Below are 72,089 nucleotides of genomic sequence, written 5' to 3'. Positions count from 1 at the left end.
AAGTTCGAGACGTTTTTGAAGATGGCCAACTGGGGAGACAAGGAGGTCCGTGAGCTCCTCAGCCTCCGAGCAGAGGACGTTATTTACCGCCACATGTCGGGGACAGTGAAAGATGGACCTCTGCTGGAAGGGCTGGCTGTTCGCGTTCTTCTACTTCAAATTGTCGCTGGATTTCTTTAACTTGGAGATTATAGTGCTCTTGTATTCTCCGCATATGTTCTTCGGCAGCATCCCACGTTGTGACCATCCACACCCCGTAAAATAACATCTCCATGAACTGCATATACAATTGCAAAAACAAGTCCTCAAGGTGTATTTAACCCTACCTCCGACGCATGGCTTGGGCCTACGTCATTGTACACGCCCAGCATTTTATGTGTTTCGTGTGACGCTCTGCCACTAGGCAACGCCCCCTGAACTCTGCTTCAGGTGACACGGATCACCTAATACGCAAAGCGTTCACATTGCTCGATGCGGGTCGAAGTGGCAATTTGGACCCGCTAAGGTAGTGGGTCTCAGTGTGAAAGGGGCTATAGATTCTTTTAAAAACAGGATTCAACGTCAGATATTCATAATCTGAAGGGGATGAACTCCTGTGCTTCTGCAGAATACCTGAGTTTCCTCCAGTGCGACCATGAAGTTGGTGTTTCTCACCATATATATTTATATTTACACTAACTTATAGATTTAATCTGCTGTAACTCGTGGTTAAATGGAGGTTTTCCTCTTTCTTTAACTGCAGAATTCCACCGTAATATAATTCTAGTTAAAAAAAATTAAATAATAAACTCATATGTCAGCTTTAGTTGTTTAGAAATTTAGATTGATGGTACCCCTAACCCTAACCCTTTGACTCTTCAGTCAAAGGCTTCTTCAGTTTGGATGCAAAACGGACCGCTACAGGAAATCTTTCCTGCCCACAGCCGTCAGCATTTATAATAACTCCTTGATTTAATTGAGTTACATCAACATTTAATATCCCTCTGGGATAAATAAAGTATTTTTGAATTTGAATTGAAATTGGATGGAAGCTTTTGGCTCCGGATGAAATGTTTTGGGTTCAGGTGGAACCGAACCGAGGGCCCATTGCACAAAAGTAAGATTTAGACATCCAGTTACTTAGCCAGGTTCAAGGAATCCAAAACATGGGCGACCAGTCTTAGTTGGTTGCACAAAGGCCAAGCCAGGATGAGCAGACACGGATTCATTAAGCCAGGTGAAAGCGATCCTGGATAAGTGCTGCACACGGCTTGCTTAAACAGACCCCACGATCGATCATAGATTCACTGATTCACCATGGCAACAAGGGCGGCGTATTTCTCCCCAGCGGAGCAATAATTATTAATGGAAGCATATGAAGAGGTGAAGGAGAAAATAAAACAAAAAGGAAATACTGCCACAGTTAAAAAACAAAGGGAGCAAGCGTGGCAAACCATTGCTGACCGCCTGAATGCGTAAGTAGTGCACAAATACACACTCACCACTCCACTGAAACTATCACAATTAGGCTACAATCCAAATCAAATGTTAATTAACATATTTGAAAACATATTTGTAGGAGGAGTTTTATAGGATTGCAGGTAAGAAAAAATTTTAAAAAATTACAGTTACAATTACAATGTTAACATTCAGAGTAAGATACTCATTGCATCGCATTACAGGATTCCCCAATGTCATTGGCCCAGTGGACTGCACACACATCAAAATAAGATCCCCCTCAGGTGGCCATGAGGGGGATTTTGTGAACAGGAAAAACTTCCACAGCATTAATGTACAGGTGAACATGACTTTTGATAAAGTTAATTAATGAACACTGTACATTGCCTGTGATGTGCATTAATTGGTTTAACATCTTATCATTTCAAATGGTCTGCAATGCTGACTATTTGATCAGTAATGTTGTGGCAAAGTGGCCCGGCTCGGTCCACGACTCCCGAGTGTTTCGGAACTCAGAGATCTATCGGCGCCTATCACAAGGTGAGCCACAGAACCTCTATTGATAACCACTTTTAACTTCATGGCTGTGTTAAGACTGTCACTACTTATGAGGTTGTGATGGTAACATTTTGTATTCACAGGTGAATTCCTGGGTGTATTGCTGGGTGACAGAGGGTACGCCTGCCAGCCTTTTCTGCTCACTCCATTTGCAGACCCTCTGGAGCAGGGGTCTCCAACCTTTTTCCCTCTGAGAGCTACTTTCACAAAATAAAAATGGCCGAGAGCTACTTGTGTTTTGTAACATTTATTATCATCGCTCATTTTGAACAAACAAACTCAATAAGCCTTCTTTTCCTGAACATTTGCAATATGTAACTGTCCACATCTCACATTCTGTATTAAAACATCACAAAAATAAAGAACAAAAATTGCATTCACAATAAAAACCATTTAGTTCAGTTCAATATTGAGCAGTGAAGGTGTGTGTGTGTGAGTGTGTGTGTGTGAGAATGTGTTCAGAAGTTCAGCTTTTTTAGCCAGTGAGATGACTGACACTGCAAGGAGTCAGCAAGAGAGGTGTATGCTGGAGTGTATCCACTTAAGTTCACTCTTATGGAGTCATTTAAATGTTCATCAGTCAGTCTCGTTCTGAGCTTTGATTTCAGGACATTCATGTCAGAAAAAGCTGACTCACAGAGGTATGTAGACCCAAACAAAGCAGACATTTTCAGAGCTGCTTGGTGAAGATTTTCATAATCATATGGCTCCACCAAGCTCCAGAAATGCTGTGAATGCTGCTGAGACTTTAACTGCACATTGTTTTGAAGGTTTATAACCTCCATTTCCATTTCCTCAGGATCGACTCAGAAAAGTTCAGCCATCTGTCCTGAAATCTCACTTATGCCCACATTCATGAAAGGGTTGGCCATAAATGTCACACAGGGCTCAAGTTTCTCAAAGTCACTGAATCTGTCAGCAAACTCCTGTCCAAGCCTTGATAAGAGGTCACAATACTTGGACACATTTAAAACGCTGGCTGCACCTGCTGCACCAGCATCTTTGAGATAGAGGGGAAGTGCTGAAATCTTCTGCTTTTCACTTGCTGAATGTACAATGATAGTTTTGCACTGAACGACAACACTGATCATGTTGTCGCCATCGTAAACTCCTTCTCACTGGCCTAGCAGCCAGACCTGTACAGCTTTTATTGACGCTAGATAGCAGTGTGGGCGGGATAAACGGTTGTCTGTTAAGTTGCGTCTGCACTCAACGCCACGCAATAGGATGGTGCAACAACCAATCAGAGCGTCGTCCCACCAACAGAGCAAGCTGGTAAATTAAACTTTTACCGTACCCGGTGAGCAAAGCTCCGAAAACGTCCTTTTTTTTCAAGAAAAACTGAAGTGCAGTTATCTGTTCGTCTCGCAAAGAAAAATTTATATTTAAATCTTCTAGAGTTGCTGCCAAAGCCAACTCGAAAGCCTGTTGGCTGGGCGCAGCCACTGTTTACCTCTCTCTGGAACTACACACTGAAACGTAGCACCTCTGTTGTCACTAGGTAGCCCGGCCCCGACCCCGCTCCTCACGATTTGATTGGCCTGATTAAGTTTCGATTTTCAGCCTCGCAAAACGACCACAAGTGACTAGACTGCGCCCGGGAGCAAATTCAATTTGCGGTCGCTGGTCAGTGGTGATGTGAGAATCTCACTCAATATATTCGTTTTAGCAGATACCCGGCTACGTGTGGATGGGGCCTAAGGAGATCCTGGAACTTAGCCTGGTCTGGAGCAGGCTAGCTTCACAGAATAAATCTCCATGGTAACTTAGGTCTGAACATATCCCACTTCCATCCCACTTTTGTGCAACTGGATCACGGATAAGTTGATCCAGGATAGCCAACATATCCCGGCTTAATCCCTTATCTTAGTTTTGTGCAACGGGCCCCTGAAGCACCAGGTTTTATTCAAGAAACCTCGAGTTTCTTTCTGTCTCCGCACTCATTCAGCCACTGCGGTCACGCCATCTGCTAGGGGTGGGCGGATCGATACAAATAATCGATACCATCGATGCCAGAGCTGGTATTGGTATCTGATCGATACAATTGTAATAATATCGATAGTTTAATTTTTATAAAAAATTTTTTTTTTTTTTTTTTATAATTTTTTTTTTTTTTTCGATAGTTTAATTCAGAAATGTCTCCTACGTTCACTATTCTTTGCTCGTGTCTCCGACTCGCCTATAATCCTGAGCAAACGCTGGGTTGGAACAGAGTGGTGTAAAAAAAGAGAGTGCCGACACTCCCACTTGCCCCTGCCCCAGCCTCCTGCCGCTCTGCTGTGATTCGTTGTCGTGCCATCACGTGGCTCACTCACGCAACACGTAGCAGGAGCAGCGGAAGCCAAGCCACAGTGAATGAGAGACATGGCCGAGAGGAAGAGAAGCGCTGTGTGGAGCTATTTTACTACACAAAGTGATACTGCTGCAACTTGTGATACATGTAAAAAGACCATTCGATACTGTGGCAACACTACAAATCTCTACAAACACTTAAAAACACATGTTAAGGAAAATGACGAACTACGAAAGAGAAGAGAGGAGGAAAATCCATCCACTTCCAGACCCCCGGCACAGAGACAGAGTTCGTTGGCAGAGTCATTTCAGAGAGGCAGAGAATACCCAGGTAGCTTATATTAAGAGTAGGCTAATAATATTTTAGTCATATCGTGTCGGATATTCAGCATTAGTAGTGTGATTGCTCAAACATAACATCGCGAAATTGAGAACAACCTGACTAACTTTCATTTTAGAACTAGGCTACATTTCACCTAACCCGCGCGCCCTTATTTAGGCTAAACTCGTGCAAATGTGGGAAATCGTAAACCAGTACTCGGATTATTTAGACCCACAGCCTAACGGTGGGCTAATAGTGTCTACTAAACTGGCAACTATAAGAGCTTGAATGTTCTCTCCTTTGTAAGTCGCTTTGGACAAAAGCGTCTGCTAAATGACTAAATGTAAATGTAAGTAATTGGCTCGTCTTTATTAACTTGCACTACGATCATGCACTCCATTTTATTGCTTCTATAGTCAAACATGTCCATCACTACCACATTTATTGATAGGCTATTATAAAACGTGGATGTTTTTGAGCTATCACACACTTTTGTTGTCAAAGTGTATGCCTATTGTATCTGCAACCCATTGAAACGTATCATCTATAAATAGTGTTTGATTGCTATCAACCCTGCAGAATAGCCGAATATAGGCAAATAACACTTTTTGCTCAAGTGACATGCTATATTTAGGCTACATTATTGACATGCATTATGAGAGATGTTTTATTTCACCTAGGTGATTCCCCAAGAGCTGTGGATATTACATTAAAACTGGCTGAAATGATCGCAAAGGACCTGCAACCTTTTTCCATAGTTGAAGATGAAGGTTTTAGGAGTTTTGTCAAGACACTTGATCCACAATACAAGATACCAAGTAGGAAAAGTTTAACAGTCGGGAAAATACCAGCATTGTATGAGGAGTGCCACTCAAAGGTGAAACAGTCTCTGGATGGAACAAACAGTGTTGTACTTACAACAGACATGTGGACATCAAGAACCACAGAGGCTTACTTAACTGTCTCATGCCATATTATTGATGAGAACTGGCAAATGCAAGCATATGTCTTGGAGACCTGTAGTTTTTCAGGACAACACACTGCCGACAACATTTGTTCAGAATTGAAAAGAATCACTGATCAATGGGGCATATCAGACAAAGTTCAGGCAGTAATAACAGATAATGGTGCCAATATGGTTGCTGCTGTGCACAGAGCAGGGTGGAAACATTATCCATGCTTTGCACACACCTTAAATTTAGTGGTGAAAGACTCCATTAAGGCTCTCCCTGGTCTTCTGGACATCCAACACAGATGCAGTGCTATAGTAACCTTCTTTCACCACAGCACAAGAGCAGCAGAGAAGCTCAAAGAAATCCAAAAGCAACAGAATTTACCAGAGCATAAACTGATTCAATCAGTTGAAACGAGGTGGAATTCCGTATTCTACATGTTTGAGAGACTGCATGAGCAGAAGGATGTGGTGACTACTGTGCTCTGTCTGCTTGGAAAGAGCTCACTGTGCTTAAGTGAGGAACATTGGTCATTGATAAGTCTCTCTGTTGATGCCCTGAGACCATTTGAGGAAATCACCAGAGAAATATCATCTGAAAAACATGTTTCAGTGTCAAAGGTGATTCCACTGGTAACACTCCTTTTGAAATCAACTGCATCTAATGAACGCCAGGGTAACAGGCTAGCTGCTGAGCTGTCAGCACAATGTCAGCGTCGTTTCAGAGGTATTGAAACCTGTTATGGTCTTGCAGTCAGCACCTACCTGGACATAAGATTTAAAAGCCTTGGGTTCCGTGATATGGCAAATGTTGAACCTTTGAAAACGCGACTCATCGCTGAAATGCAGTTGATCAACCAGACCTCGGTCCCTTCAATGTCAGCCCCTCCTGGTCCAAATTCAAGCTCTGCCACCAGCTCTGCCTCATCAATGGCTCCTGCGACTACCTCATGCTCCCCTGCAGGGGCTGCTGCAAAAGGTGGGATATGGATGGACTTTGATTCCCAAGTACAAGCTTCCCAGCAGCATCGCACAGCTGGCACAGACTCCCTAATTGAAATGCGCCGCTACACAGAAGAGAAGCCAGTTCCAAGGGATCAAGACCCACTTCTTTGGTGGAAACAGAATGAGGCAACATTCCCCTCTCTAAGCAAGCTAGCCAGGAAACACCTGGGAGTCATTGCTACATCAGTTCCATCAGAAAGGATCTTCTCCAAGGCAGGACAGCTAGTGAGCGATAGAAGAAGTGCCATAAAGGCTAAAAATATAAATATGTTGTTGTTTCTCAATAAAAACCTCTGACTTCAACAGGGAACAGGGCCCAGAAAGGGGGGCTCAGGGAATGTAATTGCACAGCTATATGTGTTTTTGGTTTGACCTTCAGTAATAATTGCGTGCACATTATTTAATTTGCTTTTAAAACCAGAAAAAAGGGAGAGATTTTTGTTATTTTGTTCTTGTTTTAAAAAAGGCTGTAAAGAATTCATTCTACAGTGACTTCAACAGGGAACAGGGCCCAGAAAGGGGGGCTCAGGGAATGTAATTGCACAGCTATATGTGTTTTTGGTTTGACCTTCAGTAATGATTGCGTGCACATTATTTCATTTGCTTTTAAAAGCAGAAAAAAGGGAGAGATTTTTGATATTTTGTTCTTGTTTAAAAAAAGGCTGTAAAGAATTCATTCTACAGTGACTAATAACTAATCATTTTGTGCACTTCAATACATTAATAAAAAATATTTCCTAAAGAATTGATCATTCATTCATAATGACATACTGTTCTCCCCTACACAAAAGATTTTTTTTTAAGTAAAAAGTATCGTATCGGTATCGGCAATACTGACCCTATATGTACTTGGTATCGGATCGATACCAAATTTTAAGGTATCGCCCACCACTACCATCTGCGCTTCGGAGAGGCACGCTGGCGCTAGCTACACTTGAAAATCGAGTGCCCGTTTACATCGCATCGTACGGTAAAGCGTGTGAGTGGATTTATGGTGCATTCAAGTGCACCCCGTAAACTCAGAAATCTATATCAAAGTTGATTTTTCATTTGTTGGAGTATACACCTGTCATTACTTGGTTGTTTTTTTTACTACATTCTTTTTAATGATTAAAACAAAATGATAGAACAAAATTATTGAAGCATATTCAGAATCAACTCATTTCTGCATTGTCAGATTTGAAAAATTCATTTAGAACCAAATCAAAATGTTCTCTGCCAACTCCACCAGATTCTTGTTCTACATGTCCCCAGCTACCTCTGTGGTGATTTTCAAGTTATTTCACTGCATCTTTGTTTAATAATCTGATGCTGAAATCATCGGTGACATCCCCCCATCTCTTTATATCACTCTTCTTCTTTCCTTTTTCATAATGTGGTTTCATTTCACCATTTTTGCCTTTTACTTGCTTGATGTCCTTGTATGTGTGTCTGTGTGTGTGTGTGTGTGTGTGTGTGTGTGTGTGTGTGTGTGTGTGTGTTCTGGTAATCATCACTTTATGGGGACACAGTTCTGTTTACACAGTCACGGTATGGGGACCAGTTGCGGTGTGGGGACCAAAAATCAGGTCCCCATTAGGAAAACCCTTCTAAGTTACTGCAAAAGCTGTTCTAAGGGTGCCTGTGTGGTTTTTATCATTGGCCCAAATCACATGTTTTTCAGTGGGTGTGTGTGTGTGTGGTGTGCACATGAGCTCCTCCACTGGTGACTGGATGCTACTGCACCCATGGCTCTTCACACACACTTATTCCAAATATGGTTGGGTACCACCCACTTCCTGGTCCTCATTACGAATGATTTTACCGGCAACGATGTCTGAAGATCATTTGCAGAATATACCAGTTAACAAGTGAAGAATTTGTGCAGAGGACCCAAAGTGAGACACAAGGTAAGTGCATTTGTATGACAAATCAAAATTATAAGTGTTCAACCGTGAAATTTAGTTAATTAACTCTTTGGAAAACCAGTTAGTATTAGACTAACTACAGCCACTGTAGCCAACACTCCTCAACAAGTACATAAATGTTCATCACTTCAGAATTAATTCAACAGTTTCTCTATGTCATGTGTTTGTATTTTAGTTTTTTTTTTAATGCCTGAATAGTGTATATTATTGACAAAATGTAGATTTCTAATTGGATGCTAGTTAAAGAGCTATCAGCTGTTGGTGAAAGTACATCAACTAGCACTGTAGTTAATTAACTACCTAAAGCAGGGATTTAAGATTATGTGAGAATGGGGAAATGATAGTAACACCTGTGTTTACCTACTATTCCATGCAAAATGGCTGCAGTGCAAAATCTCTATTTCAAAGTGTCAATTATTTCACTAAGTTGTTAAGAATAAAAGGTTTAAGGCTACAATGAGATTTATTTTATTAACACACAATCTCAGCTTCCCTATGTTTGTTCAGATGATGTAGCTTTAGAGCATGATAAATGTTGAAAGTAAGCAATTCCTTTGATTTTGGAATATTACAACATATATATATATATATATATATATATATATATATATATATATATATATATATATATATATATATATATATATATATATATATATATTCAACACTTTTAAATACCTCAAATTGTAACTGAATGTAATGCAAATTGAAAACTTTCCCTTCAGTTTGAGATGCCACCACGGATCAGCCCCCTTAAGGATGCAAGTCATCATGTAATTTCAAAGTCTGACAAAACAACCAAATTGGAGGTGAAGTACATAAATGCAGTAAAAGGTAAGGTGGTGTCTGATGTAATTTATCTTTCTCTAATTAGTTACTATCTGGTGAAATCTAGACAAATATGAATGGATAGGCTTTCCTGTTCTGTTGAAAATGTTTTTGTTGTCTTCCACAGGGCGTGGTGTATTTGCAAAGGGTTCAATTTGCAAAGGAGATTTTGTTGTTGAATATAGGGGAGACAAGATAAATGATGCAGAATCCCAGAGAAGAAGAAAAATTTATCATCCGTCATGTACTGCATTTATGTTTGCATTCAAGTGGAGAGGGAAAACATGGTGGTAAGACTTCCAAATGTACCTATGCTATACTATACTACACTCTAGTAAATGAGTGTAGTAATGTGAGGCTTTGATTTTGCAGTGATATATTGTGTTAATTGTATTCCCTCTTTTTTCATTTTTCCTTCTTTTTAAGTATTGATGCCTCAAGAAATGATGGATCGTTCGGACGGATAGTCAATGATGAGCACAGATCCCCAAACTGTAAGATGAAGAGAATTGAAGTGCATGGAAACCCACACCTTTGTCTGTTTGCCCTGAACGACATTAAAGAAGGAGAAGAAATTACCTATGACTACGGAGGTGACGACTGCCCATGGAGAACACAAGTATGTTTAACATAACACAATGTACAGAATTACTCAGGATGTATTTCATGACTTTGTAGATTAGTGGATTAGAATTTGAATCTGTTGGAGGATATCAGTTTAAGGGTATGTTAAACAGTCTTAACAGGGCCCTCTATTGCTATTTAAGTAAGACAATGCAACTGACAAAAAGACTAAAAAAGAAATCATGTGGCACAAATTACCTAAGCATCATTTAAAACTACAATCCATGACCTACACCTAATTTAAATGACAATCTTCCAACACGGGAAAAGGCACCAGACAAACAGGATATCAACCATTTTCAAAAGCTATTGAAGGATAGTTAACATTAGTGATATTTAGTAACATAGCAGTAAATATTTTCTAAATTGATCGTATTTATTCATGAGAATTCAGCTAAAAGGTTAAAATAAATGGAGAAGGTAAGCTTTCAGTCTGTATGTGATGCAACTAGAAGAAGAATGTCCAAAGTTGGTCATGCAGGGAGATTTGTTCTGAACAAAAGTTCCATCTAGTTGCATATTCAGCAGTATTTGCAGTATTTCCTGGTTTATGATCAATGTATTCTGGAGACTTACGATGTCCCCACAACACACTTTTCACCAGTGACTGAGTCGAAGCTGTGTGTGAAAACATTAGACAGAAGTGGTCCCCACAAAGAACTGTAACATTGTGTGTGAAGTGTCCCCATAAAGCTGGTTTAAAGCTGTGTGAACACAGACTTTGCTTGGCTGAACAGTCAAAAATAATTTACTTTAAATGAAATGTTTTTCTCTGAAATCTGCTTCATGATGGTGTGCATCTCATTTCAGAGATTTCTTCTGAACAAAAGTTCCATCGATTTGCATATTCAGCAGTATTTGCAACAAATTGACCATTTGTTTCTCATACTTTCATATTCTAAAACATTGTGACTATCACACTTTTGTCTACAGACAACCAGCATAACAGCTGATAACATGGTGGAGGAGGACTCCCATCCTACCCCCCTGTCAGAGACTCAGATGGATGATGCCACTGGTGCAAACAACACTCCTCAGCAGGTACATTAATGTTCATCACTTCATTCTTAATTTAACAGTTTCTTTATGTCAAGTATTTGCTTTCTTGTTGTTTTAAGCAGCTAGAAGGAGAAAGGAAGTTTAATGTGATGGTAATCTACTGTGAACCAGTACAGTTAGCATTTTAATGTAATGCATCTAGAACAAGGATGTCCAAAGTCGGTCCTCGAGGTCCGCTGTCCTGCAGGTTTTAAATGTTTCTCTGATTCAACACACCTGATTCAGGTGAAATGGATCTCTTAAAAAGATTGTTAAGTTCGGCACAAGCCTGCTAGTGAGGCATGGATCTTAATCAGGTGTGCTGAAATAGGGAAACATCTAAAACCTGCAGGACAGTGGCCTTCGAGGACCAGATGTGGATACCCCTGATCTAGGGTAGTAGTAGAGGAGTACTTGGAGCATAATTTGAACTTCACAGGGATTTTGTTTCCTGGTATATTATCAATGTATTCTGGAAATTACGATGTCCCCACAACACACTTTCCATAAGGGTCTGAGTGGAACCTGTGTGTGAAAACATCAGACAGAACTGATCTCCACAAAGAACTGTAACATTGGGTGAGAAATGTCCCCATAAAGCTGGCTTAAAGCTGTGTGAACACAGACTTGGCTTGACTGCTCAGGTCTACTTTCTATCACTATACTCAGCATTTTAATGTAATGTATCTAGAAGGTTAGTGGTAGAGGAGTACTTGGAGCATAATTTGAACTTCACAGGGATTTTTTTTCCTGGTATATTATCAATGTATTCTGGAAATTACGATGTCCCCACAACACACTTTCCATAAGGGTCTGAGTGGAACCTGTGTGTGAAAACATCAGACAGAACTGATCTCCACAAAGAACTGTAACATTGGGTGAGAAATGTCCCCATAAAGCCTGTTTAAAGCTGTGTGAACACAGACTTGGCTTGACTGCTCAGGTCTACTTTCTATCACTATACTCAGCATTTTAATGTAATGTATCTAGAAGGTTAGTGGTAGAGGAGTACTTGGAGCATAATTTGAACTTCACAGGGATTTTTTTTCCTGGTATATTATCAATGTATTCTGGAAATTACGATGTCCCCACAACACACTTTCCATAAGGGTCTGAGTGGAACCTGTGTGTGAAAACATCAGACAGAACTGATCTCCACAAAGAACTGTAACATTGGGTGAGAAATGTCCCCATAAAGCTGGTTTAAAGCTGTGTGAACACAGACTTTGCTTGGCTGACCAGTCAAAAATAATTTACTTTAAATGAAATGTTTTTCTCTGAAATCTGCTTTATGATGGTGTGCATCTCATTTCAGAGATTTCTTTTGAACTAAAGTTCCATCGATTTGCATATTCAGCAGTATTTGCAACAAATTGACCATTTGTCTCATACTTTCATATTCTAAAACATTGTGACTATCACACTTTTGTCTACAGACAACCAGCATAACAGCTGATAACATGGTGGAGGAGGACTCCCATCCTACCCCCCTGTCAGAGACTCAGATGGATGATGCCACTGGTGCAAACAACACTCCTCAGCAGGTACATTAATGTTCATCACTTCAGTCTTAATTTAACAGTTTCTTTATGTCAAGTATTTGCTTTCTTGTTGTTTTAAGCAGCTAGAAGGAGGAAGGAAGTTTAATGTGTTGGTAATCTACTGTGAACCAGTAGAGTTAGCACTTTAATGTAATGCATCTAGAACAAGGATGTCCAAAGTTGGTCCTTGAGGTCCGCTGTCCTGCAGGTTTTAAATGTTTCTCTGATTCAACACAACTGATTCAGGTGAAATGGATCTCTTAAAAAGATTGTTAAGTTCGGCACAAGCCTGCTAGTGAGGCATGGATCTTAATCAGGTGTGCTGAAACAGGGAAACATCTAAAACCTGCAGGACAGTGGCCCTCGAGGACCACATGTGGATACCCCTGATCTAGAGTAGTGGTAGAGGAGTACTTGGAGCATAATTTGAACTTCACAGGGATTTTTTTTCCTGGTTTATGATCAATGTATTCTGGAGACTTACAATGTCCCCACAACACACTTTCCACCAGTGACTGAGTCAAAGCTGTGTGTGAAAACATTAGACAGAAGTGGTCCCCACAAAGAACTGTAACATTGTGTGTGAAGTGTCCCCATAAAGCTGGCTTAAAGCTGTGTGAACACAGACTTGGCTTGACTGCTCAGGTCTACTTTCTATCACTATACTCAGCATTTAAATGTAATGTATCTAGAAGGTTAGTGGTAGAGGAGTACTTGGAGCATAATTTTAACTTCACAGGGATTTTTTTTCCTGGTTTATTTTAAATGTATTCTGGAGACTTACGATGTCCCCACAACACACTTTCCACCAGTGACTGAGTCGAAGCTGTGTGTGAAAACATTAGACAGAAGTGGTCCCCACAAAGAACGGTAACATTGTGTGTGAAGTGTCCCCATAAAGCCTGTTTAAAGCTGTGTGAACACAGACTTGTCTTGGCTGACAAGTTAAAAATTATTTACTTTATATGGAATATTTTTCTCTGAAATCTGCTTCATGATCGCATGCATCTCATCTCAAAGATTTCTTTTAAACTAAAGTTCCATCAATTTGCATATTCAGCAGTATTTGCAACAAATTGACCATTTGTCTCTCATACTTTCATATTCTAAAACATTGTGACTATCACACTTTTGTCTACAGACAACCAGCATAACAGCTGATAACATGGTGGAGGAGGACTCCCATCCTACCCCCCTGTCAGAGACTCAGATGGATGATGCCACTGGTGCAAACAACACTCCTCAGCAGGTACATTAATGTTCATCACTTCAGTCTTAATTTAACAGTTTCTTTATGTCAAGTATTTGCTTTCTTGTTGTTTTAAGCAGCTAGAAGGAGGAAGGAAGTTTAATGTGTTGGTAATCTACTGTGAACCAGTAGAGTTAGCATTTTAATGTAATGCATCTAGAACAAGGATGTCCAAAGTCGGTCCTCGAGGTCCGCTGTCCTGCAGGTTTTAAATGTTTCTCTGATTCAACACACCTGATTCAGGTGAAATGGATCTCTTAAAAAGATTGTTAAGTTTGGCACAAGCCTGCTAGTGAGGCATGGATCTTAATCAGGTGTGCTGAAATAGGGAAACATCTAAAACCTGCAGGACAGTGGCCCTCGAGGACCAGATGTGGATACCCCTGATCTAGGGTAGTGGTAGAGGAGTACTTGGAGCATAATTTGAACTTCACAGGGATTTTTTTTCCTGGTTTATTATCAATGTATTCTGGAGACTTACGATGTCCCCACAACACACTTTCCATAAGGGTCTGAGTGGAACCTGTGTGTGAAAACATCAGACAGAACTGATCTCCAAAAAGAACTGTAACATTGGGTGAGAAATGTCCCCATAAAGCCTGTTTAAAGCTGTGTGAACACAGACTTGGCTTGACTGCTCAGGTCTACTTTCTATCACTATACTCAGCATTTAAATGTAATGTATCTAGAAGGGTAGTGGTAGAGGAGTACTTGGAGCATAATTTGAACTTCACAGGGATTTTTTTTCCTGGTTTATGATCAATGTATTCTGGAGACTTACGATGTCCCCACAACACACTTTTCACCAGTGACTGAGTCGAAGCTGTGTGTGAAAACATTAGACAGAAGTGGTCCCCACAAAGAACTGTAACATTGTGTGTGAAGTGTCCCCATAAAGCCTGTTTAAAGCTGTGTGAACACAGACTTTGCTTGGCTGACCAGTCAAAAATAATTTACTTTAAATGAAATGTTTTTCTCTGAAATCTGCTTCATGATCGCATGCATCTCATCTCATGGATTTCTTCTGAACAAAAGTTCCATCTATTTGCATATTCAGCAGTATTTGCAACAAATTGACCATTTGTCTTCATACTTTCATATTCTAAAACATTGTGACTATCACACTTTTGTCTACAGACAACCAGCATAACAGCTGATAACATGGTGGAGGAGGACTCCCATCCTACCCCCCTGTCAGAGACTCAGATGGATGATGCCACTGGTGCAAACAACACTCCTCAGCAGGTACATTAATGTTCATCACTTCAGTCTTAATTTAACAGTTTCTTTATGTCAAGTATTTGCTTTCTTGTTGTTTTAAGCAGCTAGAAGGAGGAAGGAAGTTTAATGTGTTGGTAATCTACTGTGAACCAGTAGAGTTAGCATTTTAATGTAATGCATCTAGAACAAGGATGTCCAAAGTCGGTCCTCGAGGTCCGCTGTCCTGCAGGTTTTAAATGTTTCTCTGATTCAACACACCTGATTCAGGTGAAATGGATCTCTTAAAAGATTGTTAAGTTCGGCACAAGCCTGCTAGTGAGGCATGGATCTTAATCAGGTGTGCTGAAACAGGGAAACATCTAAAACCTGCAGGACAGTGGCCCTCGAGGACCAGATGTGGATACCCCTGATCTAGGGTAGTGGTAGAGGAGTACTTGGAGCATAATTTGAACTTCACAGGGATTTTTTTTCCTGGTATATTATCAATGTATTCTGGAAATTACGATGTCCTCACAACACACTTTCCATAAGGGTCTGAGTGGAACCTGTGTGTGAAAACATCAGACAGAACTGATCTCCACAAAGAACTGTAACATTGTGTGTGAAATGTCCCCATAAAGCCTGTTTAAAGCTGTGTGAACACAGACTTGCCTTGACTGCTCAGGTCTACTTTCTATCACTATACTCAGCATTTTAATGTAATGTATCTAGAAGGGTAGTGATAGAGGAGTACTTGGAGCATAATTTGAACTTCACAGGGATTTTTTTTCCTGGTTTATGATCAATGTATTCTGGAGACTTACGATGTCCCCACAACACACTTTTCACCAGTGACTGAGTCGAAGCTGTGTGTGAAAACATTAGACAGAAGTGGTCCCCACAAAGAACTGTAACATTGTGTGTGAAGTGTCCCCATAAAGCTGGTTTAAAGCTGTGTGAACACAGACTTTGCTTGGCTGAACAGTCAAAAATAATTTACTTTAAATGAAATGTTTTTCTCTGAAATCTGCTTCATGATCGCATGCATCTCATGTCATAGATTTCTTCTGAACAAAAGTTCCATCGATTTGCATATTCAGCAGTATTTGCAACAAATTGACCATTTGTCTCATACTTTCATATTCTAAAACATTGTGACTATCCCACTTTTGTCTACAGACAATCAGCATAACAGCTGATAACATGGTGGAGGAGGACTCCCATCCTACCCCCCTGTCAGAGACTCAGATGGATGATGCCACTGGTGCAAACAACACTCCTCAGCAGGTACATTAATGTTCATCACTTCAGTCTTAATTTAACAGTTTCTTTATGTCAAGTATTTGCTTTCTTGTTGTTTTAAGCAGCTAGAAGGAGGAAGGAAGTTTAATGTGTTGGTAATCTACTGTGAACCAGTAGAGTTAGCATTTTAATGTAATGCATCTAGAACAAGGATGTCCAAAGTCGGTCCTCGAGGTCCGCTGTCCTGCAGGTTTTAAATGTTTCCCTGATTCAACACACCTGATTCAGGTGAAATGGATCTCTTAAAAAGATTGTTAAGTTCGGCACAAGCCTGCTAGTGAGGCATGGATCTTAATCAGGTGTGCTGAAACAGGCAAACATCTAAAACCTGCAGGACAGTGGCCCTCGAGGACCAGATGTGGATACCCCTGATCTAGGGTAGTAGTAGAGGAGTACTTGGAGCATAATTTGAACTTCACAGGGATTTTTTTTCCTGGTTTATTATCAATGTATTCTGGAGACTTACGATGTCCCCACAACACACTTTCCACCAGTGACTGAGTCGAAGCTGTGTGTGAAAACATTAGACAGAAGTGGTCCCCACAAAGAACTGTAACATTGTGTGTGAAGTGTCCCCATAAAGCCTGTTTAAAGCTGTGTGAACACAGACTTGTCTTGGCTGACAAGTTAAAAATTATTTACTTTATATGGAATGTTTTTTTCTGAAATCTGCTTCATGATCGCATGCATCTCATTTCAGAGATTTCTTTTGAACTAAAGTTCCATCGATTTGCATATTCAGCAGTATTTGCAACAAATTGACCATTTGTTTCTCATACTTTCATATTCTAAAACATTGTGACTATCACACTTTTGTCTACAGACAACCAGCATAACAGCTGATAACATGGTGGAGGAGGACTCCCATCCTACCCCCCTGTCAGAGACTCAGATGGATGATGCCACTGGTGCAAACAACACTCCTCAGCAGGTACATTAATGTTCATCACTTCAGTCTTAATTTAACAGTTTCTTTATGTCAAGTATTTGCTTTCTTGTTTTTTTAAGCAGCTAGAAGGAGGAAGGAAGTTTAATGTGTTGGTAATCTACTGTGAACCAGTAGAGTTAGCATTTTAATGTAATGCATCTAGAACAAGGATGTCCAAAGTCGGTCCTCGAGGTCCGCTGTCCTGCAGGTTTTAAATGTTTCTCTGATTCAACAAACCTGATTCAGGTGAAATGGATCTCTTAAAAAGATTGTTAAGTTCGGCACAAGCCTGCTAGTGAGGCATGGATCTTAATCAGGTGTGCTGAAACAGGGAAACATCTAAAACCTGCAGGACAGTGGCCCTCGAGGACCAGATGTGGATACCCCTGATCTAGGGTAGTAGTAGTAGAGGAGTACTTGGAGCATAATTTGAACTTCACATGGATTTTTTTTCCTGGTTTATTATCAATGTATTCTGGAGACTTACGATGTCCCCACAACACACTTTCCACTAGTGACTGAGTCGAAGCTGTGTGTGAAAACATTAGACAGAAGTGGTCCCCACAAAGAACTGTAACATTGTGTGTGAAGTGTCCCCATAAAGCTGGTTTAAAGCTGTGTGAACACAGACTTGGCTTGACTGCTCAGGTCTATTTTCTATCACTATACTCAGCATTTTAATGTAATGTATCTAGAAGGTTAGTGGTAGAGGAGTACTTGGAGCATAATTTGAACATCACAGGGATTTTTTTTTCCTGGTTTATTATCAATGTATTCTGGAGACTTACGATGTCCCCACAACACACTTTCCACCAGTGACTGAGTCGAACCTGTGTGTGAAAACATTAGACAGAAGTGGTCCCCACAAAGAACTGTAACATTGTGTGTGAAGTGTCCCCATAAAGCCTGTTTGAAGTTGCGTGAACACAGATTTGGCTTGGCTTGTCATGACTACTCTGAATCGGTACTCAATACTTACTTCTAGGTACTTAATGTAATGTACCTAGAAGGTTAGTGATAGTGGGATCTTTAGGCTAGATCTTACCCTTAACTGTTTTCGACAAATAACTCTTACCTTGGGTTTGAAGTAGAGATGGGCATTTCAAGCAAAAGTTGTATTTAATAATCCCAGAGAATCCTACATGTCAATGGCACAGCTGAATACGACATTGTGACAGATCAATAACTACAGCACCAAAAATGCTTGCTTGAGGTTATTATTTCATGGAAAAATGTGCGCAGCCTCAAGCTATAATAATACTGATTTTGAACATGTTTTTCTGAACATACCTGAGAAACAGCAATGCTAGCATGAATATGTTTTTAACACGGCCATCTTCATAAAGACTAATCCGAGCGACAGTTCAAGAGTATAGCCTATTCAATATATTTATTCAGAAAAATGCTTGGGATGTAGATGGGAGCACAGTCTTTTTTACAAGTCCCGCCATGGAAAACACCTTTGATGGCACAGACGTTGCGGGCACACACAATTATGCACTTACTAATTTAATGTATTAGCGTATTAACCTATTAGCCCATCTGACAGCTCTGTATCAAATTATTTACCGCGCCAGTGTGGAAGGCGCCAGGACAGTAAAAACAAGGGAATGCATACATTTTTTTCAGACAAGACAATAGGTATATAAACTATTGTTTTTTTTATAATTTACTGACCAATCAAATATTTCAAAATGGTTGACCACCCCTAGTGTGAAGTGTCTTTTTAAACGCATGTTCAAGTTGTGTGAATACAGATGCTACTTGATTGGCCAGTAAGAAATATTTTAATTTGAAGTGTAAGCTTTATATCTACTATCTACTTTTGTGTAATTACACATTTTATAATTATGGCTTTTATTTACAGATCGTGACAGAGTTCCAAAATGAAGATGAAACTTTTGTACCAAGACTGAGACGGACCAAAAGTATCATAGTAAGTCTAAGTGCATGAAGAAAAGAGAAAATGTAATGGTTTACTGAGTCAGGATTGATTTTAGATTGCAACAACAATTTATTTTTTTACATGAATTAATCAGTGAATTATGTAAATGAATGATCAGTCTTTTGGAGTATACAATGGTTAAACAGTGAAACATGTGGCTCATTTTTTCTTTGAGCTCAGGTTTACGACAACAGATGTCTTATTTTGGTGAAATGTCCCAAATCCCACTTATTGTTACAAAACTTGAAAAACTAAAGTTTTGTAGATTAATTTATATTTACTGAATAATTAGTGAACTAACTTTCTAGTTTTACGTCATTCTAAATACTGTTTTTTTTTTTGGTTTGTTTTGTTTTAGATGAAAGACACAAATCTTGAAGATTCTGATGAACTATATGATTCTACACCAGAGAGTGCAGATGATTACGTTCCAGATACCACTTGCGAAAGTGAGAGTGACAGCGATGCTAGTCTTCTCCCAAACCAAAGGATTCAAAGGGCTCTTGATGATATATTCGATGTCTCTGATTCAATGAGTCCTCATCTCTGTGACAGCACAACACCAGACAATATGGCCTTTGACCGGCACATCCTTACCTCTGAAGCCTCTGGAGCAGAAGACGTACCCTCTTCAAGTCAGAACATGAATGACGGTATAGTTGTTACTCAATGCCAAAAAAGAGGTGGAAAAAGAGTGTATGACAAGAGACATTATTGTTTGCATTGCAGTAAACCTTACGCTAAGATGGCAAGGCATCTGGAAAGAACACATGAAAACAAGTCTGATGTCGCTAAAGCACTAAGCTTTCCAAAGGGTTCCAAGGAGAGGAGGAAACAACTAGATTACATTCGCAACAGAGGGAACTTTGCTCACAATGCTGCTGTTATGGAGTCAGGAAAGGGGCAACTAGTACCATTTAAACGACCACCTAAAGCGGCACAGGCAAATGATTTCATGCATTGTGCATACTGTCAAGGACTTTTTACAAGAAAGATCCTGTGGCGACATATGCGTAATTGTAGACTTTCACCTCAGTCAGTTGCCCCCAAACCAGGAAAGAATCGAGTCCAGTCCATGTGTACATACGCAGGGCCTGTGCCTTCACACATTGGTAAACAACTATGGGGCGTAATCAGTGCCATGAATCCTGACGCAATCACAGACATTATAAAAAATGATCAAGTAATCACTGATATTGGGGAGCACTTGTTGAACAAAGGTGGAACATCGGCGAAGAACCAACAGTGTGTGCGGGACAAGATGCGAGAAATGGGAAGGCTGATTCACAATGCAAGGAGAGTCACCACATTAAAAAAAATGGAAGATCTCATAAATCCAAAGAAGTACATGGAGACTGTCAAAGCTGTCAAGTCGACATGTGGGTATGACAGTGAAACTAATAAGTTCTTGATCCCATCGCTAGCAAATAAACTTGGGCATGCCCTGGTTAAAGCAAGCAAACTATTGAAAGCTCAGGGTTTAATGTCAAACAACAAAGAACTTGTGAAGAATTCCAGTGAGTTTCAAGAAGTCCATGAGCAAAAATGGAATGCAATGATCTCTGCCACAGCTTTGAGGAACATCAGGGAAGCAAAATGGAATGTGCCCACTCTCATGCCTTTTACAGAAGATGTCCAAAAAATGCATGCATATCTCAGTCAACTGCAAAATGAGTGGTACGATTCACTCTCTGAAAGTCCTTCTTCAAAAGCCTGGATGGAGCTGGCAAAAGTGTCTCTGGCTCAGATAATTCTCTTCAACCGGCGCAGGGAAGGAGAGGTGGCAAGCATGTCCTTATCTGTGTTTTCATCAAGAGACTCTTCTGATCCACATGAGGATGTGGACTGGGCACTCTCTGAAGTGGAAAAAAAACTCTGCAGACACTTCTCAAGGATTGTCATCAGAGGAAAACGTGGTCGCCCTGTTCCAATTCTTCTGACTCCAAAAATGCTGGGTGCATTAGAACTCCTTGTTCAGCAAAGAGAGGCATGTGGGGTTCTGAAGGAAAATGGTTATATGTTTGCAAGACCTGAAGCTATGACACATTTCCGAGGTTCAGACTGCCTCCGTGGCTTTGCGAAGGTGTGTGGTGCAAAGTGTCCCAAGGCACTGACATCTACCAAACTGCGAAAGCATGCTGCTACCCTTTCAACTGTGCTGAACATGACAGACACAGAGATGGACCAGCTGGCAAACTTTCTTGGACATGATATTAGAGTCCATCGGGAGTTCTATCGACTCCCTGAGAAGACCCTGCAACTTGCCAAGATCAGCAAAGTTCTCTTGGCACTCGAGCAAGGAAGATTATCTGAGTTTCAGGGCAAAAACCTGGATGAAATTGGGATAGAACCAGATGGTATTTTATTTTATTTGACTTTAAGGAATTTTTCTATGTTTACTAGATGGTTGATTACATTTGCAAGCTGCACTTTGTATGATTTCTACAGAAAACATTCTGGACAGTGATGAGGAAGACTGGAGCATCCAGGATGGAAACTGTCCCAGTGGTGATGGTGTGTATTGTCAGTAAATTACTCATGAAAAACTATAGTTTGCCTCTAGTATCATAAGCCAGTGGGGAAACAAATAAAATTCACATTGTGCTTAAATCAAAATACTTAAACTCCATAGCAGTTTTACTTTCAAAGTGAGGTTATGCCATGTGGAATACTTTTAACTGTGTAGCTTGCTCATCATCAATTTCAGGAATCAACAGAAAATAAACAACTTAATTGATCAGTTCATTAATATGTACTTTAGATACACTTGCAATGGTGAACATAGTTTTATACTTTAATCGTTTAATGCATGTATGTGCATTAAATAGAATTAAAAGCCCTTAGTGTCCCACATGACAGCTCAATCATGCATTGTCAGCATTTATATAGTAAATGTTAAGTATAAATATTTTTAAAATGTTGGATTTTCATTCATTTCCATAGAAACAACAGCTGAGGAGACATTTCATCCTACTGAGAGAAATGAAATGCCACCACCACCACCCAAAAGATGTAAACCATCTCGACCACCCAAAAGACGTAAATCATCATCAGAAGATGAGTTATCTTCAGAAGTTAGTGCTGTGAAGCGTTCCTCCAAAGGTGAGCTCTTTACATATTCCTTTTTTTTATTTCAATAATGACTGCATCTGCTTCAGGCCAAATGCTGTAGTAGTACAAACAGCAACCACATGGAAGTCTTCAGTTACCGTCTCCTATTAATCGTAAATTACCAACTAACAGGAAGTTACATATCTCACAAAGGGTTGCTCTGCTTATCAACCAATAACCAACAGATTAACAGCTACTATTAAACCAGATATTTCTTTCCACACCAGTTTCTGGTCAAAATAATCCACCCAGTTATTGAATACCAGGCCAGATTTTGCCTTGTGCCATATCCCTTTGGAAATGTATCAACCAACAACTTTGTGATTTTAACATTTTGCCACACAATTGTTGCTGCCCCCTTGCAGCTCTAAATTGTTGTGCTCTGTCTGTACATAAATATCAAGATCACTATGCTTTGAAACCCATTGGTTGTTGTTAATTAGTTACTTGGTTGTTGCTACAATCTGTTAGGTGCTTGAGGTGGAACTAGTTACAGTAACTGATACAACCTTTTCAGTAATAATGCTATAATAGGGGGGCTGCCACTAAGTTCAACCAGCACAGATGGATTCATCCAGTGGATCCAAAATGTTGATAAGAACACAATGACGTGATGGTTTCTTGCTTAAAATGTTTCATGAATGTGTCCATGACTGTAATCAGATTTAACTTTCTTTTTAATTCCAGTAACAGTGACTGTTCTATGTTTGATACTGTAGTAACTGCCCCCATACCAATCACTTGTCCATGGTATTGACAAAGGTTGAAGCAGTGTAATGAGAGGAACTGGGACTGAGCAGCTTGTAAAAATATGTATGGCTTATATGGCTTAAAATTATCCTAAATCATTTAACTTTACTTGTACTATAGATGCTGGCATATAGTGTATACAGATGTAGGATTCAGAAATTATGATCAAATTTCCAGCATACCTACTTTTTCTTTCAATTACAAATGTGTTTTTCTGACCATTTTAAGGTAAAGCCCCCCTGAAGAAGAGTCCCTGGCAGCAGACAGAGGTGCAGGCCGTGGAAAGGCACATGAATCGATTCATCACATCTTGTGTTGTACCAGCAAAGAGTGACTGTGAGAAGTGTTTAAAGGCTGAACCAGAAGCTCTTAAGAACCGGGACTGGCAAAACCTGAAGTTCTACGTTTACAACAGAATCACAGCTTACAAAAGAAAATTTCTAACATAAATAGTTTGAATGTCACCAACTATCTGGTAGGCCATGTTTTTTCCCCCCTCCACGTCTGAAAACGGGTTCAATATTTTGCATTTGATTTTTGTTTTCTTAAATTCCTTGTAAAACTGAGACAACAATAGTTGGATCACCAAGAGTTTGATGGGTTCATTTGAGCTCATTTATTGAGTTTGTTAATACTTGAACTAATGTGTTGAGTTTGTTAATACTTGAACTCATGTGTTGAGTTTGTTAATACTTGAACTCATGTGTTGAGTTTGTTAATACTTGAACTCATATGGTGAGTTTGTTAATACTTGAACTCATTAAAAGTTGATATCTGCAATCTAAATGTGAGTTTAATACTTTTTATTAGTAGTTAGTAGTTATTAGTTTTGTCAAGGTGATACTAAGTGAAAAAGGATGAAGTCAATCACCCAGGATCAGCTAACTCGTAGGTGGTGCTGGGTGGTTGACTGTGATTATAAATAAAATATAATAGTTTTGACTTGGTTAGAGTTAAATCAAGACTAGCTTTTAACAGTAAAAGGAGAAAGGTATAAAGATTTGATTTTTGGGTATGGCTTGGAAAATATCCAGACAATATTTTTGAGACTGAATCTTTTGAGTGTAAATAAAGAGAGTATTTCTTTCTTTCATCTAAACACTTCAATCACACTGATTGTACTATCAAAAGTAGGGATATCAATTAGTCAAACATTTTGCTATGTTGTGAAGATGTTACATACACAGCAAGAGGTGTTCTATGCAAAAATTGCACTTTGCAGCACTAGCGCCTTTTCAAGCCTAATGCTACGTCTCTGTTATCTATGAAGCAAAGCTGAATTTCAGAATTGAAGTTCTGATGTGCTACTAATTTATCTTCAAATTCTAATTAGATTAAACTTTTTTTTAACAAATGCAATATAATTTGTCATAAGTAATATACTTGTTGCAAAGTCCCCACTAATCACATGGGGATTTGTGTGAGTTATGCTAATAATATGTAAATGTAGTCCCCATCAACCATGATAACTTGATTTTTCATACGTCCCCACTGAGCATGGTGAAATCATTACTTCAACAATTCAGATGTTTGAAGTCGTGTATGAGCTTACAAGGACGTGGTCAGAATACCTGATTTTTTTCATCTTTTCAGAACCTTTAGAAAGGTTGGTACCCACAAATGATGATCAAAAAGTTGGTCCTCCTAAAACATGGAAACCAGTATGTGTGTGTGTGTGTGTGTGAGACCATATTCCTTATTGGACATCCAGCCCTACCTGCACCTGTCAGGGGGGTGTAGGGGAGGTGAAGGTAGGACACGGATGCGGACTTCAATATAGAATACTGGGTTTATTAACAAAAACAAAGTACAAACAAAAAGCGCGGCAGGGCGGGGCGGGGCGGGGCGGGGCGGGACGAGCAATGGCAAAACTAAAAACCAAGACATGACCCGAAACACAAAAAACTTAAAACATGAGTCCATGGGTGTGACAGCACCAGATCCAAATCAACTTCTCTACCTTGTCTGCACCTCTCATCAGTGCACTAACACCTCACAGTGAGCAGTTTGATAAATACACCCTATCATAGTGGCCACTTGCATGGAAGATTTTGTTGAGAATTTGAATAAAATGTCTTCTCAGATTCCCAAAGAAACTTAATATTGATAAATCTGATGTAGCAATCAGATTTAACATATTTAGAAATGATTTAACAGAACTATATTGAAGATCACATAATGAGGACATTACAGTTAAGCCGTTACACAACTAAAACTATAATTTATTTTCCATCCTAATGCCTAGACTGAACTGTCGATATAGTGTGGCTATAGGTTTAAGGGTATAGGTGATCTATCTAGCTGTGTACAACATAAAATTGTTATCAAGAAATAGTTTATTTGCTGTGTCATATGAATGCAAACTTTTTCTAAAAAGCTGGAAAATTAAGTTTAACATGGAGATGTGAAACTTAAAAAAGGGAAATAAGTCAAAAAATGAAGGAGTGCAGATAAATAATGGAGAGATATGGTATATTTAACCCCATAAAACCACATCTCGATAAAATACATGCTATTACACAGGAACATCTGGGCAACAGCTGAAAAAAAAGGACAAATTGTTTGTTTTGTTTATTTAACAGTGTATTTTTTAATTCCAACATGAACAAAAGCTATGTCAGACGTAGCCGTGAACCTTGTGTTTGAAATCTCAATATTTAGGAATATGCAGCAGTAAAGCAACATGAAAGCCAGGATAGGAGTATCTGGAGATGTGTTGTAGATTACATGCCGCATATATATTTGTCACATCCACTGTTGCTCTGAGCTCTGGAATTGCCAGTCCATGGTGCTAAAGCTCCACAACGTCACATCATTTCAAGTCAAGAATCAGGTCATGCCTGGGCCTCCTTCATACACAGTTTTGAGTTAGCTTGCTTATTTTTTAAACTGCTCACTGTGAGGTGTTGTGGTGATAATTTCAGTTTGGTTCTGTCTCTTCCCTGTTTGGCTGTAGTGCACTGATGAGAGGTGCAGACAGGGTAGAGATGACCAGTTGATTTGGGCTGGTGCAGGTAGGGCTGGATGTCCAATAAGGAATATGGTCACACACACACACACATACACACACACAAGGACATCAAGCAAGTAAAAGGCAAAAATGGTGAAATGAAACCACATTATGAAAAAGGAAAGAAGAAGAGTGATATAAAGAGATGGGGGGATGTGACCGATGATTTCAGCATCAGATTATTAACCAATGATGCAGTGAAATAACTTGAAAATCACCACAGAGGTAGCTGGGGACATGTAGAACAAGAATCTGGAGTTTGCAGAAAACAATTAGAATTGATGTTTTTATGATTTTTTTAATCTAGCCATATACATCATGCATTGGGTATGACTTCAGCATCAGATTATTAAAAAATGATGCAGTGAAATGACTTGAAAATCACCACAGAGGTAGCTGGGGACATGTAGAACAAGAATCTGGTGGAGAGAACATTTTGATTTGGTTCTAAATGAAGTTTTCAAATCTGACTATGCAGAAATGAGTTGATTCTGAATATGCTTCAATAATTTTGTTCTATCATTTTGTTTTAATCATTAAAAAGAATGTAGTAAAAAAACAACCAAGTAATGACAGGTGTATACTCCAACAAATGAAAAATCAACTTCGATATAGATTTCTGAGTTTATGGGGTGCACTTGAATGCACCATAAATCCACTCACACGCTTTACCGTACGACGCGATGTAAACGGGCACTCGATTTTCAAGTGTAGCTAGCGCGAGCGTGCCTCTCCGAAGCGCAGATGACGTGACCGCAGTACTTTGTCGTCCCCTGCTAGCTCCACAATCACTGTCAGCTCCTTTTTGAAGCCGCCGTCTTTCGCATTCTCCCCTGCATTCCTCACATCATTCAAGCTCGCATTCCTACTTTCTCCCTTCCGCATTCACTTCTCCATTCATTCTCATTTTCTCCTGCATTCATTCTTTCATTAATGGCGCTTTCCCACCAGCTCGCTTCGGCTCGGCGCGCTATTGCGAGTGAGTACAGTCTGCGAGAAAGGTGAGTGGTTAAGTTCGTTTTTTAAAAACATGTTTAGTGCCATATGTGTCTCCTTCTTTAAGAAAGTATTATGTCAATTGAATATAAATATAATTCATTACAAACGTTTTTTTGGGGAAAAATGTCTTTGCCTTGACACAAGACAAAGACATTTTCCTGGGCTAGCTTAAGCAGGTTCCCAATTATGCTGAAAAGAATTGTCCATTAAGACGAACATTTCTTTATTTGGATAATGTGTTTCATAAACTATAGGGGAAGAAAGAATTATATTTCACAAGCTACGATCGAGTTTTGACACCAGAGGGCGTCATGGTCATAAATGTTCTTCGACAGTTAACCGCTTTGAAGAAAATGGCCGCCCATAATAGTTGTCAATGCATTGCTCTTGTTGAAACTAATTATGTAGTGTAAATTACTAGAGGTGTTCGACGGCGCTGTGTTTATATATGTAAACACGTGTATTTTAAATGGTACTGGGTAATGGGAATGGTACGCTTTTGCTTTGGAAAATTAAATAAATTGATTTTCAATAAGGCTGCACGGTGGTGCGGTCGTGTGGGTTCTCTCCGGGTACTCCGGCTTCCCTGTCCAAAAACATGCATGTTAGGTTAATTACTGTGTCTCAAATTGTCCCGAGGAGTGAGTGTGAGCGTGTGTGTGGTTGTTCGTCTCGTTTGTCTCTCTCGCCCGATTACGCTGGGATAGGCTCCAGCCCCCGACCCGACCGACGGATTAAGCGGGTGTAGAAAATGGATGGATGGATGGAGTTTACATAAATTGCCTATTCAGTACAAAACCAGTTCGGTATCATTTTTGGACAGCTAACTTCAGGCACTATGAAAATGAGTGCACAGGAAATTAACCTTAGACATAATGAACTGCTCAGTTAAGCAATGTATGATGGGAAACAGAGGCGGGACCTTCCGTAAACCACAACCATGCAATTTTAAGGAGGTATTCAGGTGCTCATGGGAAATGCACAACTCCTCACCAATAGAACTGTATATGCTATTGTAGTAATTTACTAAATATATCAAACATGTACAGGTAAGTGAGTGATGGTTCATTGTTCTGGTGATGAACACAACTGTAACATATGACTAACATAATGGTAAAGCTAGGTACAAGGAAATTCCAAGGGAATGTTTGTATTTGTCATTTTTTAAACAGAAAATTGTATATATATACATATGTGGATGTGTGTTTATATATCTGTAAATATTGAACTCATTCCTTTGTCTGTGTTCCTCTTGTCTTTGCAGAATGGCACTAAAAGAGCTGCTGACCAAAAAGGCCCTGGGGCCACATTTTAAGCCCCCTACGCTGCGAGTGCAGGTACTGTGCAGCAGAGTACACGCGAGGGTGGTTGCTTGGGACTTCAGTGAGGTGTCAGCAACCCCCCGCTGTACTAAGACGAACAAGTCACTACTCTGACACTTTTGGAGGAATTTTCCTCCAAAGTGGATGATGGGAAGGGGTACCTCATGAGAGGGTACACCCTGAAAGGGGTTTCTCCTCCTCGCACCATTTGGGTGAGCAGGTACACCCAGTTTTTTAGGAGCTCCCCATTAGATATATCCCCAGAGCTCAAGAGCCAGGCCCAGGCTCTGCTTTTCCCTGAGTCCAAGGACACACAAGTTGGAGAAATCCAACAGGCAAAGGGCCTCATGACTGTTGTGGGGCAGGTCATGGAAGTAAGTTAGTTCTATGTAAAGATGAAACATCACATCATAATGCACAGAGATAAATCAACATAACAAAGTTAAAAGCACCTGCTGTCAGCCAACTTTGCTAATCCTCTTGCAATTTAAGGAAGAAGAGTATTTGATAAGATAACAGTGAAATCTGTCATTTTACCATAACCATCAACTTTTTAGAACACTTCTGTAATTATTCATCATTATTAAAATGATCTAATTGACTGACTACTGTGAGTATGAATGGTGTTATTAACACTTTCATCCATTTTGTTTTTTAGTTATCTGCAATAAAGAAGATTAGCATTGGGAGAGAGCCGGTCCCAATGAGGACCCTGCAGCTTCAGGAGGTAAGACGAGACATTGTGAAGAGGACAAGGATTGGGTGGGAGAAGCAGACTTCTGAACAACTGAACAAACTGATGGTGTCAGATCTGCTTTTTAATGCACTCAAGTTTAATATTTTCTACAGTCGGCCTGGAATTGTGGCATGTGCTAAAGTTCTTTTCATATATCTAAAAATAAAACACCTATGTTTACTTAAGCCAGTTGTATTAGAATTACAGAGCAGTACTCTGTGAGGACTATAACCACAACAATCTATTTTATGTACAGGGTGCTGCCAAGGTCGATGGGGCCCTCTGGAGGGAGGTGGCCATCGCTAAGGTGGAAGCTGGGGCCACCCTCAAGGTCACACGTTTAAAAAGGGGAAAGTCAGCGTATCAGGACCAGCTGAACAGCACAAATTATTCGGTGCTGGAGGTAAATTTTTAAATGATGAGAACATAAAACAATTATAACAATAAAGGCACCACAGTAAATAGTATATATTTTCAAATAAACATGAATAACATGAATAATGACGCATCAAAGGTGTTTCGTTAACACTTTTGTACACATTACTTCTTCTTTGGTGAAAATGCCATCTTTAAATGCACTACAGCCACCAAAACACTTCATAATTCACCCAAAACTGACTTGTGCTGCCATAATTCTGATAAAAAAAATAATGTAACCTGGCAAAACTATCCATCCATCCATTTTCTACACCCGTTTAATCCAACTCATGGTCATGGGGGGCTTGGCGCCTAATCCCAGTCATCATTGGGTGAGAGGCGGGGTACACTGTGGACAGGTCGCCAGTCCATCACAGGGCCACACAGAGACCCACCAGACGAACAACCACACACACTCACCCCTAAGGACAATTTTAGAGACACCAGTTAACCTGCCATGCATGTTTTTGGATGATGGGAGGAAGCCAGAGTCCCCGGAGAGAACCCACACATACATACAACCATACAGAAAGAAACTGAACATGGAACCCTCTTGCTGTGAGGTGACAGTGCTAACCACCGTGCCACCCCAGAAAAACTAGTCGAGAACTAAATGTTTACAAAGCTAAAGACCACTAACGTGTATACATCACAGATGTAAACAGGGCTTGTATCCCCCATTTTGTTGATGTGACATATTATCATGTTGATGAGACTAATTTGTTGTCTCCCTCACAGATGCTCAGTGCCAGTCCAACATCGGCCTTGGCCATTGAGGTGCTCGGGGTTCTGGAGGGGGAGACGGAGGGCGTGGTGGACCTCATCCTGGGAGACGACTCCCAGGTTAACATCAGTGCTGCCCTCTGGGAGCCCATGGAGGAGCTCCTCGCCGAGGGGAGGCTATATGTGGACCTCCAAATGAGGGGAGCAAATAAAAGCAGTGGAGGCTCCACTTAATTAAATGTATTTTAGTTTTCAATCAGTTCTTTTTTTTGTTCAAATTTAGAAACTTTAAATGTAAAAAAATTTAGTTTATTTGTTTGTATTTTGTTTGTTTTTCATCATTAAATGTTTATTCAGTATTGGATTCAGCTATTTTTTTACTCACATAGTCACATACCTCTGCTAAAAGGTTCAAATGAGCCAGTAAAGCATGATAGAAAGAGCAAAGAGCAGTTCCACAGTGCATGGGGACATGGTAATACACATCAGTCACATGATTTAATTGAATGAAATATCAAATTGATGTATTTATTAAAAACAATTGTACATGATACTTAAAGCTAGTGAAACATCTTCAGTTTAAAGATTTTTACAAACATTTGCGCCACACAGTCGTCACTTCTTGGACCTTTCCGAATGCCCTGTGAACATCTGGTTTTTATTCGCGTTCTCCCAGAAGGTGAGACGCTCCCCACCCCGGTCTGTCATCAATTTGATAAACTATGAAAGTTTAGCTGCTTACATAAATTACATAAGTTGTATTTAACTGCAACTGAATGAAAATAAAATGCAGTGTTAGTGTAAAAACATTCAATCCACAGAATGTTTGAATAGAGTACAACAGGTACAATGGATATGTAACAATGTTTAAACTGATAGGAGTTGTCAGAATATGATTCTTTCTAAATTATTTTTGAAGGTGAACAACTGTAACATGATTTCATTAAAAGAAACATCTAAATTTTGTATTTGGAATACTCGTCATGCCCCTGAACGTCTCTGAACATTAAACGGCTCACTCTTCTTCGTTTGCAAAGGTAAGTCTGACGCTGTCTAACTCTGTCTTTCCCAAATGAGGAATTTATGAATCTATGACTTTCAGGGAGAGGACTCAGTCTCCTCCTCCCCCCCAGATACTGTCACCTGGAAATACTGAATGAATGTGTGGACTGGTGATGATTATACTGTGTGCATTAATGTATGTTTTACTGACAGTTTTAGTCCAAACCTTCCATTCAGACTGAAATATCTCAAGTGTTTCCAGTTAAAGCGAGTGTCCCATGTCAGGAGAAAGTATTTCCTTATTTCTGTCAAATCCCCATTTTACTGTCCTGTTCCTGTGGGCAGTGTCACTCAGTGGGTCCACATGATGAGAGGAACTCTATTACAGCTATAGTTGGGTTCTGCTCCTTATTTGAGCGAGGGTAATTCTCCTTGGATATCTGGCGGTGAATGAATCTTATTAGAGGCACCAAGCGTGTCATACCCCGGTATGATAGGTGGCGCTGTACCCATTCCAGCTGTTGCTAACAGAGCCACTTCCTGTTGACCTCTGCACCACCACCAACAACAACAAACTCAGGCATTGGAGAAAGATGGAGAACGCAGAGCAAGATGAAGCTACGTCCCTCTACATTTGGTCTGTGATGAGCTGCTTGTTGCACAAACTCGATGCCCAACGGAGCATTCTCCATCGCGTTGTTTGTTTCTTTCTGACGGCGACAACAACAGGAATATCGTCTCCTTTGACTTCGTGACCCGACCCCGGGAAAACATCTGGAGCATGCGCAGAACGTAAAGTCTGATTCACCACGTGCTTCAGCGTCTACAAGCAGGTTTAGTGTGACTTTCAACCCAGTTATCTCGGGGTCTCAATCCGATCCGATCCAGTTCTTAGTCAGATTAAGGTGTCTACATGCACTTAAAGGCCTACAGGAAGGTGATTTTTTTGCACAAAACTGAAATAGCAGATCGATTCCTTATATACCATGGATTTTTTTTATGAATTTAAAATAATTTTAGGCCCCTGCATAGTCCTGATTAGGCCCAATAAACTATCACCACATTTGACTCGAATTTGGCAAACTGCCAGGTCTCCGCCAGGTGGAGAGTGGAAATCTCGGCAGAGCGATCATCAAGATGATCGCTGATTTCAGGGCAACCATCCCGAGGTGTGTCCGCTCTCCGCCAGGTGGATTCCCCCTGAGCGTCCGCACCGCAGGGAGCTGAACACGGCGGGATGGCTCCGGCTGATTTCACCAGAGAGGAGGCGGCGGACAGGGAGGCACAGACACAAGACCGCGGGTCTCTCTGCTTCCTCTGTCCCCGGTGGTGTGAGCTGCTGAGGGCAACACACGCACCCACAGCACTTCGTACATCTACTCGCAATAAAAACTGCACTGAACCCAACGTTTTATTGCCTTCACCACTAGAGCCTGGCTCGGGCCGGATTTTTCTGTCCGAGCCCGGCCCTCAACCGACAGAAAAGTTCTCAAATCCGACCCGAGCCCGAGATTAATTAAAATATTTGTGTCCGAGCCCGCCGGAAGCCCGAGACCAGTGACCAACGCAAGACGGCGCACCCTAATCAGTGAATACACATTGGTGACAGCGCACCATTATCCACCATAATCCATTATAGCTTAAAGCGTTTGCACACAGTGGATTTCCCCCTCTCATTTTCCACGACTTTCAGTTCTCCAGAAGCTATTTTTCTTTTAATGTCCTCCATAGCGCTTCCAGCCAACTGAGCTCGGCTGCACTGATCGCACGTGTTTAATGTAAAGCTGTTCGAATGTTCGATATGCGTGCGTGCGCACCGAGCATGCACAGACCACAGATGCACACAGATGCATGCTGCACGGCATGAGGCACGAGTAGCCTACCAACATTTTCATTTATGCATATTCAATTATTTATGTTTATCACAAAAACTGACGTTTGCAATGAACTGAAACCTGTCCTCTGGCTGTTTATAATTTTCACGATGTCTGCTTGCTTTCGTTTGATTGACGCAATGTGTGAGCTGTGAATGTGAGACATGTGTCAGTGGGCCTCTGAACTTGTGAGGTTTATGTGGGGTATAGTTCATACTGCAGACTACATACACACATTGCACATCTCAGTTGAATATCAAGTGTTTTGTCACTTAAGCCTTTATGCCCACTACTTTACTTTACTAGATTAAGTGATGCACTTTGTCAAAGCTTTCAAATAAGTCTGTTTGAACTAAATCTGAAGCAAAAATGAAGTGTCAGAAATCCCTACCCTGATAGTTCAACAAAATGGCTGTGATGCAGGCTGAAAGCTACATTAGGATAAGTGATGCAAAATAAAACCCAATGTTAAGTATGACTTTTAGGCGTTTAAGTGTACAACTCATGTAAAAGACTTCTATATATTCATCAGATATTTTTTTATTAATGTTTAACTTTCAGTTGTAAAAATAAGTTTAACTCATTTTAGATGCAAGTAAGCAATAAACTTAATCTCTTTTTTTGGATGGGTCAGTAAAAGGACCAAGTATAAGACTACTGAACACTTGGCAGAGGCCAAGTACCTGTATCCCTGCCAAATGCAGGACCTGATCCAACCACTGACAAGAAAGTACTGTAGTTTAGTTTCTTTCTCTTCATCAGCAGATTGTGCGGTACTCTGCCGCCACCTACTGTTGACGCGCTTAGTACTGCAGTCTGTGGCACAAACTACATCTTAGTTGGGCTTCCTGGTGAAATAAACAAACAAAATTGACATATCTACGTTCTTTTGTGTGTCCCTATTATACTGTAAAATAATCTCTTAGGCTTTGATTATTTGAAAGCTGCAGTTCCTGTCAGGAGGTGTCACCATGAAGTCAAACCTGGAACCACCATCTGCTTGCAGTATCTTTCTTTGCTGATATTTTACCTGCGTAGAAGTAAAGGTACTGCTGTAAAATTCCAGTTCATTCAAATTCAGCACATCACATTTATGGACACCTCGGACGAGCTGTGGAACTAAATTGAAAACATACAGAAACAGTACATATATGTATATACTTTGAAGAATATCAATTCCAAATATAATAGATAAAGAAGGAATGTCACCTACTTACAGAATTGTGAGCATATCAATCAATTCCACCTTTGCTAATAAAGACATGAGTTTAACTTCTTTCATGCGCCCAAGATACACACAACACTAACTGAAAGAATAAAGTTACATCCTCTCTGTTTTTTGTTTATAACCATCCAAAAAAGACCTAGTAGCGGTCAATTTCTAGTTCATGCTGGCGGCCACAGACTGCAGTGACAACAAAGTGAACAGTAGTTACATTCTAAACAGAAACGTGGACAAAGAAACACTTTTCCAGTTTGCTTCTGCATCTTAGTTACAGAAGCATGACCAAGATGCATGAGTTGCCGTCCTCTCATTTACTTCCACAGGCTGCTTGGTTACCACTGTCTGCTTATCTAATTTTGGTGACTGAAAAGTGGATGAAAAAGATTTTATGATTGAAACATGGTTTACATGAAGAAGAAATAATGCGTAAACTGCTTAGGGGTAAATGTAGTCTCAATTTAGATGAGGACAGATATTTATGCCTGGATGAGGTACGATACTAGATGTATCGTTGAAATCATGTCAAGGGCTCATTAATCCAAAAAAAGTTGCAGTCATGGGAATGTGTTGGTGATGGACAAGAGGCTGAGTACTGTGAACTGGTCGTCCCATACATGGCATGGAAACAATTAGTTTCTCTTGAATGTCCGAGCCAGTGGCTCAAAGAAACTGAACTAACTAATAAAGAAGACTGACTTTGTGCTGGGTACTGCCCTGGAGCTGGTTGTGCACAGGAGAATGTTGCAAAAGCTGCTCAACATGAAGAACAACGCTACACGCTCTCTTCATAGTAATTAAAGAGTCACGTGTGTTCTGTCAGAGGCTTCTTCAGCTTTGCTGCAACATGGAACGATAGGGGCGGTGTTTCCTGCCAGCAGCAATAATTCCATGCAATGAAACAACAACATTACAATTTCACTCTTGTGTTGATAAAATATCATTTCATTCTATTCTATTTCATTCTATTGCATTCCATTCCATTTCAATACAAAACTGGGTAGCCAGGAGGAAACTGCACAAAGGACTGATAGAAAGCTGGAAGTTTGAATACAACTGGGGATGATCAGGTACGTGGATGCAAGCATGCTGATTTCAGAACATGTAAAACGTGAGGGAAGCGGCACCTGGGGACAGGGGAAGGAGACAAGGACAATGAAGACCTCTTTTAGGTGGAAAATAGCAAGACAGAAGAAAAGAAAAAGAATAAAGGTTCATGACCAAATAGGTGAGATGATAAGCCACCTGTATCCTAACATGGTACGGTCAGAATGATCACAGATTGAATGACTTTTGTACAAGAAAAGCCACTTTCAGTCACCTTCAGACAGAAATACTAATACGACACGGCTATCCAAATAAAACCATCCTGCTGGTCGTTGTTTTATGAAGAGAAAAACAAAGTTTACGGGGACATACTTGGCTTTGTCTTTATAACAATAGAAGACTTTATAACAGTGAAGACCATAAAGATGCTCAAAGCTAAATTCAAGAAGTAACATTAAGGAAAACAGACTCATTTTCTCAGTTCTCTGATTTGAGTGATAATTGTTGTAATGACAAATAAAAGGCGAGAGGTCTTACTTAAGAGTGGACTTAAGAGTACAAATGCTAGTCATGATTGTATTTTAGTTCAATATTTTTAGTATTTCACTGAGCTGACAGAAGAGCTACTGTAAAGCAGATATCAGAAATGCACTGCTGATAAAGAGTTGTGTTGCATGAATTGTGACAATGACAAACCCAAGCGACAACCACACAGTAGTGCAGACTCAGTACTACTGAGTTTTCCCATCAAAAGAACTTCACTCAAATGCTTAGCCAACTTTACACCACATATGCCATACAATACGTGCCTTAACACAGTACTTAACAGAACAAAGAGTTTCGTGGGAAGTCTTTAAAAGCAGCTTCACAGCGGCGTTCTGAGAGGTTATTCAATTTCAGCTTTCAGTATTATGGACAGCGCAAACAAACAGCGCTGTCCGTGGTTCTGCTGAAACCCTACGCCCTTTATCCGAATATCTAATAAATTACATGCAACATGCGCAAACATCTTTACAATAACCGAGGATAACCGATAAGAGAATAACAGTACAGATAGACACAAAGTTTGAATGGGGCATTTTGTTAGTAACAAATGAGCTTTTTGATCCTGTCAGACAGCGTTTATGGAAGGTCTCGGATCCGTTTCTTTTTTCCCTTTTGTATTTTTCCCTCTAATTCCTCATCATAAATTCCCAAATTTCATCAACAATAGCTCAAGCTTTTGGCTGCTTGATTTTCTAAGACCAGAGATGATATTGAAAAGTTGCGTGCTCTGTGCCTTATAATCCACCTTCGAATTCGTTTTTTTTTTTCAATTGAGATCAGAGGCAGAACACGTGCGTAAGAGGGTGACGTCATTGGTAGGAACGCCCTTCTCAGAGGTGTCACTTTGATTTCTGTGTGTCCTGTTTCAGTTTGTTCTCGACCTTTTTTGGAGAAGATTTAAATGACCCCCCCCCCCCCCCCCCCCCCATAGTGCAATGAATGTATGAGACCTCTGACCTATTCGTGCAACCTGGCAGATAAACGACAGCGACCATGTCTTCTGAGGTACATTGTCCGTTTTCCCTATGATAATTTGGTTGTTTTGCATGTTTGTATTATACACATCCACTAACTAAACATCGGGGCGAATGCTGCCGTTGTGTTATTTAGTCAGTGCAGTTAGGTCATCTGATTCACAAGTGTAGACTGCCCACGTAAGATACTATAATCAGAGATTTTCTAAAGAGAGAACTCAAGATAATATGCTATAATACTGTTGACCTGCAGGTTGTCTGGTTATGTTGTTGTTGTTGTTGTTGTTTACCTGCAGGTTGTGTGGGTATGTTGTTGTTGTTGGTTACCTGCAGGTTGTTTAGGTATGTTGTTGTTGTTTACCTGCAGATTGTGTGGGTATGTTGTTGTTGTTGTTGTTGTTGTTTACCTGCAGGTTGTTTGGGTATGTTGTTGTTGTTTACCTGCAAATTGTGTGGGTATGTTGTTGTTGTTTACCTGCAGGTTGTTTAGGTATGTTGTTGTTGTTTACCTGCAGATTGTGTGGGTATGTTGTTGTTGTTGTTGTTGTTTACCTGCAGGTTGTTTGGGTATGTTGTTGTTGTTTACCTGCAGATTGTGTGGGTATGTTGTTGTTTACCTGCAGGTTGTTTGGGTATGTTGTTGTTGTTTACCTGCAGGTTGTTTGGGTATGTTGTTGTTGTTTACCTGCAGATTGTTTGGGTATGTTGTTGTTGTTGTTTACCTGCAGGTTGTTTGGGTATGTTGTTGTTGTTTACCTGCAGATTGTGTGGGTATGTTGTTGTTGTTTACCTGCAGATTGTGTGGGTATGTTGTTGTTGTTGTTTACCTGCAGGTTGTTTGGGTATGTTGTTGTTGTTGTTGTTGTTTACCTGCAGGTTGTTTAGGTATGTTGTTGTTGTTTACCTACAAGTCGCTTTGAGGTCCGTTTCACGAAGCAGGTTTACTGAAAACTCTGAGTAGATTAACCCTGAAATGAGGGAAACCCTGAGTTTTCTGTTTCACAAAGGGAGGTAACTCAACCCCGAGTAAGAGGGGTAACTCTAGCCTGTTTCACAAAGAGAAGTAACTTAAGCTCTCGGTCAGTTACCGTAGTAACAGACTCTCTGAACCTAACCTGGGGGGTATTCCTAGAAGCTGGCTTAGCGGAAAGCCTGGCTTATTTCGCTACTTCTGGCTAAATTAAGCGAGAGTTCGGTTCCATAAAGGTGACTTATTTGAACGCCCGCTGAGTAACCATAGTAACTTATGCTGCTGAACTAGCCTGGTCCCGGGCAGGCTAAAGTTGAAGCTTAGCTTAGCTGCAACTCAAAAAATGTCCGACCAGCTGAAACAGACTCCGGAAAGAAATGTTCACCTAGAATTCTGCGCTCCCGCAACTCATGTCTTGTCTAAAAAACGAAACAAAAACTGTGGTTATCTTATCACCACTTTCACTGTCTCGAAAAATCAATCAGTCGGTGCCAGTGAAACTAAAGAAACGCAACTATACACACGTATTGAGCATGACATTAAATGAGAGAGAACATGGTATTCATTAAAACTAATCAATACCTAACAAACATCCGATCTACACCCACGTAGGACCAGACTCAGAAAAATGGGGGACAGGTAATAATGTTAATGATACAAATTATTTGTACAGTCAAGGACTGTACAAACAAGATATTAGATAAAACGCAGGAATTAAAACATCTTACCATATTAAAAATATGACCTCTATCCTTTCAGGCTGCTGCTCCACATTTACAGTAGCCGATAATGTAAAACAACCCACTGGCTGAAGTATTTGCATTAAGTTCATCATCTCCCTCAGGCTTCCCTAATGTTATCGGTGCACTACACTGTACCCATGTACGCATCCAAGGCAATTTGTAGAGCACAATTTGTACACAAGGCAATTCTATGTGCTTTACAGCTACATAAAATCACAGGAAGGCAATAAAATCATTCCAAAAAACAAAAAAAATCATTAATTAATTAATTTAAAAGTGAAGAGTGCAGATAAAATACTTTCAGGTGTCATATGCACATCTAAATAGAACTGTTTTCACGCTGGATTTAAACATTGTCACATTGTCCAGGCCCCTGCTGGACCCGTGGAGGCTGACTATCTAAACCGAACATTTTTCCATATCCTAAATGTACAGGTACACTTGGGGATAATTGTCCATAGACTCTGAACTGGAATTCTCTTTTTGAAAAACACCACATCAACCCCTTTGAGTAATGCTGAGCAATGTTACATTTATGCCCTGTGGAACCTCATCATTGACTCCTATCCTCCGTGCAAACAGATGATCTGTGATGGAGGTCATTTCATTTCCAACATTGAGGCTAAATGGCCGGGAGCAGTTCATGATTCTAGGATCTTCCGAGCATCCTCACTGGCACAGAGGTTTGCACAAGGCGCAAGAATTTTACTGACCCGAAGGAGTGTACTTTTGAAGTAAGGTGTAGCATAGGCAGAATTTTGGTGATGTAATGAGAGGTCAGGTGGAGAGGTCATCTTAAGGAATTTAAAGTGCTCGTCATACTTTATTATAGATAGCCTTATAAGGCACATATTGCATCAAATTGCCAAGTCTTAACACATGTATATCCATCCAACATTTCTCTTATTCTGCAGGAGAGTTCAATGGTGTCCTGCTTGGGGACAGAGGCTATGCATGCTGGCCGTACCTCCTCACGCCATATCCTGATCCAGGAACAAGGGCATGCACATGCACATGCACATGCACATGCACATACACATGCACATGCTAAAACAAGGGCACGGATAGAAATGACCTTTGGCCAAATTAAATACAGGTTCATTGCTTAGACTTCTCAGGTACCATGGCTGACTTCTGACAGAGCCATCTGTTAAATTAATAGTATACTTCATATTTTATACATTTTGTATTGTGGACAACTTTTCAGGCTCAAGTCTTTCCTCCTTGATTCCCTGCAGGTTGTAGTGCCTGAAAGGACTCAGTTTCTCCTGACACAGTGAGGGACCTATACAGGGACCCATATTTCCTTTGATCCTTATTGTTGTGACCTTTGAGTTAGAACTTCTTTTCATAATTTAGCATTGACACAGTAGCAGTTTAAGTCAGAGCAAGTGTAAGAAGGCTAAATATACAGAGATGATTTATAACTTTCCACACGTTTAGGTCATGGCACCCCACTATAAATATAAATGTAAAAAACACATTTCTAACACTTTGCATGAACCGTACAATAATGACAAGTTTGAGTTCAAGTTGTGTTGAATTGTTTAATTATTATTTCATGTTTCTCAAGCTGTGGAGAGAAAACAGAATTAAATACAGTTCACAACGCGGAATTCTCCTTTATCTGAATTTATACTAACAAGCAAGACCTTGAAACGGGACACGAAAATCTTATTTCACTCCTTGGCGATAGTTATCTTTTCATGTGATGACTGTATCTGCCACACAGAAGTTCCTCGTTAGTATAATGGACAGTAACTCTGCCTGACACGCGGAAGATCGGGGATCGATTCCCTGACGGGGAGAGCTCTGTCTTTTATCAGCTGCCTGCCACCAAGTGATGATTGTTTTGATACTCTCACCCATCTTCGGCCTAAATATCAATAGCCCCCTTCAATTAGCCTAACATGAGGCCAGGTTGCTTCGGTCAAAAGCCCTTTCCCATTTACTGTGGTGTTGAGTGCAAACCAAAACCTTATAATCAATAATGTGCCTTTTGCTAATGATTCTGTCCTGCCCAAAGCACTGTAGAAGGTTGTGACAACACAGCTAGTTGAGCTGTGGTCAGAAGATTCTCATGCAACAAGTCCCTTGGCTGTTGTTTTACAGGGCTCCTGAGGCAAACAAATAGTCGGCATAGCATTTGGAAGCGAGAACTCTTTGGAGGTAAAGCGGCCGTAATAATCTTTAAACTAGATGATGCAGTGCCAAAATAGCAATACGGCATGGTATTGCTAAGCAAGGAGTAAACTTGGGTTGCCTTGCCAGTGAAAATAGTTCTCCAGGAGAAGTCTGCAATGTCAGAAGTGGGATTTGAACCCATGCCTCCAGGGGAGGCACACATCATTGTACAAGTGCAAAATCTTTCTGACCCTTATTTGATCCCATACTGCAGGAGCATGAAACAGCTGTGCTTTGTAAGGGAAAGAGAAGCCAGAGAAGCAGCGAGGAAGCTGCTAAAAGGTGTCAAAGCGTGTCGTTGTAGCGCGCGTGCAGTGTGTGTGTGTGTGGAAGAGCAGAAAGAGTGTAAAAAGACTGAGTCCCGCTGTATTACTCAGGCTGCACTACAGCATCTACTCACATGCACGATCCCACTACTGAGCGGCAAGGGGGCTTTGCCCTGCTCCGTTTCCCACCTGGGCCGTTGCCCCCCTCCTTAGACAACCTGGTGTTCCCGGGCTACCCCAGGCGCACCATATCCATACCCAACTTAGTGCGGACACCCGATGGACATAGTCCTCTGCAGCTCAGAACTCCTGAGTTCAAGCGATCCACCAGCCTCAGCCTCCCGGTAGCTTGGATTACAGGCGCGCGCCCCCGCTCCCGGCGACAGCTGCTCTTATTCAAGCAGGTTTTGGGCTTTTTGATCCTGACGTCATCAGCGAGCTAATTTGCTGTCGAAGAACGAAATAAAGCATCTTTTAAATGTTAAAGGCTGATCAGTGATGAAACATTTTGACAAAATATGACTGACTGATCAAGTTTGACGTTTGATATCGATGAAACATTTTTCTTTGGTGCTCCGTAAAACCTCAATTTCTGATCAGCTTCAGAGGAGTTTCTCATTTCTGCTTCTTTAACACTGACAGATCAGCTCACCAAACATTTAAAAAGGAATGCCTCTAAATGTCCTCTATCAGGTGTCTCCTTTTTCTACAGTTTTATTTCAGATGTTACACACATTAGCCTGTTCTCAGTCATGTAGAGAAGCAGTTCTCTTCTCATGGGAATCATCTTTATCACATTGAAACACGCTGTTTAAATACACAGATAGGAGCATTTTCAGTGCCAAATATTCAAAGTTTGCTTTGTTAAAGGAGACATATTTTACCTCTTTAAACAAGTTAGAATTGGTCTATGGGCTATACAAAACATGTTCATGAAGTTCTTTGCACAAAATCACTCTCACATAAAGAGATTTCACCAGCTCTATTCTTGCCATTTTCAGTCTCTCCCAAATTGAGCCGTTTAAAGGGCTCTGTCACTTTTATGCAAATAAGCTGTGAATTAAGGGTTCATTTGTTATCAGTGCAGAGCTTCTGCAGTCTCCAGCCTGACTCACCTGTGGTGCGTTTCTGGAGACCCAGGTGTCCAGCAGCAGCTCCAGTCTCTGCCGGTGATACCTCCCGGTGGTTTTCACAGCCACGAACAGGTCAGCCTGTGTGAGCTGCTCACCGCTCTCCTCTCCCGGGCCAGCCGCCTGAAATAAGTTGAGAAAACATCCGCGCTCCCTGCAGCCGGCAGCTCCTTCTGGTGTCCGCCAGTGAGCAGAGCATCCCGGCCACCAGCCGACAGGTGACCGCGGCGACAGCAGCGCGAGGTCCCGCTGAGCTGAAGGCGAGCCTCGGTCCCCCGGCAGGCTTCCACATGTTCACTGCGTGGATGGGTTCACCACTTCGCTCATGGACAGAAAAGAAGTGTTTTCTCAACAGCGGGACCTCGCGCTGCTGTCGCCTTAAGATGTTATTATTTACGTCAACATGGTGCCATAACTGTTTACAGCAGTGCTTCAGGAGTGCTGGACTTCTAAAACAGTCTGTACTTGTAGGCACTTCATCTCATGGCTTTAGTTATTCTTGAGGTACAGAAGATTAAACTGAGACTTAATCCGATGTTTTCACATATAGAGATAATTTGAATAACATCATGCCCTGTTTTATGCAGAGATCACATGAATTTCGGAAATAAATCACAAAAACCACTTCCTGAGGTGGATCCAGTTCCTGCTCTTTATTCCTTCATCAGTGTTATGAACCATGTGGCGCTGTGGCTTAGTTGGTCAAAGTGCCTGGTGAGTAAACAGGAGATCCTGGGTTCAAATCCCAACAGTGCCTGTGGTCCTTCAGAGCTAACTATGACTCCGCATATAAAACAGCTTATTATCAGGGTTCTACTAAATGCATCTCACTGGTCCACTTAATAAAAGTGCATATAAATAGCCCACAGCTTTTAAAGTGTCATTTATGCCTATTTTATGCTTTCGGAGTGTAATTTTACTCCGTTAACATAACAAGTCAATTGGTTAGGGTCAGGGGCGTCAGCTGACCCAATACTATACAGGGGCACAACAGGGGCACAGAAATATGATGGATGCAAAAATTTTTTTGCAGTTATTTCTTTGGAGGAGGTCGTACAGCCGTTCTTGCCCACATTGGTTTCTAAGCCTGGTTTTCACAATCTTGAGCTTTGAGAAGGACCTCTCAACTTAAGGAGGCAGCTAAATTAGCTGTCTCCTTAAGTTGAGAGGTTTTGTGCTTTATTTCCATCCTTCATCTTGCTTAATAAAACGAAATGTCATCAGCTGCCTGTAACTTAGTTTGGTAGCCTACCACAAAACAACCTGAGCCATGTAAAACGTTTACTGCAAGCTGGCTGTCGGTGTTTTTTTTGCTACCTAAACAGTAGCTGGCTGTCAGATTATTTGTGGTCACTAAACGTCCTAAACTCGACATTAGATTCGAGAGAAGTTGATTGTGATCATGTCTTGTAGCCTAGGCACTGTGTACACATTTCAAGCTCACCTTTCCAGGCAGTCAGGGCAGTCGCTCTACTCCCACAGTGTCTCTGCCGCCCGGTCGGGTGCACGCTTGTTTTTTGTTTTTTTCTAGTGAAGCGTGCTGCTTGCCCTCCGCAACGCCCGCGCCCCTCCCTTTTGCCTAAATCTCCAGGTGTCTGGTGAATCTGAATGATTGACTCTGAAGACTTTATTTTTGGAAACTTCAATCAAAATGACGAATTATACAGAAAATCATGTTGAAATATGAAATCATATTTGCCTATATTATTTTTTTCTCCTGTGCACGTCACTGATACCGGGGCACCTCAGATCTACAGGGGGGCACGTGCCCCCGTGAAAAGGGTCTCGCGACGCCGATGGTTAGGGTACAGTACGGTGGAGGTTCTCCTCCTGTCACACTACATAACATCAAAATGAACGTACAAACCGTGAAATAGTCAGAGTTAGAGTAAAAGCTGAGGGCAGGACGTCATTTCCTCAAAATACGAAGTGTAAAATAATAAGTAAAAGCATATAAAAGCCTTGTAAAAACAGGGTAAATGACTTGGCGTGTAATAAGTACACCGCTTCATGAGATCAGGCTGTGACTGGTGAAAGTGCCCTCCTCATGAACACCAGGATCTGAGTTGAAAACCCAACAATATCTGCAAGATACGATGAAGTTTTGAATCAATTGGAGGCCCTTCTACTCATGGCTTTAACTTTTCTTGAGGTACAGAATCACAAAAACCACTTCCTGAGGTGGATCCAGTTCCTGCTCTTTATTCTTTCATCAGTTGTCCAAACCATGTGGTGCTGTGGCTTAGTTGGTCAAAGGACCTGTCTAGTAAACAGGAGATCCTGGGTTCAAATCCCAGCAGTGCCTTAAGATGTTATTATTTACATCAACATGGTGCCATAACTGTTTACAGCAGTGCTTCAGGAGTGCTGGACTTCCAAAACAGTCTGTACTTGGAGGCACTTCATCTCATGGCTTAAACTATTCTTGAGGAACAGAAGATTGAACTGGGACTAAATCCAATGTTTTCACATTTACAGATTATTTGAATGACATCAAGCTCTGTTTTATGCAGAGATCACGTGAATTTGGGAAATAAATCACAAAAACCACTTTGCTACTTTTTGGCTCGTTGGTCTAGGGGTTTGATTCTCGCTTTGGGTGCGAGAGGTCCCGGGTTCAAATCCTGGACGAGCCCTTCCCTGGTCTACTGGCCTTGTGTCTCTGCTTTGCTGTGAAATCAGAGAATGATTGAGTCAATGACTATAACATTGAATGCATTTGGAATCAAAGCCATAAATAGGGAAATACAGCTCAACCCTCCGCCACTCATTCTGAAGTTGCTTCAAGTCCTTCTTAAATGAATTTCTTATCTGGAATTTGAAAGACAGATCCACGCATAAATACCTGTATCATGTAAGCACACCCTCTGCAGTATTATCTAAAGCAGTTTTGGTATTTGTTCTATAAATCCAGATTGAAACACTTTCAAGTCAATGGTAGAGAAATGGAGATATAGACCTGTTCTGTCTTAAAGTTGGGCTTCTTGATAAAATGTGATGTGAATTGGTGGAACCTGGCGGTGAGTATTGACTCATTGGTCTCAGGAGTTTTTGTGGGCTGTTCAGTGTATGTGCCTAATAACTTCACTCATGTTGAGTGAAGGGAGAGCCAACTCCAAACAATATAGGCTCATTGCTCTGGAAAAGTCAAAGAAGAAAGAAAGCAATCACAAATTCCCAGGATTCCATGGCTACGTCAGCTGTTCGCACGCTCTCACGAAACGCAAAAAGACCACCTTTTGGCTCGTTGGTCTAGGGGTATGATTCTTGCTTCGGGTGCGAGAGGTCCCGGGTTCGAATCCCAGACGAGCCCTCCTACTTTAAGAAACCTATACGGAAAGCCTGATGGTTAACTTTGGGTACTTTCCTTGATCTCAAATGCGTCTCTCTTTGCTGCCCCAAATTGTTAATTAAGAGTGCTGATAACAATTGCAAAAATGTCCTGTCTTACTATATTGTTTGGAGCTGTAGCAGTTGGCTCTCCCTTCACTCAACATGAGTGAAGTTATTGAGGACATAGACTGAACATCCCCAACATTAAAGCCACTGACAGTTAAGTGAACAACTCTTCTTTCTTTTACAATGCACTTTTTAGCTAGACAAACCGTTATCCCGGCTTTTACTTGGAGTTTACGTTGACCCTCCACAAGTTTACACTCACAGCAGGGATTTGTAGTGTTACAGATTCATTTACACATAGTTTTGGCAACTAATCTCCACGTTAGAAAAAGAGAAATTTGAAATAAAAAAAAGATGGAAGAAACACTGACATTGAGTGAGCTGAACTGAAAGTTGTAGGATGTTTCTATTCGATGATCGAACGTACCTTCCGAGGGTATCGTTTTGCTATCTGTGGCTCTTGTATGACGTCTAAAGTTGCAAACCCTAGCTCGTTGGGCTAGGGGTATGATTCTTGCTTTAGGTGCGAGAGGTCCAGGGTTCAAATCCCGGACGAGCCCTTTCCTGGTATTTTGGCCTTGTATCTCTGGTTTGCTTTGAAATCTACGCATGACCTAAGGCCTGAGGCCCCGTTTACACGATAGGAAGACGCAGATATTTTCCTGCGGTTTGGCCTCTCATTTACACCAAAACCCTGTTTTTATCCCAGAAAACGATTATTTCTAAAACCTCCGGCCAAAGTGGAGATTTCTGATAACGCTGGTTATGTGTTGCCGTGTCAACTGGGAGAAACGGCGTTTTAGGTTCTTAAACGTCACATTATGTGCCAGAAAATGCTTAACGTCATGCGAGCGCCTTATGTTTACAGTTTGTTTGGCTACTGATCAGGATTATCATGGATGATGTTAAAGTTCTACAAATTTTTACATTTGTGGAAACAATTCTGGCCTTATTGCATTTGCCACCCCAAACCTGCTCGCACATTTCAAAATAGAGGAGCACCACTCTTCCGTGGCCGCTCCTGCATCCAGTATCCACTGACTGTCTATATTTCCCTCTTATTGCCTTCAGTTTTGTTGTGATATTTGCTCGCGTTATCTCCTCCTTCACATGAGGAAAGTCCTCTGAGGATTTTGATTGGCTTGCAACCGTTTCTCTAAATACCCGGCTATGTGTAAATGTGGCCTAAGACTACGTGTCAACTCGTGGACAACTATGTTAGTCCATTGTTGCCAGTTAACTGCAGCCTTGCACCTTTCAGCAGCAGCTGTTACCGCTGAGCAATCAGTTCCCTCTGCACTGAGGATCATATGAAAGCAGCTCCTGCAGCTTCAGGTTAGTGTCACAGGGCTCTGAACTTTGTGTTAGTGCAGTTTGGCAGGAGCAGGTCCCAGGCAAGCTTTAATTATATTGCACCAGAATGAGGTGAGTAACTTCTAGTCTATCCCAGTGCTTCTAAGTGGTGGCACTGAACCTCTGCTGCCTTAAATGTCTGAGGCAAGCAGAACCTCATTTGGTCGCAGCATTACACTATGAATATGCAGTTAAGCTCAACAGGACTGGGCATGTTAAGGGGAGGTGGTGGTCGGACCCCACTGGTCTCTAAATGTACTCAGAACTTCATATGAGATGTCCCTGTTTCTGCAGGGTTTTGTGGATTTCTTGTGTGCTGATTGGAAGCATCGCCTGCATTCCTGCACAAAGCGGTAAGCTGATCCCAATCAAAGCTCAGCAACTAAAAGCAGTTCAAATTGACTCGGGGTGTAAATGGAAGGCTGATCTTAATTCTGTTTCCTCACCCATGTATTCAGTTTATGGACAAGCTCTATCTAAGCCAACATATCAGAAACAAACTGGAACCAGTGGTTCTGCAGCACAGCAGCATGGTGCTCAGGGAGGTCAGTCTGGAGCTCCTGGCAGCAATTACCAGTTTGAAGATGGGAGCTGGAGCCTTTCATCTGACACCAGCGGCGAGGACGAGCCAGTCTTCACTCCTGTGGCCGACGAGGATCAAGTCTACGCTTACAAATCTCGGTCCCGCTACAACAAGAAGCGTGTGCTGTTCAGCCAGTTCCGCTACACCCCAACAGAATCTGAGCCAGACCACGGCAAAACATCTCAGCACAAGGTTCAAGTTCAGAGCGGCTTCTGAGGATCTTTCTGGTGAGGCTCACTTTACTCTGCATGTGTGCTCTCTGTAGCTGCTGGTAGTTGACTGACTTTCTTTGTCTTGCAGATCTGCATATTCTAGAGGCATCGCTGCTGCTACTGCTTGAATAAATGGCTTTAACTTGAATACCTTGTTGCACCATCAAATGGCTCCTAGCTGTCTCAGGGTCATCCAGTTGTGGGTTGGAGGGGATAGTTGAGGGTCTGACAGGTTGACATGACTTAATCCTATAAATAAGGTGTTGGCATTAACTTAAGGACAGTATCTGCTCAAAGGTGAGCTTGTGAAGGTCTTGACGGCTTCAGCTTGGAATGCATTCCCAACTAAAAATGGCTGAAAAGCCAACTGCAGCTCTCTGACAGCAGTGGGTAAAGGTGTGGCCTTGAGCTCTATCAGAAGATTCCACTGCTGCATATTGTGCTGAGGGGGAAACCTTTCCACTCTGTAGCAGTCCTCACCCTACAGCTCTGGGTAAGGGCAGACCCATCAGATGCTGGGGCCATGTGAAACCTTGACAGTAGTTTCTGCAAGTCCATGACTGAGGATGGCCTCATAATATCGTCTGTGGTTGCAAAGGTCTTGTACTCTGAATGCTTGTAATGAAGCTTGTGCTATACAAATCAAAATATGTGGCAGCTACTTTTAGTGGCTTGGGAACAAAATGTATAGGCTCAATGTTGTCACTACCTGGAAGTAAGTTGGATCAGGTGGTGGGGGCAAACATCTAGTAGAGGACCCTGTTAATGACATCTTAAACACAAAGCTGAGTATTTTTATTAAATCTATACATTACCATTGAGGTTGGGTCATGGAAACTGAAAGGAGCCTCTCAGCCTCAATTGCAGAGGTGTGGCCAGAAGGTCATCATTGCCTATCAGGACAGTAGCATAGGACCTGCTCGTGAATATTAGCATGTCAGGAAAAAATTTAAGCTGAAGAAAAAGGCCTTTCGTGTTGGGTTGTTCAGGAGGTTGACCTGAAGCAGGTACCAGGTCTCCATGGAAGGGTGGCTGTCAAGCCATTCATAAGGAGGGGAAAAGGCTGCGCTATGCCAAATGACACAAGAAGTGGACTGAAAATCAGTGGCAACAAGTCTGGAGGAATGAATCCTCCCCAGAGCCCGGGGAGGGTTTGAATAAATGAATAAATCCAACAACTCTCATGGATTCTGTCCATTAGATTAGATTTTACAGATCAAACATCTATTTTGTTCTACATTTGGAAGCAAGAAGGCGAGCCAGGTGTTGGAATATATTCAGTTAAGTCGTGAGCTGTACAACCACACAGTGGACTGTGCACAAAAGCATTCACTATCCTGTCTGGAACATGAACAAACATGTCTGATTAATACTGGGCATAATGCAACAGCAAATGTTCCATCTATATGTGAGAATCAGATGTCTTACCTGGTCGTCCCTGCAGCAAGGACACTGCCTGTGGGGAATACTTGCAAATAGTCGACATATACTGACATATAATTAAAAGAAAAGCTTCTGTGGACTTGTTTCCACACTTTAAGTCACTCACATTGTAAACCTGCAGGTTGCAATTTAAATATGAACATGATAAAGTCTGGTCTTTGTTGGATTTTATGAAAGTAATTATGAGGACAGATGATTGAACTACTGTAACAAATGTTAGTTTTCAGAATTAAAACAACCTGGGCATATAAATATTCTCATTTTCATGAATAAATATGAAGTTCAGGTGTGACAGTCAACATTTTACAGTAAAAAAGACTTTCTCAGAAACTTAGACCCATATTAAAAAGGAGCATTATTCAAATAGACGCATTTTCCCTTTAAATGAGTTAAAAATGTAACTTTAACTTCAGTGTATTTTCAGTACAGTTCCACCTCACTGATGGCTGCTAAAGCCTCCACAGTAGAAACAACAGAAACAGCAGAATCAGCAGAACTAGTAGAACCAGTAGAAACAGCAGAACCAGCAGAAACAGCAGAACACCAGAACCAGCAGAAACAGCAGAAGAACCACAACACAGGCAGAAACATGAGGCAACACCAGGGAGAGAAGAGGAGAGGAACCAGGAGAGATGGATGTAGGAGGGGTGAGATGGTGGCTTTATCTGAAATAAAAATATTTATCACGTCACATTATGAATGTTTAAACTCTTTAAACTCAGCTCAGGAATCAGAGAGAGTCACCTGAGTAACCCTCACCTGTGGCAGAGATCCAGCTGGGTGGAGACTCTCCATGACTGCTGATGCTGCACCTGCAGAGGCCTTCATCAGAGCTGGTAACAGGCTGCAGGGTCATGTGACCTGTAGGCTCTGCCCTGATGAGGGAGCCATCTTTATAGAAAGCAGCTGGTGGGTCTTTGTTTGACAGCTCAGAGTGACGTCACCTCCCTCCATCACAGGGAGGACAGGACTCTGCAGGATCACTGATCCACCTCAGCACAGAGACAAACTGCAGCATTTCATCCATTTCCACACAGCTTCATCAGCACTGACTCCACAGTCTGATCTCACCAGAGACAGGGAGGCTGATGCTGTTACTGGCTGCTCCCTCTCTGGGCTCACACCAGTAAACTCCACAGTCTGATCTCACCAGAGACAGGGAGGCTGATGCTGTTACTGGCTGCTCCCTCTCTGGACTCACACCAGTAAACTCTACAGTCTGATCTCACCAGAGACAGGGAGGCTGATGCTGTTACTGGCTGCTCCCTCTCTGGGCTCACACCAGTAAACTCCACAGTCTGATCTCACCAGAGACAGGGAGGCTGATGCTGTTACTGGCTGCTCCCTCTCTGGGCTCACACCAGTAAACTCCACAGTCTGATCTCACCAGAGACAGGGAGGCTGGTGCTGTTACTGGCTGCTCCCTCTCTGGGCTCACACCAGTAAACTCCACAGTCTGATCTCAGCAGAGACAGGGAGGCTGGTGCTGTTACTGGCTGCTCCCTCTCTGGGCTCACACCAGTAAACTCCACAGTCTGATCTCACCAGAGACAGGGAGGCTGATGCTGTTACTGGCTGCTCCCTCTCTGGGCTCACACCAGTAAACTCTACAGTCTGATCTCACCAGAGACAGGGAGGCTGATGCTGTTACTGGCTGCTCCCTCTCTGGGCTCACACCAGTAAACTCCACAGTCTGATCTCACCAGAGACAGGGAGGCTGGTGCTGTTACTGGCTGCTCCCTCTCTGGGCTCACACCAGTAAACTCTACAGTCTGATCTCACCAGAGACAGGGAGGCTGGTGCTGTTACTGGCTGCTCCCTCTCTGGGCTCACACCAGTAAACTCCACAGTCTGATCTCACCAGAGACGGGGAGGCTGATGCTGTTACTGGCTGCTCCCTCTCTGGACTCACACCAGTAAACTCCACAGTCTGATCTCACCAGAGACAGGGAGGCTGATGCTGTTACTGGCTGCTCCCTCTCTGACTCACACCAGTAAATTCTACAGTCTGATCTCACCAGAGACAGAGAGGCTGATGCTGTTACTGGCTGCTCCCTCTCTGGGCTCACACCAGTAAACTCCACAGTCTGATCTCACCAGAGACGGGGAGGCTGATGCTGTTACTGGCTGCTCCCTCTCTGGGCTCACACCAGTAAACTCCACAGTCTGATCTCACCAGAGACGGGGAGGCTGATGCTGTTACTGGCTGCTCCCTCTCTGGGCTCACACCAGGAAACTCCACAGTCTGATCTCACCAGAGACAGGGAGGCTGATGCTGTTACTGGCTGCTCCCTCTCTGGGCTCACACCAGTAAACTCCACAGTCTGATCTCACCAGAGACAGGGAGGCTGGTGCTGTTACTGGCTGCTCCCTCTCTGGACTCACACCAGTAAACTCCACAGTCTGATCTCACCAGAGACAGGGAGGCTGATGCTGTTACTGGCTGCTCCCTCTCTGGGCTCACACCAGTAAACTCCACAGTCTGATCTCACCAGAGACAGGGAGGCTGATGCTGTTACTGGCTGCTCCCTCTCTGGGCTCACACCAGTAAACTCCACAGTCTGATCTCACCAGAGACAGGGAGGCTGATGCTGTTACTGGCTGCTCCCTCTCTGGGCTCACACCAGTAAACTCCACAGTCTGATCTCACCAGAGACAGGGAGGCTGATGCTGTTACTGGCTGCTCCCTCTCTGGGCTCACACCAGTAAACTCCACTGTCTGATGGCTATGTGGAGCTGATGCTACAGGAGGAACCGGCTGCTTTGCCCCGTCCTGATCCACACTGAGTCTTGGTTCCTCTGCTTGTGTTCCTCCTCAGAGTCCATCCAGCAGAGCTGTGGTCCTCCTCACAGCTCAGAGACACAGAGTCTCCTTCAGACAGCTGAGAGCTGCTGGGACTCACAGTCAGACCAGCTGTGAGCGCTGACATGAGGAGCAAAAAGCTGGATTCACTTATTCATTATTCCATCTCTTTCATATCACAGGTTCCTGCTGAAGTCACTGATAAAGAGTTCAAACATCTGAATGGTGATAAAACCTTGATCCCAGCTAACCTGGATCAGCTGTGCAGCTCAGCAGTGACGTCAGAACTGAAGAGAAATGAGACTCAGGTGGTTGCTTTGAATCAATTCAATTCAATTAATTTTTATTTATATAGCGCCAAATACAACAAATGTCATCTCAAGGCACTTAGATAGTAAGTCCAATTCAAGCCAATTGGAATTCAATTCATTGTAATCATAATTATTCATAAAATAATCCAATTCATTCATATAGAGCCAATTCAAAAGCAATTTCCTAGCTAAGGAAACCAACAGATTGCACTGAAAACTTTTTGTTTTTCGGTCCAATCTCCCGGCCTGAGCGTGCCTGAGGCGACTGTGGAGAGAAACGACTCCCTTTTAACAGGAAGAAACCTCTGGCAGAACCAGACTGCCATCCGCCTCCACCAGCTGGGGTTTGAGAAGATAGAAAGGGGATACATACAAGAATACAAAAATACATATATACAAAATACATACAATAACATGACAATACAAAAATACATACAAACAAGAATATAACAGTACATATTTACAAGAATAAAAAAAAATTTGTTGGATAATACAAAGGAATATACAAAAAAGAATACAAAAATATGTACATGCAACAATACATACTCAATTTCAAAAATATAAACAAGAATACAAAAATACAGATTCCTAACTTGTATCAGAAAAAGACAAAGTCACCTTGACCCCCTCCTTGCTCCCACTTAAATACAGAATTGATTCTAAAACTAGTTTGTATGGCTTTATGTTGGTTGACACCTGACTGTATTTCTGAACCCTTCTACCCTTACTCTAACTCCAGACCTCTTGGATCCACTGAGGAACCCCTTTAAGCTGATCCTCTGTTGAGTTTAGTTTTTAAGTGTTAGTTTTTATAAATTAGTTTTTAGTTTAAGGAAGATTGCACCTTTGCAGTGGCAGCTACAAAGCTGTGGAACAGCCTTGTACTGTCAATTAAATGTGCTTTATCCACTGACAGCTGAAACATTTTAATTGCATTTAATATTTTCATATTTTATTTCTGTTGGAAGTTATTGCCTGCTTATATATTCTTTATATTCTTATGTTTCCTTTTTGTATGTTTCTTTTTGTATGTATGTTATTTTAGTTCAATTCTTGTTTTATATATATTTTTGGAGGGGGGTTTGCTTCTTATTTTAGTCCCTTTAGTCCCTCTCATCGGATTATTTTTACTTTGTCTCATATTGTAAGGTTCAGTATCCTAAGTTTAGTTCTAAGTTGATAAACAGGGGGTACAAGGTAACTTCTCTCTCCGTAGGCCTCGATCTGTTCGAAAACAGTGATCCAAATACTATCAATAAAATTGGTAACATGAACGCTGTAGAAATCTAGACATAAAACCATAATTGCAACCAGGATGACACAAAGGATCTTCTCTCCAAATTTTGACAGGCTGAAAACAAAGAAAGTCAAATTGAAAAAATGAGTGTGAGAACTTGTTGTTTTGTTATGTTGTTGTATGAAAGACACGCACCAGCTCTCAGTCCTTGGGGCTTCTGGCTCCTACAAAGACAAAAGAAAGTTTCAGCACGCAGTTTAGGATTTGATCTTCCTCGTGGCAAAGCAGGATAGCTTGCCAGTTTAGAAAAAAATGCTAATTTACTTCCTTGCTTTGAGTGAGATGAAGGGATCAACACCACTGTCTTACTTGTGTGCTGAATACAAAGCTACAGATGGCCATCAAAATTTCTTTTATATGTTAGCACAAGGCATTAAAAACGTTGGACAGTTATCCTGATTCTATCTAAAAGTAAGAACATCTGCCTTTAAGCACCTGTTAAATTGAATTCATTCTTTAAAATAAGAAATGGTCCCACCCATGATACAGAGACATGACAAGTGAATATGCTTTAAAGATGTATATCACAAAAATAAGTGATGCAATTTCAGTGAAGTCGTCTCAACAAAAAAGCAAACGGGTATATTCCCTTAAGTACTGAACTTGATTCAGTGAAGTGAATTAATTTTCTATGTGTTGCATAATGTTGCCCATAAAGTATTTATGGTTGGATATTTACTGTTGAATCTTGTGTCTCTGGCTGCATAAAATCCATCTCCTCCATCTCTGAATCCATGTCACTCATCTGTTTCCGCAGTTCTCTGTTTTCTTTTTTGAGATCCTGCAGAAAAAAGATAAATAAATATCAGAACACCAGCAGGAGCATTCAAACACACAGATACACAATATACTGAACATTGTACATACCTCAATTACTTTATACTTCTCCTCTATCATGTTCATTTTTTGAGTCTCAGTACTTGTTAGCTGCCAGACAGAAATACATTAAGATTAACATTTTCATCAATTCAGCAAAACCTATGATGTTGGAAGTGAAGCTAAGAGACGATTCAGAGACATTATCTCTGAAACTTTAGATATGGATATTCCTACCATCTTTATTTCATTGTCTTTTTCATAGAAGATCTTCGGAATCTCCTTCATCTGGCACTATAAAACACATGAAAAGTTATTCATCTATCTGAATATGATATTGGGACAGTTTGTCCCTCGCATCACTTTAGATGAAGAAAAAGGTTACCTTTATTTCCTGCTCAGCTGTTGTTATTTGCTGCTTTTCTTCCTGAGAATATTTTGTGAGTTTTTCCAGCTGAAAGAGAAGCGCCTCGGAGTGAGAGTGGGTTTAAGAAGAGGACTCTATTAAATGAACTTAACTTAAATTATTTTATTTGGGATTATTTTCTATGTCTTGTCTGCATTTCAGACAGCTGCTTTGGCATGTATATATTTCCCTTTTTTTGTTATTTCAAAGCTTAAAGTTCATACTGTACCTCAGCAGTGAGGTGTTCTTTTTCTTCTTCCAGCCTCTGTTTCTCTTTTTCCTTTCAAAATGAAATCAAAGTAAAAAATCAGGATCTACTTTAGATAGAAACTAATTACTGGCTCCCTGCTACACGTTAGACTCATCACTTACCACTTTTCTTATCCGGATTAAATTATATCTTTGTTGTTGTTGTTCCATAAGTTCATGCTGCAGGGCTCGTTCTGCCTGCTCCTCAAACAGTTGTTTTTCTTTAGCAATTTCTTGCCGTAAGCTGAAAACAAAACCAATCATCAAGAATCCAAAAGCTATAATATATATATTTTTTTTTAGAAAAGATACTTGCAGGAATTAAATGTCATTTTTAGAGAGGTGTACAGATGCGTTAATGTAAATAAACCATTTAGATTAACAAGACTGTAAAGAAGGTCAATTCTGGACTCCACACAGACAGTCATGTGAAAATGGGTGTTACTTATCACCCAACAGACCTACAGAGAAGTTAGCCAGGTCTTAGAATTAGGTAAATAGAACATTTGATGATCTCAGACTCTACAGGCCTCAGTTCGTATGTTGAATGTTAAAAGTCTGAATAAAGCAGAAACAAATCTGAATTTATTACATCACAAACAAATGTTAGTAACCACTCAGCCAAATATGGAAGACTAAAACAATTGCCAATTACCTAAAATTAGCTCTCACAATCATGAGGAAATAGTGCTTGAGTAGTCCACTCAACACTGAACACCCTGATTAGCACTAACTGATCAAACGGAGCTACTTTTAACTGAAGCAAGCCACTTAGATGTGAAATCACAAATTCAAGCTGCAGATATTAGATCTTTAGGTTGCCTCCCAGCTTTGGACTAAGTTATCAACATTGTTAAACTGCAGAGGATTCAGTTGATATACATCAGTGTAGCGTGAGCATGTTACTGGGGAGTGAGAGACTCAGTCCAGTAACTTATGTAGTGCATCAGATTGTCCATTAGTCTCAGCTATGTCCAATAAAAGCTTGTAAACTGCTAGGTAAAGAAAGAGGTTGGTGTTGCTGGTAACCTTTAACTCTCTATCATTCAATCCACTGAGACCGCAATTATTCAGGAAACATCGGACCTTGGTGCTACTGGCTGGAAATAAAAGTAATTCAGTATAGCAACTCCAGTAAGTTCGCAAAGATGCAGTTCAGTAACAGCTGGGGTAGGAGAGTGTTCACCTGGCTTTAAATCCACCGGTCGTAAAATTGATTGTCTGAGCTGGTAATTTGCCAGGTCTGCAGAAGTGGGGCTTCACTCAGTTTTTGGTTTCCATTCAGCAAACAGCCCAAGTTCTACTAATTCTGGCCTCCAAGAAGGATGAAGTATATAGTTCCTTGTCCAATAATCATTCATGATAGAAGGCCTGATTATAATGTTATAATGTTTTGGGTGCAGTTGACCTTTTACTTTGTAATGGGAATGCTTTAAAAACCATGAACAGAAAAAGCAATAAAAAACTGTTTAAACATGTAAACTTCTATTCAGCTTGCTGACTTCAAATGGCCTATGAGCAAATAAGATAACATCAGCGAATTACAGGGCTAATATTTGTCTGGTATGCCCTGCATGCTCCATTACATTTGATTTGCTTTTAATTTTGTTGGGCCATGTAAGCACTGAAAGGTCGATGGCAATGGATCTATGGGGGTTTCTTTTCACACAAATGATCTTTTTATGTGAAAGTTAGACGAAAATGAAAAGGTTTTAATGAAGACATTGTAAAGTGGAGGATTTTTTTCAAACATTTGAGAAACATAACTTTGCATAACTTGTGTTAATTCAAGAGATTGTGACAATAATTTCCAAAACTTTCGATTTTTGGATTGCAAATTTACAAAACGGCCGAAAAAGAAACAAATAAAGGTGTTCACGCCCACTTGCCCTAAAATCTGACCCTCAGCTTGGTTGAAATGCTGTTGTGGGAGCTTAAGGAGCTGTAAATAAACAGACGCCTGCAAACCTTAATGAACTGAGGCGATGTTGCAAAGAACAGTAGGCAAAAATGCCTCTACAGTGATGAGAGAAACTGATAACGTCTCGATTACTGTTATTGGTGCTAAAGATGATTCTACAAACTAGTGTGCTAATTATTGTATTAACTACATAATGATACAGTGTAATATATCATGTGTTTTTGTTCATCTAGAGGTTGTATTCAACTACGATCTGGTAAAGACTATTATTATTTTAACATCCTGATACATAAAATTTGAGAATTGAAAGAGTGTGTACTTTCTTTCTCTGTAGGCACATACATTCACAGTCTCATCATGACTCCTAACATAAAGCAAAATGTTAAATCTAGTTGGTTTGGTATCTTACCCTTTGATTCTGTTGACCATGTCCTTATTTTCTTTCTCCAAGTCATTAATCAGATCTTCAATTATCCGTTCATGCTCATACAGCTTCTCATTTATCTCCTTCTCTTTGTAGCTGCATGTTAAAGCATGTTCAAATCTTGCTTTGATTTCTTCCATTTGTCTGCAGACACACGCCAAAAATAAGAAAGTTATTCTATCAGCTTTCTCTACCAGACATTCTCAATTTAAAACTGAGGGAAAAAAAATCATCTAGATTTGGCCCTGAGACACTTACACGCTGTCAACTTCATTCTCACAAGTTCCGGAGGTCCCCTCTCCTTTTAAGTATATTTCTTCCATCTTGCTGCCTGGTTCGTCTGAAGAGTGGTCTACTCGTGTCAGATGTGTCCTGTTCAAGTCCAACATTGATTATGTGCTTAACCAAATGGAATTCTAGTGTTCCAAAGGTGGTCCAATCCAATTATGTCACAAGTGCCTGGATTCTAGAACACACAACGATAACCTGATTCTAACCCAAACCATTAAACCTAGCTTTAATCCTCAAAAATCCTTTAACATGTGGATCCCCACAAAACATATTGGACCACAAAAGTATGGCGGACTCCTTGGTTTTGGATCTGTACAGAGACACACAAATACAGAATGTAATAAAACATTTGACCATAACAAGGACCACTGCTCACACCTGCAAAAAGATCATTCTTCAGTTTATGCTATTAGAAAAAATAAAAATCATCTGTTAATGATGCTGATACAATTACAGACGCTGCAGGACAAAATTATTTATCAAATGAATGATCATGTCACGTCTGTCTTTGCGGCCATGTGATTTATATCTCTTGATACAGTTTGGAGTGTATCATTTACACAATGCTAAAATAGTGACATCCAGCCTGCAAAGATATACAAAAATCGATCCGCTCTTGATTTCATGTTTCAACCTTTAGTTGAAAGTTTAGCAAAATCCTATCTTGTCGCTCATGTGAAACATGAGGATCTCAAATCCCACTGTCCTCTGAGCAGCTCATGTTGGACAGCTTATGGTGCTGCCCAACATTTAACTCTGGGCGTACACTGCCCTCTGTTGAAGAAAACAGGGACTTAATCTGTTGAACAAGTATAAAAGCAGCTGTGTTTAGTTCTTTTTCTGCTCCTACACCAATAATTCTGTCACACCCTTTCACTCTTTTACAATCCATTCAACAGTGTTCAACATAAACAAAACATGTTTTCTCACAATTCCATTATATATGAAATGCATCGTTTAGATGATGTGGTTGAGTAAAAAAAAAAAAATGCAACTATTCCCCCAGAGAGGCAAAGTTTAAGATAATTTTGTGGTAAATTTGAGTTTCGCACTGAAATAAAAATGTTGCATATCATTTTTTATATGTAACATATAGTTTTTTTGATGCATCACAGTCACTAAAAGGAAATTTTTCATGAGTTGTGGGTTTCAGTTTTTCTTTGTTTGTTGAGTTTACACATAAACAGAGACAAAATGGGAGACACCTCTCTGCATGCCCTCCTCTCAAGCATCCAGGATGAATATGCTCAATGTTTAAATGACATAAATATCACCTGCCAAGATGGAGCCTGCAGATACGGACACTGAATATGTGCAGACATGGTGCTGTAAACTGAGACAACTGCAAGATGTCAGCTGGTTGAGAACTAACAGAGCAAGGAGTTATTCTTGTTCTTCTACATGTGAAGTGTTATATATGATCATGTAAATAAGCTACTATTCCCAGCCCCTCAGCCAGACTGTGATGGGTTTTCCAGCATAACGTCATGACTTAGCTGCTGTACAGAAATCTGCTATATTCAGTGAAATTTAATGGACACAGGGACTTATTTCTTCGGAAAGATTATTGCTTTCTTTTAATCTCTTTTTTGGATGGGTCAGTAAAAGGACCAAGTATAAGACTACTGAACACTTGGCAGAGGCCAAGTACCTGTATCCCTGCCAAATGCAGGACTGATCCAACCACTGACAAGAAAGTACTGTAGTTTAGTTTCTTTCTCTTTATCAGCAGATTGTGCGGTACTCTGCCGCCACCTACTGTTGCGCGCTTAGTACTGCAGTCTGTGGCACAAACTACATCTTAGTTGGGCTTCCTGGTGAAATAAACAAACAAAATTGACATATCTACGCTCTTTTGTGTGTCCCTATTATACTGTAAAATAATCTCTTAGGCTTTGATTATTTGAAAGCTGCAGTTCCTGTCAGGAGGTGTCACCATGAAGTCAAACCTGGAACCACCATCTGCTTGCACTATCTTTCTTTGCTGATATTTTACCTGCGTAGAAGTAAAGGTACTGCTGTAAAATTCCAGTTCATTCAAATTCAGCACATCACATTTATGGACACCTCGGACGAGCTGTGGAACTAAATTGAAAACATACAGAAACAGTACATATATGTATATACTTTGAAGAATATCAATTCCAAATATAATAGATAAAGAAGGAATGTCACCTACTTACAGAATTGTGAGCATATCAATCAGTTCCACCTTTGCCAATAAAGACATGAGTTTAACTTCTTTCATGCGCCCAAGATACACACAACACTAACTGAAAGAATAAAGTTATATCCTCTCTGTTTTTTGTTTATAACCATCCAAAGAAGACCTAGTAGCGGTCAATTTCTAGTTCATGCTGGCGGCCACAGACTGCAGTGACAACAAAGTGAACAGTAGTTACATTCTAAACAGAAACGTGGACAAAGAAACACTTTTCCAGTTTGCTTCTGCATCTTAGTTACAGAAGCATGACCAAGATGCATGAGTTGCCGTCCTCTCATTTACTTCCACAGGCTGCTTGGTTACCACTGTCTGCTTATCTCATTTTGGTGACTGAAAAGTGGATGAAAAAGATTTTATGATTGAAACATGGTTTACATGAAGAAGAAATAATGAGTAAACTGCTTAGGGGTAAATGTAGTCTCAATTTAGATGAGGACAGATATTTATGCCTGGATGAGGTACGATACTAGATGTATCGTTGAAATCATGTCAAGGGCTCATTAATCCAAAAAAAGTTGCAGTCATGGGAATGTGTTGGTGATGGACAAGAGGCTGAGTACTGTGAACTGGTCGTCCCATACATGGCATGGAAACAATTAGTTTCTCTTGAATGTCCGAGCCAGTGGCTCAAAGAAACTGAACTAACTAATAAAGAAGACTGACTTTGTGCTGGGTACTGCCCTGGAGCTGGTTGTGCACAGGAGAATGTTGCAAAAGCTGCTCAACATAAAGAACAACGCTACACGCTCTCTTCATAGTAATTAAAGAGTGACGTGTGTTCTGTCAGGGGCTTCTTCAGCTTTGCTGCAACATGGAACGATAGGGGCGGTGTTTCCTGCCAACAGCAATAATTCCATAGCCTAGCAAGCCAGACCCGTACAGCAAATAGCTGTACAGGGGTCTAGTGACGCTGGATAGCAGTGTGGGCGGGATAAACGGCTGTCTATCAAGTTCAACGCCACGCAATAGGATGGCGCAACAACCAATCAGAGCAATGAAGAAGTTTTACGTAGTCAACGCGATGTGGTTTGTAGTCTATGGCCTGAAAAGCTGATTTCTCTTAAGCTCTAAACTCTGTAAATTAGAGGTGCACCGAATATTCGGCAACCGAAAATATTCGGCCGAAAACGCAAAAAAAAACACATTCGGCTTTCGGCCGAAAGACAAATGAGTGGCCGAATCGGAGGCCGAATAGTGGTGACGCAAAATTATCCACAGACAGTGGAGTCGACAGAACCAAACTCATCTGTAAACTCTGCCAATATGCCGCTCATTGATTGGATGCGAGACTCCGGTTCTTCTCACAGATGTTTATTAACGCCACATCAACACCGTAGAACTAAATGTTCGAGTAAACAAAATAAAAGACAACATTAGTTGTTGTAATCCTTAAAGAAATAGCATTCTTAGCATTGTCGCTGGTACCAATAAATAATCAAAGTAATACTGGCCACTTTAGCTGCTTCTCAACCAACGGCAGAGTCATTCCCCAGAGGCAATCTGCAGGGTCAGAACTAGGATTCTTTAACTTCCACTTCTCCTCTGCATCACATTCACCCAGTTACAGCAAACACCACGAAGCATGGAGTAATAAAATAAAAATAAACTAGCAGGTAACATCACGCTACAGGTGCTCCTCGGTCTCTGTGTGAAGCTCACGGAGCTAACCGGCGCTACTTCCTGTTTTACTTGTTTCCACGTAAAAGCACGTATTTCAAAATACATTTTTAAAAAACTCCTGCATTTACAGCCAAGTTGAATTGTCTTCTCACCGTAGTAGTTTCAGTCTAAAATATCACTAAAAGGCAAAACACACAAACTACAAAAAATGCTGCCACTGTTCCTGAAGGAGCAGGCTACCTAGACTCTATGCCAAAAAGGACACTCAGATAATTTGTTATATTGCATGTTTTTACATTTTTGCGTTGGAACGCATTTATAATATGTTGTATTTTTTGTTGTTGTATGAAATGAATGAAAAAAACCCCAGAATGAATTGAAAATGGGAATTAATTAAACTTATCTCTAGTTATTAGTAATAACTTTTGAAGATTTCAAATAAACATTTATTTTCTTTGAAAAACATGTCTAAACATTTATTGTAAGGCGTAGATTTAAGCAATATTTAAAAATGGTGAAAAATCTAACTTTTGTTAACTTAACTGAACTGTAATATTCGGTTTCGGTTTCGGTATTCGGCCAAGTGATTAATTATTATTCGGTTTCGGTTTCGGCCACAAATTTTCATTTCGGTGCACCTCTACTGTAAATATATAACTTTAGCAACATTTGAAACATTTTCAGGCGAGAAAGTAGTCGTTTAGACCCCCAAGGTGTTGAAAATCTGACAAAATACCGGCTATTTACAATTTTGTTCCCACGAATTCAGCGCTACAAAAGCTAGCCGCAGTGAGTAACGCACTTCCGGTTTTGACTGCTCTTGTCCCGTTAACGGAATTTGACCGTTCAAATGCCTTACCGGCACCGCTGGACTGATAGTAAGGCATACCGGGCATTTGCCCGCTGGCCTGATGACTTACTGGCCTGCGCTTTTTTTTTTTTACGAAATATAATATAATAAAGATTTAAAACAATATTTGGATAACGGTATATAAACCCTCCTATTGGTGCATAAACTGGTAGATCGGCCCTTTAGTCATGATTGATTGAAGCCTGGGCCAATGAGGTGAGGGGCAGGCCAGGGGCGAAGCTCGGCACTTTTGACTTGGCTCCCGAACGGCCACCTCTGGAAGCTGATTGGACACCTCAGGTGTCACTCCAGTTGATTGACAGGCAAGTCTAGTTGAAAGATGAGTGAGAAACGCGGCGTCTTTGAAATGAGGAGCAGGCATAGAGAGTGTCCTGTTGTACTGTCAGAGTGAACCTACTTTCCTGGAATACATCATTTTGAGTTAAGTTTTAATGTGATTTCCAAATGAATCATTGTTTTTAAAGATTGCACATTTAGAGAAGATATTTTGTTGCCAATTGTTAGGCTAAACGAGTAGGCTAAAGTTATGAAAGGCTAATGTCACGTTAGCATGAAGCTATTATGTAGCACTTTAATCATTGTTGGTTTTCAGTAAGTGTATAATCAACACAGTTCATAAGGATTTCATAACTGTAACGTTAGATGAAACTGATGAAAAGCTTTTTTTGTTATTATAAAGGTCTAAAAGTATAACTTTAGCCAAGCTACTTCACCTGACTAACCTACATGATCTGGTTTTTTGTACATATCGATATTTTTATTCTTATTTTATTTTTATTTTATTTTTTTTCCCTATATTATTCTTATTAATCTTTATTTTCCTGTAAATAAGAGCACTGCAACAAAAGAATTTCCCGCAAGGGATTAATAAAGTTATTCTGATTCTGATTCTGATTCTGATTAATTTTATAGCAGCTCGGCTTGGAGTTGGTTTTAAAGTAAGTTAAAGCACAAGAATGGAGACAAAGAGTTTAAGATTAACACAATATTGAGGTTTAACCCGGCTGTCTTATTTTGTGTAGGGACAGATAACAATGAAAAGACTTCTTTGTAAAGAAGCACAAGTCAGACCCAGATCAGGCCCAGATCAGGCCCAGATCAGGCCCCAGCCATGAAACCAGCAGCACTGGCAGCTCCCAACCTGAAGCAGGTCAGTGTGGGCAGACACAAGGAGCCAGGCTACCACCACCAGGTCAGTATTCAAAGGCAGCTAAATGCATCTCCAGTTTATAGAAGTGGAGCCTCACTTTGCCCAGATTGTTAATGTAAAGAGGGGGGATGCGTATGTCCTGCTGGTGAATATTGTGATCACAATAGTGTGAGTGGGTGTGAGATGTGTGATGCATGCATCATTTTAGCTGTTTCTCTGTAGACATCAGTAGTGACTGGCCAGACCTGTGGACTGTCAAACAAAAAGAAGAATTTAAATCCAAGTTTTGTTGAATGATTTAAAATAACATTCATCCAAAAAAATGATATTCAATATTTGCAGGGATATTATATACTGTATATCTATTTTATCTGATTGGTTTTGATGTTTGGAAGGGAATGATTTTTGGTGAAATATGAACAAGGATGCATTGTCACTGCACCTGATCAAGTCATAATAATTTTGTATTAGTGAGTGGAAACAGTGGTTAAGGGACAAAAAAAAAAAACATGCTGTCACAGCGCACTTAATTTTTTTCCCCTTCAATACCTGGTGATGGCCTGGTCTTGGTTAAAAATGCCCGGCCTGAAAAATTTCCCCAGTCCAGCCCTGCTTACCGGAGAGTTTTGTCAGCTCTGAGACGAAGATCGGCCCGCTGTCTCCGGTACATCATGCTCGCAATCGACTGGGGAAAGCCTGTTCGCCGGGCGCAGCCATTGTTTACCTCTCTCTTGAACTTTTTTTTTTTTTTTAACCTCTCTCTGGAACTACACACTGAAACGTCGCACCTCTGTCGTCACTAGGTAGCCCGGCCTCCGACCCCGCTCCTCACGATTTGATTGGCTCGATCAACTTTTGATTTGGAACGTTGCAAAACGACCACAAGTGACTAGACTAGCCCCGGAGCAAATTCCATTTGCGGCCGCTAGGGGCGTCTAGATTTCTAGGCTAATAATTCCATGCAATGAAACAACAACATTAGAATTTCACTCTTGTGTTGATAAAATATCATTTCATTCTATTCTATTCAGCTTTCAGTACTATGGACAGCGCAAACAAACAGCGCTGTCCGTGGTTCTGCTGAAACCCTACTCCCTTGATCCGAATATCTAATAAATTACATGCAACATGCGCAAACATAACCGAGGATAACCGATAAGAGAATAACAGTACAGATAGACACAAAGTTGGAATGGGGCATTTTGTTAGTAACAAATGAGCTTCTTGATCCTGTCAGACAGCGTTTATGGAAGGTCTCGGATCCGTTTCTTTTTTCCCTTTTGTATTTTTCCCTATAATTCCTCATCATAAATTCCCAAATTTCAGCAACAATAGCTCAAGCTTTTGGCTGCTTGATTTTCTAAGACCAGAGATGATATTGAAAAGTTGCGTGCTCTGTGCCTTATAATCCACCTTCGAATTCGACTTTTTTTCTTTTTCAATGAGATCAGAGGCAGAACACGTGCGTAAGAGGGTGACGTCATTGGTAGGAACGCCCTTCTCAGAGGTGTCACTTTGATTTCTGTGTGTCCTGTTTCAGTTTGTTCTCGAACTTTTTTGGAGAAGATTTAAAGCGGCAGTAGGCAACTTTTTTTTAGTCATATTAGCTTGAACTGTCATGGGATTCTGGAAGTAGAATATTAAATAGGCTGTTTAGGAAAAATAACGAAATCTGTAGCTCCCTCTGAAGCCTGTAATCATGCTTGCAAAAACCGAGCGCTCCCGGCTGTTTTTAACCAATCAAGTTAGGGTGGAGGAATCCTACCTGTCAATCACAGCTTGTGCACACGCTGCTGAGCGTGAGTCTGCCCCAGCTTGTGTGCGCTCACACTGGTGTGAACTCACGTGCACAATCCTCGTCCACAGAGGGGGAGGGGTTTGGGGGGCGATTCGGAGCTTGTTAGAGGTTGGGGGAGGGACCTAAAAGTTGTATCAGTTCGAATTTTCCGACTTTAGACTCGTTATTTTGAAAACTTGCCGACTGCAGCTTTAAAGGGATACAAAGTAATTTAGCGGCAGTATAGCGATCTCTACTGGTCAACCTGAAATTCTACACTGTCGTAAAAATGCCCACCTCCCTCCCCTCCAAAGCGCAATGAATGTATGAGACCTCTGACCTATTCGTGCAACCTGGCAGATAAACGACAGCGACCATGTCTTCTGAGGTACATTGTCCGTTTTCCCTATGATAATTTGGTTGTTTTGCATGTTTGTATTATACACATCCACTAACTAAACATCGGGGCGAATGCTGCCGTTGTGTTATTTAGTCAGTGCAGTTAGATCATCTGATTCACAAGTGTAGACTGCCCACGTAAGATACTATAATCAGAGATTTTCTAAAGAGAGAACTCAAGATAATATGCTATAATACTGTTGCTGGAGGAAGTGGCCGGGGACGGAGACGTCTGGGTTTCTCTGCTTAAGCTGCTGTCCCCGCGACCCGATCCCCGGACAAGCGGAAGATGATGGATGGATGGATAGATGGATGGATGGATGGATGGATGGACTGTTGCTGATCTTGAATGGGATTCTTCCCTCATCATGGTGTATTCGTGGAGTGATTCCTTTGTATAAGCAGACACTTACAGGAAAGCACCATCATCACCTGTCTCTTTAAGATCTTAAAAACGCAGATCACTATGGTAGATTAACAAGATCACGCTTGGAGAAATTTCACAAAGATGGGAAGTGCCAACATCGAACGTTTCATATTCAGTCTGTGAAAGGCAGAATATGAAACGCTGGGTGTTGGCTCTTCAACACAAGCGAACACATAGCCTACAACTAGCATACAGTACCTAGCTAAGTGCCGTAAACACAAACGACTCTTCTCGCGCATCGCGAGACTTCAGAAGCGGGTCGCTCCTGCCGAAGTTACATATGGGATTCTCAGCATACAGACCCCTGTTGGGAGCGAGACAGGCTTCATTCGCTTACTATTGACTTGTTTAACCTTTGGTAAACTCCTGAAGGCTATAATTTTAGGTGAAAATGCTACCTAGTGCCCCTTTAAATTTGATTATATTGAATCCATTTTTTTTTGGACACTTACAACATTGAACAGAAATGGCGACCGGATTGTTCAATTTATCATTTAATGCCCCGTTTAAAAAAAAAAAAAAAAAAAAAAAAAAACACGTTGAGAAAAACATGTTTATGCCCACTGAAAGCGGTGGTTATGTCAGACGAATTCTTGGGTGAGGGTGTTTATGGGAAAGTGGCCAAGTGTAGAAATCTGATCACACAAGAAGTTGTGGCAGTCAAAATAGTGAGAAGAGACAGATGCGACATGGGAAGAAGAGAACATAAAATCTTAAAAAAGTCAGAGAGCTTGATCTTGAAAAGAACTTGGTTACCTTTCATGAATATTTCAAATACATGGGTCACGTTTGCTTAGTTTTTGAAAAGCTTGACAAAAGCTTATTGGACCTACTCTACGGAAGGGATTTCATGCCACTGAATGTGTCTGAGATCAGCGTTATTGCTCAGCAGATGCTGGCGGCCTTAAAGGAACTGAAAAGAATTCAAATGGTTCACGGAGATATAAAGCCAGACAATGTAATGCTGGTCAACCATCAGTCACAACCATTACATGTGAAGCTGATTGATTTTGGTTTGGCAAGGAATACATCAAAACTTGTTATGGGAACTAACATTCAGGCTCTTGGTTACAGAGCCCCAGAAGTCATCCTGGGCCTCCCAATGGACGAAGGTATTGACTTATGGTCTATTGGCTGCGTTTTGGCCTTCTTGTTCATTGGCCAAAACTTGTTTCCTGGGAACACATATGGTTCCATTAGAGCTATTGTGCAGTGGCTAGGGATGCCTCAAGGATTTTCTGAATGAAGCATTGGACAAAGAACTCTTTTTTACTCTTACCCAGAACCAGAGGGGAACCCTCAGGGCCTTCTAACCTTCAGAGAAGGCCTTATAAAAATTCAGAACAAAAACATATTAGTATTAAATAATAATAAATGTATACATAAAAAAAACTCAATCACTCTCATTTAATTTAATACAATACATTTAATACTACATTCTCGCTAATCTATGTTCCAAAGTTAAGTTTACTGTCAAATTCACATCAGCAATGAAAGGGTTACTGTCCTGAAACATACTATCCAATCAGAATCGTCCATCTCTATCGAAGCAAGATTAACCGGCTCATTAATTGGTTAGGACTTCACGCATCTCGGGGAAGGCCAAGCTATGTGTTTTGGTTTGGAGAGTGATGGGAAAATTGACCAATCACGGTTTGATTTGAAGTGGGCGGGACAAAAAAAAAAGATCGTAGGCTTTCGTGAAGTCCGAAAAGCGTGCAGAGTGGAGCGGTTGACGTTCAAACTTTTGTGTGTGCGCCAGTACTTCCGGTGAAAACTTCCGGAGATTTGACAGCTAGCGTCAGGTTAGGGCCAGTGGCCGTAAACAAAGGTTAACTTATAGCCTAGAAGAAAGATAATATAACGTAGCTAAAAAGACTAGCTTTCTTCAGTAGCCTAATGCTTACCGATTTAGCAAGCCTAGCAGCCTAGTTGCTAATGCTGGCCGCAGTAACGTTACCAACCATACCTGACGTCAAGGAGTTGGCTGAGCAGGGGCAAGATTATGGAGTGGCTGGCAGAGTTAACTTCATAATGGGTGAGTGCAGGTTCCATTCACTTGTTTTCATTATTTCACAGGATTGATCACTTCATTGGTTTATCCGATTGCTGGCCGCCGAGCCATTATGTGTATGGGTTTGTGTAGGTTACTGATCATGGTAGTCAGGTTGTGTGATGTGTGTGAGTGTATTTTTTCTATGGGTGCGTGCCATTGACTGTATGAGCGGTCTGTGCTCATTTTTTTATTTATTTAATTAGATTGGAGATACTTTATTAATCCCGAAGGAAATTAAATTTTGTCGGAAGACGAGACCAATGTTGTGACTAGCTTGATAGCCTTTTTTCCCGCAATGATTTTTCTTCTTCAGCAATGAGGGCTGAGGTGAAGGCCCAGCCATAGTGCTCACGGTTCGCTACTGCCCAGAACTCTTGGAGGCTGAATATGTTAAAACAACGGGGGAAAAAGCACATCTGGGCCTTTGTGATAAGATAAGGACTCTAGATGAGCTGCCAAAACTGCACTTTGGAGTTGAAGATCTCACCGAGGACAAGGACACTCACGTTTTCATTAGCCTCCTCAAGCAGATGCTGCATATAAAGGAAAAGGATCACGCCAAGCGAAGCGCTTGGTCATCACTTTATAACAATAAAACACCTTGCTCACGGCTTCAATGTAAGCCGAGCACACACAAACATGGAGTCCCAGCTAGAGAAAGCAACAGTCGAGTGTTATGCAACAGCCACGGAAAGTCTAAGTATGAACAGAACATCCAGTACAAACTTTAAATGAGCACTTAAGGTGACAGAAAGTTTACAACTGTCAGTAATAAACATGCAATAAAGTTGAAAACTAAACATCCCGCAAAGGAAAGAAGCAGGCTTAGGAAAGGCTAAAGCTGATGGACACTAAGAAATCTCTTGCCATAAAGGACATGGACAAAATCACCCCTTCTAACGGAAGACCCCTCGCATCTTGTCGAGGTCAAATCCAATAGAAAGTATGTCAAGAGGATTTAAAAAAAAAAAAAAAAAAAAAAAAATTTCCAGGATATGGAAGGGCATAACATCTGGAGTGTCACAATGAACTGAAAACGCTTTCTGCCACCACACAAGTGATCTTCCATTTAAACTTTAACATGCCATTCCGGCTAAATTCTTAAAAACTAAATCTTAGAGCAAAAGAAAAGACTTACCTGAATCTTTGTGTAAAAAAAAAAAAAAAAAAAAAAAAAAAAAAGCCCCTTTCAACACTCGAGGACACTTTAAAACATGGAGTATCCAGCCAAGTATTTCAAGCACAATGTTTTTTGGCAAGCCTTCAGGTTGGCTACCGTGCACTCAGCAATCTGTGCCCGGAGTTACGTGGGGGCACAAAGTTGTACCAATTTGAAGCATGCACTGCATAGAAGGGGTTGTGTCTTGCTGCCATGTACAGGTGTAGAGAAATGGCTGTAAAGGATGCTGTAGCTGATCGCTATAGTCAATTGAGCAAAGTGTGCAACTATTTAACACCTTCATAGCAATTCCTCTCAAGATGCAGAGCTTTGAGAAGCCATGTTTGAAACCAAAAGCAGAATGTCCCAGTCAAATATGACAGGTGATGCCTGCCATTTGCCTTGAACCCAGATGGTGTACACAGGACATCGTTTCCCTTAATCATTCTGAAGCAAGATCATTTGACAAGACTTTATTCATAGACTAAAAATAATCTTGTGCCGGTGGATTCAGCTTCCCAATCTGAAACAGAACCAGATTAGTTAGAGCATTGCGATTAAGACATCATTTGCAGGTACCACTCTCAACATACCCTCTGCACATCATGTTCAGCTCTGGCGGGCACTGGGGAAGAACTTTTTCTGCTGCCCAGAACCATGGCTGTCAGTAATATGCTCCTTCAAGTAGTGGACATCCTGAAAGTAGTCTTTGCCCTTCTCATGCTGCTGGCTGAAGGTGCTGTAGGTTCCAGAGGGGTACAAGCCGTACAAAAGCCTGTAGTCAAAGTTAGGAGATCCACCCACACCAAAGCGTGGCACCAGTACGGTTGCGGATCCCGGTCCAGACCCATGGCGATCATCCGGGTAGCCGAATTCCTCCGTCTGCTGCTGGTAATTTCCGAGTTCAGCTTCCTTCATGACACTGGAGGTCTCCCCTGACTGGAGGACAGGGCCAGGTGGTGACAGAGGGGCTGCAGGGAGAACGTCAGTGAGGCTGAGGGCTTGGGCTGACGCATCCCCAAAGACTGAGGGGGCAATAGCCCACTGGGTTTCTGTGTGGAGACATTTCTTCATTAGTCCTTTTCACAGCAGAAGCTCTGATAGCACAGAGTCTTAACATCCCAGTTTCCTAGGACGTAAAGTTAAAACCAAACATATTTTTGGCCATCTACACTCCAAGCAGAAGATTTACCTTGTGGTCCAGGTTGGGCAGCTCCAGCGTCAGATCCTACGTCAACAGGCACATAAGTGACAGTAGAGTATCCTGTTGCAGGCAGGCCAGAGCTCAAGCTGCTCAATGCTGGACCCGTCTGAACAGCCTGTGGGACACCAGAAGCTTGCACAGCCATTTGCACGGGCACAACGGAGCCAGAGCTGCTGAATCTTGGGTCTGCCTGAAGAGCACCTTGGACAAGGCCAGGAGCTTGGACAAAACCGGGAGCTTGGACAACCAGTTGCGTTGGCACAAATGAGCCATAGCCACTGAGTCTTGGGTCAGCCTGAAGAACAGGTTGACTTACACCAGAGACCAGCACAGGTGTCGCCATATAAGTGTTACTGGAAGCAGTGTTTGGCACGGTCACCGGGCGGCCAGCGGCTGCTCCCTGGTAAGAGCCAAAATGACCTGCAGCTCTTGTGCCGCTGCTGCTCTGGCCTGCTGATTTTGAACCTGGGTGCATGAGAACAAGTTTAGCAGAAGCTGATTCAAGCAAGCATGTAATGTTTTACCACAACAGATGATAGCACACCTTTAGTGGGAAAACCCCATGTAGCAGCAGTCAACAAGGCAAAGAGGGAAACCCTGAAATTATGTACAACAAAGAGTAAGAATGCAATATTAACTAATGTTTCCAATCAATCAAACAAAAACTGTGAAAGACAGCTTGTGCTTATACCTCAGGAAGAACCCAGCAGCTGTCATGGTGAAAACAAGCTATGAGAGGAAACAGCAAGGGTGAAGGTTTATAAATAATGCCACAGACCAGCACAGACCAATCAAAGCTTAACGTGCTAACAACAGACAGCTGCTTGTGAGGGACTATCAGGACAGGTGGACGCTGGAGGCTCATCTGGTTGGTCTGGTATCAGCCTCATTGTCTCCTCTCACCTCCACCCTCCTGTCTGTGCTAAAGGCACTTAGTCACTGCCAAATATTTTACTCTCGTAAAATAGCTCTACCCAAATTGTCGTAATTATCAGATTTTGTATTTCAGTTAAACGTAGAAGCTGGAAATAACATCCTAGATGTTGAGTTTTCACTGACACATTTAACAAGTTAACTGAGGCCTGCAGAGTCTGAGATGTAGCTCTTATTGGTCCTTTAAAGGAGACATGTTTTGCCCTTTTTGGTACAATTTCCCGAGGTCTTACTGAAATGTATGAGACAGGTCAGGAGCTCCTGGTCTTATTGGCCAAGTTTTTCCCCCAAAAGTGTATTTTATTTCCTTCATTATGTTTTTCTAACTTTAACCCAGTACTTTTAATGTTGTACACCTTTCGACCAAGTAGTTTTGGAAAAAAAGGTGAAAAACGAATGAAGGAAACAACGGTCTCACAGCAGTTCAAAGACTGGTCTCAAACACAAGTCCCGTGTTTAGGAGATGGCTGACTATCCTCTGCATCCTTTTTAATCTCCTGACTTGGTCAGTATTACTTGTTGATAATCCAGCGGTGCAGGATGATGTTTCCTGTTAGTTTTGGCAGAACTGGTGCTCAGCTGCTGGCACAGAGGAATAACTGGCCCA

At 41.1% G+C, this 72,089-nt stretch overlaps 3 non-coding genes and 1 pseudogene across 3 annotated transcripts; 3 read left to right on the top strand and 1 right to left on the bottom strand.

The window, feature by feature from the left end:
• Positions 1 to 44,170: 44,170 nt before the first annotated feature.
• LOC142387627 (uncharacterized) lies at positions 44,171 to 57,694 on the bottom strand (annotated as a pseudogene).
• trnat-agu (transfer RNA threonine (anticodon AGU)) lies at positions 44,386 to 44,459 on the top strand. Its single transcript has one exon. It is a non-coding gene; the product is annotated as a tRNA-Thr (tRNA).
• Positions 44,719 to 44,790, top strand: trnap-ugg (transfer RNA proline (anticodon UGG)). Its single transcript has one exon. It is a non-coding gene; the product is annotated as a tRNA-Pro (tRNA).
• trnap-cgg (transfer RNA proline (anticodon CGG)) lies at positions 45,396 to 45,467 on the top strand. The gene has a single exon. It is a non-coding gene; the product is annotated as a tRNA-Pro (tRNA).
• Positions 57,695 to 72,089: the final 14,395 nt, after the last annotated feature.

Source organism: Odontesthes bonariensis, chromosome 2, assembly GCF_027942865.1.
Source record: "Odontesthes bonariensis isolate fOdoBon6 chromosome 2, fOdoBon6.hap1, whole genome shotgun sequence".
Lineage (NCBI taxonomy): Eukaryota > Metazoa > Chordata > Actinopteri > Atheriniformes > Atherinopsidae > Odontesthes > Odontesthes bonariensis.
The sequence above is the reverse complement of the archived record's forward strand: the minus strand, read 5'-3'. Positions and strand labels throughout refer to the sequence as shown.